Below are 69987 nucleotides of genomic sequence, written 5' to 3'. Positions count from 1 at the left end.
GACATTCAGCCACATGAGGACTTCAGAGCTGGAAGTCACTTCGGCCTTGCCCGGCCCCAAAAGTGTTCTCCTGAGGGTCCGGTGAAACAGTGGAAGTGTGAGCCCACCGTGACGGAGACATGACGCACACGTGCACAGGGTTATTGACACGAGAACGGGGAAGTGCCAGTGCTGCTCAGGTGCTCAACACTCACTGGCTGGACAGAACCTCCTCCTGAAAATGCAGCCCAGCCTGGCGGCAGGGCCCCGCAGTGCTGGGGGAAGGCCTGCAGGGCCTTCTCAGGAAGGACAGCAGCGCCCCAGCCACCCCCCCGCAGGAGGGGGAGCACACCCCCAGACACCCCGCCCCACGGCCCAGGCACACTGTCTGAACGTCCAGGCACCTACTTGCAAAGTGGACACTTCCACCAGCCCGTTGTCTTGTCCCACCAGGAAAAACTCCACGGTGACCGTCTTCTTCTCAGTGCGCCGTGCCGCGCCTGAGCGGTGGGTGAACAGCGGGAAGGCTCGGGCCAAGGCGCAGGCGGAGGCGAAGACGTCAGAGCGCTGACAGGCCATCTGCAGCGCGGAGGACTGGGATGAGGGCAGGAAGGGGGTACAGGACTCGGGGCCACCCAGGGAGCTGCAATCCGGCAGCGCGGGGGCTCACAGCTGGGTCAGAGGCCACCGCGCACACAGTCTGGACCCAGGTGTTCCAACCGGGCCTTCCCCTCAGCCATTCGCTGCCTCTCTACCCGGGAAAGAAAACCTCAGTGACCCTACGCCATCTGCGGCCTCTGACGACAGGAAAGCAGGACGTGAAGGGACTGATGGACCCAAGTGTGGAACTGCATCTCAGATCCGTCTACAGAACTGATCTGGGGGAGACGGCTTCATGTCTCTGGCCTCAGTTTCCCTGCCTGTGCGGCAGGAGTGACAATGTCAGGGTTGTGGCAGCATCTGACCTACTGTGGGCCAGTGCTCTGCAGGCCTGGCGAGCTAGGGCCCTACGCTCCCCGCCTGCACTGGGAGTTTCTGGCTTCCCTCCACGGCACTCACCACGATGCACCGGTGTGTTCCCGGAGGCAGGCAGGTCCGCACAAGCCGGGTGACGAAGTGGGCGGCTGAGGGGCTGTTGTGCCGGCTCACCCGGGAGGGCAGGGCAGCCACAGTGGCGCAGTTCAGGTAGAGGGGACAGCTGTCCGTGGGGTTGGGGTTGAGCGTGTTTAGAGCAGCCTGCCAGAGCTGGACGGGAGGGGACAGATGAAGACAGACAAGACCTCAAACAGTCTGCATGCCAGGTGGCCCCTCAGGGCACGTGGACACTTGGAGTGCTAAGGGGCACTTGTGCAGTGTCCCCAAGGCTCCTGCTATCCATCATGGAGACGTGTGGCCTCTCACTAGAACTCGGTGTAGGTGTCTGCAGGCACAATTACATTCTGTGGGGTTCGGCAGGGGCGGGGCTTAAAGGTCGGTTTGGGGGCTGCTTTGCTTCAAACGCAAGAAACCCCCGCTGGGGGTACCCAGCCAGGTGACATTGAAAGTGGGGACAAGTGGGCACGGCCACAGGGGTTTGGGAGGAAGCATTTCCTTCGAGGTGGCCCGTGTGTGCGGGCTGGTTGTGTTGAGGCGCGGCCGAGGCCTGCCTGGAGGCCGGCCTGGCCCTACACGCCCCAGCAGCAAGCAGGCGGCAGGCGGGCGGGGGCTCAGGAGCGGGCCAGGCGGGGCCTCGGCGCCTCCCCGCCGCCCGATCCCGCCCGCCCCCCGCTAGCCGGCGGGCCGCACAGGGCGGCGGCGGCCCGCTCACCTCCTCGGTGACCCGGGGCTGCAGCTTCCCACGGACAAGGCTCCAGGGCACGCGGTGCAGGTGGTGCAGCTGGCCGAGCAGCAGCAGCGGCCGGCTCTGCGGGTCCGCATCCCCGGCGCTCGCTTGGAACTGCAGCCCCACGCTCGCCATCTTCGCTGGCCCGCGCGCCCCACCCGGCCCGGCCGCAGCGCCCGCTCTGCACGGGCTCCGGCTCCAGCCCGGCCTCGGCCTCGGCACCGCCCCGGCCCTGCCCGGCCGTCCGGCCCCGCCTCCCCCGCCGCTCCGGGCCGCTCCGGGCCGCTCGCGAGAGGTGCTGGGCCCGCCCGGGGCGCGAGGGGGCGCGAAGGGGCGCGAGGGGCGGAGGGCAGGCCGGGGCCGGGCTCGCGGAGCAGGCCCCGAACTCCGTGCAGGCCCCAAACTCCTGGCTCCGAGCTCCTGGCAGGCAGGCAGCGACCCACAGGCCTCTACCCGAGCAGGCCCCAAACCCGGGCAGGCCCCCAAGTAGGTCTTGCCCTCAAAAGGAGGAAGCACAGCTCTCCAGACAGCCTTCTGGCAGAGGGCCCTGGCCCACAGCCCCAGCAGGCAGCCAGGCGACCTGGTGGCCTTGACCTCAGGGTGGGCCTGAACAGACTCAGGCTCAACCTCAAGTCCACCACAGCAGTTACCACCGGTCCGGAGTGTGTATAAGCCCTAAACAGATCCAGCCCCAAAGTGAAGCGGGTCTGCAGGGGCCTCTGAGCACCCAGTGGTGGTCTCGGGTGACACCACACTGGCAGGCCTGCCCTCATCACACCTGCCTGGGAGTCAGGTTTGGCTCGGCATCCTGCTTTTTGGATCTGCGCCAGCTCCAAGTTCTCTCAGGCCCCCACTGGCTGGTGTGGTGGGCACTGCCACGTCTTTCCCTCCTCATTAATGGGCTTCTCCCTGTGGCTCAGACCCTCACTATCTGCCAGGCACTGTCCCAGATGTGACAGGGGTGGCAGAGAGGAGGGCTGCCACCCAGGTTGCAGTTTCTGAGTTGGCCAGTTGTAAATCCAGGCACTGCCTTGCTTGGTGGGGGACCATCCCCCAGCCCAGCCCTTGACACGAGGCCTGTTACCTGGCGAGAGTCTGGGTGAGCTGCAGCCTCTCCCTCAGCTCTGGGAGAAAGGATGGAAGAGAGGGGGAGTCAGTGGGTGACTTACAAAAGAGCACCCGAGTCACCTGTCACTGAAGACGGGGTGCCGGGAGGGTGTTGGAGGCACCTGGTAGATGGCGGGTGTGACGTTGGTGAGGGTCCCAGTTCCTGCTGTGGCTCAGATGCAAGGTCCAGGGACTGATGACCCAGGTGTGGAAGTGGTACTCAAGAGTCATTTAAAAATAAGTGTTACCCTATCCCACCATGGCTGGACATTCAAAGGCCTTTGCTTGGCACCCCTCTATTGCCTCAGCTCCTTCCCAGACCACTCCTCTCACTGAATTTCCTCTTCATGATCAACCTTTAGGGCAGCAGAGCCTACTCCCCAGCGTGCCATGAGGCTTCCAGCCCCTCTCCTAGCTCACCTCCCCCTCCCTAACTTGCAACCAAGCCACAAGCCACGCTTGCACCTTCCCTGCCTCTTCCGCAGCTCCTGGGCCGTGCTCCCTGGGAGCGTCCCGCTGGGCTAGGAGCTTCAGCATTCTGCAGGCAGGTCGCTTTGTCTTTCTCCTCCAGCCCCCGGCACAGAGCAGGCACTCAAAAAACAGTTGTTGAATGAGTGCAACGAATTCCTTCGAAACCCCTAGCTTTCCCCACGTAAAAGTCTGTGCTAATTGGGTCTTATTTTCTTCAAAAGATTTTACAGCAGCTGAATGTTTTCACACATTTGTATAGGGTACGACAAGCACACACGGAGATCTATCACTGTTTTCTTCTGTTTGCAAACACATCGCAGACAAGCGCAGGGCATTCTAGCAGGGGGCGAGGCAGCGGGGGATCACCCTAAAGGGCGAGTGAGGTAAGCAGGGCCTGGCGGATGAAACAGGCCTGGTGCAGGCGGACGAGACGGGGGCGGGGCAGGGAGGCGTCCAGGTGGGGAGCAGCCCGGCAGGAGGGCGCAGACCCAGACTGTCCACAGGGCTCTCCGTGTACGGACAGGAGGCACCGGTGACGGTGGCGGGGGTGGTGGGCTGGAGACTCTGACTCATTGCATCGACTTTTGCAGACTGTGAAAGGATCCAAGAAGCGCTTTAGAGCCAGATCCTGGCCGTTCTGAGTACAGGGAATTGGAGGGGGAAAGAAACTCTCAGTGTTGAGATGATTCTGGAGGCTCTTTCCTTGTAGACGGCCTCAGGACAGGATGGATGTGATGATTCAATCCAACCACATTTATTGAACACTTACTCCACATAAAGCAAGAAAAAAAAAACACAGATGCTTGTTAGAAGCAGATATTACTGATTTTGGTTTTGAGCGACCCCCAAATTGACACCCCCAAATAAAACAGAATGTTAAGGAATTGTTCCACCTCAGATGCCTGACAGTTTCCTCAAGGTGGGGCCCAGGGCAGATGCACAATCACCCAGGACCAGGCACCTTTTACTGCACTCCCCAGACTCTCAAACCAGTCCGAGAGGCGGCACTCTGCTGGGATAAAATTTTATGAAGCTGTTGATCCAGAGGGTGGTATGTATTCCACCATCCATGGGAAACTCACCTCAATTAAATTTCCTTTAAACAATGAAAACAAAATAACTTACCAGATCTTTAATGCAACCCAAGAAGAAATTTAATGCTTTGGGGGACTTGAGGCTCCTTCTAAAACTCAACTGGGTGTTCGGACCTAATTTAGGCGTTGAGCAGCAGACTGAAAAACTTCTGGAAGAAATCAGAATAAAGGTCCCAGGACTTATTGGGAAGTCGTGGGGTGCAGTCCACATTCTGGACACACCTCTGACAGCCCATCTCGTGAGATGGCTGTAGGCGGAGCCACCGGCCCCCTCTCCGGAAGAACCTGTTTCATCTTTCCGGTGTTTTCATTCATCCGTTCAACATCCATTTCCTGAATGTCAACTCTAGAAAGCTCCAGGCCCGGTCAGGCTTTGGAGGTGCCCAGAAGCCCAGTCCCCAGGAGTTGAATTTGGAGATGTGGCAGCTGGGTCCTGAGAGTGGGTCGTGTGCCGAGGGCCAAGCTCCGATAAGGGGGTTGTTCAGCAGGAGCCCAAAATACTCAAGGGCACGGTCCATTCCAGAACCAAAAACAGCAGGAGCAGCTGCACGTTATGTAGACCTAGGCTGAGCCAGGGAGTTTGGACTTGACCTTGTAGGTAACTGAAAGCCAAGTGAAAGTGCCCCAGTCAGGAAGGTGGGGTGCATGCCCGGGTGAGAATGGCCTGCTTCTTCCTCGAGGGAGGAAGAGGAGGCAGGCTCAGCTCCAACCACCTCCCACCCGGGCGCCGTCCCAGGGCAGCTGGCCGGAAAGGGAGGCCACATCTGACAAGGCGGGCATGCTCACAGGACCTCACCGAGCACCACTATGTCGTCTGTGCCTCCCGAATCACGCCCTCCATGCTGGGACCCCAGCAAGGGTCTCAGCTCCACTCTGTGAATATTGAGACACGCTACCTGGGAGGTTGGCACCCGGTGTAGCCCGAAGGATTGAAAAATGAGCTAATCACCATGAAAGCCATTTCTCTAGAAACTTTTTTTGAAAATGCATCAACTTATGGAAAAGTTGAAAAGCCAGTGCACTTCATACCCTTTACCTACACTCACGTGTGTGTGTGTGTGTGTGTGTGTGCGCGCCATTTCAAGTTAGTTGCAGACACCGAACCCTAAACACCTCAGTGTGTCCCTCAGCAACAAGGACTTCCTCGTCCTACCCATAGAACTTGTCATCAAAGCAATGCTATGACCTAACACAAGGTCCACACCAGAACCCGTCATTTCCCCGACACAGCCTTCACGGCCTTCTCTCTCTCAAAACCGGGACCCGAACAAGGACCAGGAGTTCCGCTTGGCTGTCAGGTGCCTCTGCTCCTCCCTCGAATCCAGAACAGCCGCTGCCTTTGTCTTCCCTGAGGCTGACACATCCCCCTGAAGGTGCCGTGTCTGGACTCCCCTGGTTGTTTCCTTATGAACAGACTCAGGTTGACCATCTTTGGCAACCCGGGCCCCTAAATCAAAAGCCGCATCACCTGCAGGGCTCCCGTTATTGGCTGAGGCCAGTTGCTGGCTTTGTGTGGGTAAGCACGCACTGGTTCAGAGGGTAAAGCTGCGAATCCCTCTTTGTAAGGCATGGTGTGACCCTCTGAGACGACCGGGGTGTTCTTCCTGTGCCCTGCCACTGGCCTTTCTCCCCGCCCCCCCATGGCTGTCGTAACCAATGGTGGTCTATGCCTGATTTGAGCCCTGGCTGCGGCGTGGGGACTTTCTAGCCTTCTCACCCCTAAGGCCGGAAGACTTCCTCCCTGCCTCCCCTTTCCCCAGGGCTGGCTGTCATTTGTGGGGCTCAGCGCCAAGATGGGGATGCAGAACCTGCTCTTCAAAACAGAGTGTCGAGGTGGAGAGGCACTAAAGTCAATGTGGAGTGGCTGCGTGCCCTGGAGGCCATCCTGCTCCCCCCACACGTGCTTTTGTGCACGTACCTTTCGGAACCGCCCCTCCCAGTGTCCCCACCTCCCAGTGTCCCCACCAAGGCCAACGAGCCCCACTGGCCAGCTCCTGTCTTTTCACATGTTCCTATCCGTTCTTGAGTACTTCTGTCCTTTCTGGAACAGCAAGATGGTCCCCAAACTCATGTTCTTCCTTCCCTGCCCGAAATCTAGTATCAGCCATTCCTCCAAGAAGCCTGTGTCCTGCGAGCGGGGGGAATGGGGGTCGAGAAACCCAGGCCCGAGTGTGAGGTGTGCCCACGGCTCCCACGTCCACTGTTTTTGACTCTCCTGGAGGACGGGGTAAGGGTTGTTTTCTTAAGCTCACAAGGCCGAAGCGATTCCTCCACTGCAAACCCTACGCTGCTGTCCTCTTTGGCACCTGCCGCCACCTGTCTGCGTCTCCCTCTCCCTCAGGGGGAACCCTGGTCCCCAGTCACCCTTCTGGGACACTCACTCGTCCGTCCCTGCCTCACTCACCAAACAGCCTCCACTCCTGACCACGAACCCACTGTATCAAGTTCATGATGCCTTAGCAGTATTTCCTTTTTCTGTTCTTAGAATGTATCCCACTGGTATGTCCACATTGATTGGTTTTCGCGTGGTGCATCTGCCTGGCGCACACCCAGCTCCTGGGTGCCTGTCTGCACTCGGCGGCGGGTGGGCCGTCTTCCTCTCCTGAGCTGACCCCTTTCCTGAGTACACGAAACGCCACTGGGGTCCACGCAGTGGAGGGGAGAGGAAGCGCCGAGGGGCCGCCTCTGCCTCCCGCCCCTTGTCTGCTCCTCCTTCTGCAGGGAAGCATTTTTATTAGTTTCTGGTTTCTCTCTCCTGTTTTCTGGTGGCTTAAGAAGGCGACATCACATACAGTCATGCCTCGGACACAAAAGAGAGCATGTGGCCTGCCATCCCTTGGGCTCTGCTGTACAAAAGCACATTTGGTGACGTCACATAGGGCCCGGTGTTTTTACCTTCAGAGAGCAGTGGAGGGGGAGAAGGTGCTAAGAAAAATGTATAATGGAGGAAAGGATGAAGGGTTTATGGGAACAAGTATAAAGGACACATGGACAATAACAAGGGGGTGGAAACAGGGGAAGGGGGTGGGCAGGGCTGGGGTGGTGGGGAGGGTGGGGGAAAGGCAGAAAACTGTACTCGAACAACAATAAAACAATGTAAAAAATTAATAAATGAAATAAATTTAAAAAATGTAATCAGGGAACCATTTATTTATTTATTTATTTTTAGATTTTATTTATTTTTAGAGGGGGAGGGAGGGAGGGGGGGGGGGGGGGGGGAGGGAGGGAGGGAGGGAGAGAGAGAAATATCAGTATATGGTGGTCTCTTGTGCATCCCCTACTGGGAACTGGCCTGTAACCCAAGCATGTGCCCTGACTGGGAATTGAACCGTGGTTGCTTTGCAGGCCCATGCTCAATCCACTGAGCTACACCAGCCAGGGCAGGGAACCATTTCTTAATGCCGAAAAGCATTCCTTCTAACGTCAGTCTGGAGGACTTCTCGATCAAACGAGGGGCTGAACTAGTTGCTCCGGAGGCCCCTTGCCCTCCTAAGTGGCTTAGAGTATTCTCCCAGGGAGGGCGAGGTGAAGGTACCAATCACCCTCTTGTCCCGGGAACTGAATTCCTATTTACTTCTCAACCCCGGTAAAATGACTGTTGTAGTTGTAGAAGTTTTCAAGGGCATGTGGAAGGCCTGGAGCCTGGGGCTGGGGGCACTGCGGGAAGGAGAAGAGAAATAACTAACAGACCGAATGGCCCTGTGTTCCTTGAGACGAACTCAGCACGCAAGCAGGGAGATGCACAGAGAAGATGAAGGGTACACGTGCGTTTTGATGGAGAAGTCTTCTCTCGAGAAAACTTTCCCTTGCAGGCCCCCCTCGAGCAGTTCACGTCTCTAGTTAGTGCGTTGAGAATGGGTCACGCTCCAGACACCTGAGTCGTGCTTTTCCCAGAAATACCCCCGTGTGGAGCGGCGCTCGGTGGGATCTCAATGTGGGTCTTTTAAACAGTAAACGGGTTTTGGCAGTGGAGCGCCGTGAGGAAGGTGGGGGAAGGAGACATGAACCAGAATCGTTGGTGTTTTTTAAGAGCCGTGAGAGGGAACGGTGAGGTATATTTATATATACGGGTCCAGCAGAAGCGAGGCCTGCTTGCGCCGTGGCTGGTAGGGTACCGAATGTCGCTCAGGAGACGGACAGCAACTTGAACATTTTACCTAAAATGTCACTGGGTGAGCTTGAGCGTGATATTGCTGTGTTACACAGTATTATATGCCTATGGTTTCGTAATAAAAGAGTCTGTAATAAAAAAGGGGTGTTATTTGCGCTGGGCCTGCTATATTATACGTATGTTTTTTCCTCACTAAATCTGGAAGGTTCTGTCTTTCGGGCTGGTTTGTAGCTATGACGAAAATCCCTGAAATGGGGCGACCTCCCTTATATTCCAGTGCAGGTTAAAACGCTAGATTGGAAATAAGATCAATGAGCCCTTCGAGATGGTTTGTAAAACTCGAGGGACATTACAACCTGTTGTAACAGAGTACAAAGAGCATTCTAGTTGGGTCCGTGGGTCTCCTAAGATGTGCGCAAACTTGGTGATACTTACACATTACCTATGAGGACCATAAAGAGACATTACGAAGTCTTTTTCTTAACACGCTGGGCACACATGAAGCGCTGTTTTTAAGGCGTGGCTGGCTACATTGTAAACTGGGCACTGTGGGGGACCTCATGCACATACCAAGGGTTCCCCCAGTTTTTTCTCTTTAAATGAGAAGCCACTTCCCCTGTCCCAATCCTTTTGGGGTCACAGAAAAAGGAGGCGGGGAGGGCAGCGGGGACCAGGGCTCTCCGACAACGATGGTCAAACCTTTTTCCATCTCATGACACATAAACTAATGACTAAAATTTTGTGGCACACCAAGAAATAGATTTTGGGGGCTGATCTGACCCCCCCCCCAAAAAAACCAGGCATAATTTTGATTCATTCACACTGGCCATCTCTTGGGTTGGCTGTTGTCATTTTTCATTCGACCATCTAAGGGGAAAAGAGGTCAGTGGCCCTGACTCGACAGTCAGGTACTGCACCTTGTAAAAATTCTTGCGGCGAACCGGTCGAAAATCACTTGGACTGCAGAAATCGGAGGGGATGGAGTGGCAGGGACGGCGGCCAGCTTGGGGACTCACCAAGTCTGGGTTCGTGACCTGCCGGCGTGCCCGCCCCGTGGCCAGGGACCTCCGCAGCCGCCGTCACGCAGAACACATGACCTGCAGCCTGCATGGGGCAGGATGTCAGTGCTGAAGTTCTGTGTGCATTTAATTATTAGCATGAACTGAAGGTACTGTCACTGTTTAACTCAGCCGACCTTTTAAATGGATAACCAACCTTGAGGCTTAATTGGATTTCAAAAAAAAATAAAAATCAATTTCTAGTCATTGCACAGTGTGGGAACGAGGTGCTACACTCTCAGGCAATTGTGAACTCAGTTTTGCGGGAGACTGTTTCTTTGTTTTATTTACGATGCTCAAATGCCACGACCGCCCCAGCAGGTGCTGGGTGCACACGCAAGGCCTTTCTGAAACAGCCACCCACGCCCACGTCTGCACCCCCGGTCCCGTCACAAAGGAATCATTCCTGCCCGTTCAGTGGGAGGCTTAGTCATCAGCAGCCGTCTCTTTGTACCGATTACACGAAAAGCCGAGCCGGGGAGAATGACACATCACTGCCTGCAAATCTCTCTGAGCCTAGTCGGCTCTCATCTTTGTACCAGGAAAAAAATCCTTGAAGCTTTTACCAAATCACATCTTGACCATTAAATCTTTCTTCAAGAAGGTCATTTAATTGCACGCAAAGAAATGAACAATTAAAATGACAAAAGCGGTCCTGGTCTGGAAACGAGGAGGAGGAGGAGGGAAGATTGGAGGTCCAGCCTGGGGTCACACCAGCCCTGTGACCTCGGCAGGCCTTCACGGGGGTCTCTGCTCCCCCATCTGGGAAAAGGGGAGGTTTGAGGGGCATGGTCTCCGTAGCCGACAGCTGCGGTGTCCCGAGTCAGAACACCACGTTACAGAAACATCTCCTCCCCCCAGTCCTTCCTCTGAGAAAGAGGCCAAACGAGGCAAACCGGGACCCTCTTGCTTCTATCACGACATCTTTTTGTAAAATGAGAGGAATGGTGATTAGTAATGGCAGAATTTGGATGATTAGCTAAAAGCAACTCGAGAACAACGGTTGACAAGCAGAAAACACTGAACCTAGTGGTCTGTTCTAACTAAGCCTGGTGCCACGGACATTGGGTTGAATGGACTCTCCTTGAAACGGTCCCTTTGACCCTGATGGGCTCAAGTGCAGGCCCACGCAACTCGCCCCCACACCCGAGACCTTCCCAGGAGCTCGCACGTACAACCGGGCAGACGGTTATTTTCTTTCCTCAGATGGCCAGATAAGTGTGACTATGGAATGTCCCTTCGGGTTGTCAGAAGACTGACTTGGCCGCAGATTGGCGAGATGGTGTCAAGGGCGGCATGCAGTCGGGGACAGGATGGACGGGACAGATGGGGCACACAGGAGTCACAGCTGCCTGCTGAGTCCGAGTCCTGACTCTGAGCTGCTTTCTGACGAGCTGGGAGTCTCCCTGTGCGACCCCGCAGCCCTCGCCTGGCTCATTCTAACGCCCGTCATGCCGAAGGGGGTTGTTTTGCCCTCGATTTCAAACAAAACTAAACAAAAACAGCAGGCAACAAGGTAAGAGGTGGCATCGAGGATGGTGAAGGGAACTTGGAGAGAGAATTCGTTTTTAGGGGTCTGCCACCCAGGAGTCCACTGTTTGAGGCCCACAGTTCCAGGGACGCGTAGTGTTAAGTTCCGAAACACAGCTACTGTCACAAGAACCAGGTCTGTGGAACGAAATCTTAGAAGAATTGGAAACTCCATCAGCGCAGCAGCACCGCGAACCCACGGTCCTATCCTCCCCACATAAACGAAACTTGAATGATGCTCACAGCCATCAGTAGGGTGAACCTACTCCCAGGCCGCTGCACAGCTGCCTGGGCGCACAGAAGGGACCCCCCCAAACACCCACACTTGCAGAGACACTCGAGGGCCAGCTCTCTGCTCAACAGGCAAGGTGCCCAGTGGTGCCTGCGGCATCGCTTCAAGAGCAGGACTCCGAACACAGACGGGAAGCACCACCCCCGCTCCCCGCCCCAGAACTGCTCCGGAAGAGCAGGCTGCAGCTTTTCAACGCTATCACTGATCTAGAATGTTCTTGGGGCCTATGGGACACGTCTGTCCTGTGAGTGTGATTCCTGGACAGAGTCAGTAGCTGCTGAGCAGCTGGGGGGATGTGACGTGCGGTCAGAGATGAGGGGAGAGGGTGGTGAGATACAGGTGCACCTGTGCCGTGGCTCTGGAGGTGAGAAGGGCCACAGGCACCAGCAGCACGAGGGGACTCCTCAGAGGGACTCGGGTGTTTAACTAAAAGACGCCTGTGGTGCCTCGATGGCATCTCCCATCTGGCATGCACACGTGACCAAGAACCATCCCGGCCTTGGAGGAGGAGACTCAGACGTCTGAGGGGATGTGGAGTCACGGCTTTGCGCTCACCTGGCAAACACTACCCTGCGGTTGTCCGTGTAACAGGAGAAGACGGCCAAGGCCCTCAGAGGTTCAAGTCTCCTGGAGCCTGCGTGTGAGGGTTACTTCTCAACAAGGCGCGGGCACCAGACGTTTTCTGACCATCTCCACGTGGTGCTTGGTATGTACGTACCACAGATTTTTGTGGGGAAGTAATGATCTGCCCTCCCGTCTCCTGGACGGCCGAGACACTGGCCCCTGGAACGTGTCCTCTAGACAGACGGGGGACCTTCGTAGGGAGGCCAGCGCCTCCTGCACAACACCGCCAGCTGCCCAGGGAGCCCCTCCCAGGCCCCAGAGGCATCTGAAGACAACGTTGACCCCGTGGTTCAAATTAATGCCAGGACTGCAGGGTGAGGTTTCATCTCCACCATTACTTTATTGTACAAAAAGTTTCCAGTAACACTGAATCAGTCTTAAAAAAGGACAGAACAGGCGTGTTGGATAGAAGCGCTTCACTAATTGCTTTATTTCATTAAGCACACCAGGAAAAAAGTCTTATCTGACGGATTAGGTTGGGAGGGTTTTGTTGCCTTCACGAAGCCATTAGCCCGGACAGAACGTGGAAAGCACCAGTGTCAACACACAAACAGCTCCCCCACCAGGCAGGGCGTGGCCAACCCACTAGAAACAGACACGGCTTCCTGCCACGGCAAGGCCACCCTCCACCCTGCCCCGATGAATAAGACCGGAGACAGTCGGCTTCAGTCACAATCTGGGGGAAGGGCAGGGGCTCTGGGGAACTGACATACACCCTCCGAGGTCTCCTCTCACCAGGCGGATGGAGTCCCCCGGTCACGGAGCAGCAGGGTCTCTGCTGCCCTCGTCTCTGGGCGGAGCCCGGGGGCCGAAGGGACTAACTGAGCCACCACCCCGGCCAGGGCCTTCCCACGGACAGCAGCTTCAGCAGGTAAAGGAGCCGCCCACTTTGGGAGGAAGGAATGGTCCTGCGGCTCCAGGACACTGTGACTGCATTACTCTTACCGTCCCCAGTCCCGATCTGCCCCCAGTAAAGGCTCAGCAGGAAAATACAGTGTTTGTGGGAGCCCAGCAGGCCGGCGGACGCAGGCTCTGAGGCGGCTCGGGGTTGTGGGCTGGGCAGTGGGCAGCCAGGGCTGGTGCTGCCCTGGTTTCCGTCAGGATGGACGCTCTACCCACCGCAGCAAGAGCCTTAAAGCCACTTCCAGTCGGATCTGTGATTTATCCCTAGGGGTTGGGGGACAAAAACCAACCCTAGTCACCTTATTCCCTGGAAATAAATACGAATAAATAGAGATCCTTTCTTAAAGGGTCACTGTCCTTCAAGGGTCATGAAGACAGCACTTTAAGAAGTGGTCCAGCGTTAGCGGTACAGGCCATCCGGGAGGAAGGCCCTGGTCCAAGTGGTCCCAGGCCAGGAGCGGCTGGTCCACAGGGACGTCAGACTGGCTGGGACGAGCAAGGACGCCCCTCAGCTACTCTCAGCACCCACAGAAGCCCCGCAGCTCAGGGACGACCACGGTGAGGCTGGCTACCCAGTCCCTGACGTCTCTTCCCAGTAATGTGACGCCAGTTCCTGAAATGCCAGGGACACCTGAGGCCACCCTACGGCCACATCAGTAACAAGCCCAGGGGTTCCCTGGTGCTGGCAACAACTTGGGAAGGGAGGGCTGGGGCCACCTGAATCTCTGGACTCAAGTTTAAATTCCCAGAAACAACTTCAAAGTCACACTGTAGAGCAGCATTTTAAGCGACTGGTCCAAATAAAAGGTAACACGTAGAGGTAAAAACAATGGAAAAGCCATCGAAAAAGAGACAAGGGCAAACAAAACACGAACGGCTTCCCTTCTCAAAGTCACCCTCACCCCCATGCGACCATGGTTCCCGGAGGCACTGGAGCAGCACGGTGGCCACGAGCACAGGACAGAGCCGCGCTCGGGAGCCGCGTGGCACTCACTGCCCAGGGGCTGCCGGCAGGAGGCCGCCTTCCTCCTGGGCATGTGCAGTGGCAACGGGAGAGCCAAGGAGCCACATCTGTGGTGGAACACTCCCCTTTGAAATGGAGTGATGTGTGGTTAATAACTGGAGACCCAAATGGGGTGGCCCATCTAGAGTGGCCTCTGTGTAAACTCACAGTTCATTAAGTGGCGGCCGGTCTGGACAGGTCATCATGTAGACAGTATGTAAGCGACAGACTGAGCAAGGATGGCTGGGGACACGCACGGGGACACGCAGGCCAGTGCAGGGGACTTTCATGGCCCTGCCAAGCTTCCTTTCAGTGGCAGGTAAGTTCAAATCCCCAACTTTTAAACGCAGGCGTCCCCGCTCAGCAACCCTCCGGTCGCAGTAGGAGCGCAGTGCAGGGATCTCCACCGAGGGCTGCTCCGTTCGCAACTCAGTTAAACCCACGGAGCTGCTTGAACTGGCCCATCCAAACGTGTTAATTAACATCAACGATGGTTTCTTGTTTTTCACACTTTGTTACTCTGATCATTACCAGTGATGGAAAAGCGAAATGAAGGTGATGGGAACGGATTATAAATTCTCACAGGACTTCTCAGCATGTTTTCAACTGGAGAATAAACAGAGAAAGACGAAGAGGCATTTTGCCTCTGCCCATAAATTTTGGGTACCAAATCCTTAAAAACCAAATGGTTTTCAATTCTTTTCCCCCAAATTATTTTAGCACGCTGCTCAGACACGTCTGCTAGGAAGGACAGCACACAGGACGACACCAAACGGCCGAGGAGGGCCACCCGTCCCGCTGCTCTGCTCGGCGAACAGAACGGGTCGCTGCTGACCCCACAGGCTCCACCTCCGCCTGCGGCAGCGCCACGGCCCTCCCGCTGCCGCCAGCCAAGGAAGCCAGAGTCCACCCCCGACCCGGAGCACCGTCCAGGAGTCCACGAGACGGCCCGGCGGCACCCCTCCGCCGCCGCTGCCTGGCTCGGCCCGCACGCCCGATCCACGCGGCACACAGACCCGGCCGCTCAGCGAGACTTCACGCCGACGAGGACAACAACGAGGACGATAATGATGACAAATAATATTAAAATCACAAGCATCTTCCGATTCTTCTTTTGATACTGCTCTGCCTACAGAAAGAGGAAGGGGAAAAGATGGTCATTTTCCCCAAAGTCAAGTGCCTCTCGTTTCCCGCCCTAGGCTCCCTTTGGGTCCCTTTGGGTAGCTGACATCTGGGCTACCAGCTCCTTCACCACACCCCCTCCACCAGCCACGTCCACACAGCCAGCACCAGCTGGCACCAAGGAGAGCCATAACCTGCTGCTACTGTGCCCCCCAGGAGCACTACCGCCTCCGGGGGGCGCTGACACGGGGCGGGCACCGGGCGCAGGCTGGTGGGAGAGGCAAGGTCTGCCTTCTCCTCCACGTCCTCTGCGGCCAGGGCCCAGCTCCTTGGGGAAGCCGGACGCCTGGAGCATACACCTTCAGGGTGACATCACTCCGCTGCCTGATGGGGCCAATAGCGTGAGTCCTGCCTGCCCGGAATACGGCAACAAGGGAAAATTCAACCTTTGAAATAAAAACTGGAAAGTGCCCCCATGGGGGTGAAGTGCAGAAAGCGTCCCCCGACCCCTGACCCGAGTCCCCGTGCCCACGATGACACAACAGAGGTTGTGCGTGGAGCTCGGCACCGCCGGGCTGCCCCCGCGCAGATGCCGGCCAGAGAAGCAGCAGCAAGTGCGGCTGTGACACACCCGGCGAGGGCCAGCCGGCCGCCCGCGCTGAGGCCGCCACCTCCCCATTTCACTGGGAAGGACGAGGACACAGCCTGGGGGGCAAGCAGGGGCCCCAGAAACACCTGCTAGGAACACCCACTCTCTCCTGTCCTCCTTCCATGTCACCCCCACCTGACCGCAGCTCTGTTGGCCACCTGGGCCACGCCTCCCCGCCAGGACCCCCGGTCAGGCCAGCGGAACGTCAGGACAGGCCGGGCCGGAGAGGCCGGCTGCCGCTGCGAAGCGACTCCTGAGGCTCCGGCAGCCTCAGACAAGCTGCCTGCCAAGGAGGCGGCCGCCGTCTCCGGCAGCAAAGGGGACGTGAGAGATAAGACAAGTACGCTTCCTTTCCCAATAAATAACCCAGAACACCAGGGAGGCCAACACTAACGGTACGCTTTAAAACCTCTCAAAATGATTTATAAAGGAGAACCTCCAACAAAATCTTAGTTCCCACTAGACTTGCATACTCCCGCGGACAAACCTCTCCCCTCATCCGCGTTCTAGTACAAAACGCGTGCTGGCGAGTTTAGGAAGCTCCGCGACCAACACACAATCAATCTCACAGCAGATCAAAACCTGGGTGTCAGAGAGTGAGAAACTCAGTCAGGTTCACTCTTGTAACAGACAAGGCCTGGCCACCACATGAATCTAGACGCTTCCAAAGCCCTCCGCAGACACAAGGCAGGCTGGACCGGGACACCCCACCACAGTGACACAGGAGAACCAAGGGTTCTTGGCAGACCTGTGCCGGCCTCCTCTGAGCACCCGATGCCACTCGGAGGGGCCCTCTCTGCTGGAGAAAGGGGCGGGTGTGGGACCCATGACGGGGTGGTCCGTGAAGGAACTGGAAAACTGCTCGGGATGTGGTAGAAATACTGGTGGGCGTCAAACACACGAGAGACGCACAGATTTATTTATTTCACCTGTGAAGCATTCTATTGCTTTTAAAGTAAAAAGGCCCCCAGTTCTACACAGGAGCCGCTTGGCAGTGTTTAGCTGTGTTTCTCATACACGATCCCAAGAGTTCTAAGATGCTTCTCATCTACTTTTAACAAATATCATGAAAAATATTCCTGAAACAGCCACATTAGCAAAGAATAAGAGAGCTAACCATGCTCTCATTTCAACAAACTACTGTCTCGTCCAGGCGCGCGCACAGACGCACCGCGGTCACTGGAGGATCAGATCCCCGTCCTGTGCAGGGCGACCCCCCCAGAGCAACCACCAGAAATGCGTCATCGCACGAGAGGCCGCGTGGGCCTCTGCGAGCACCACGGACGCTCAGCCGCATCCCAGCAAGTGCCCGTTCAACCGCTGCGCTAGACCAGAGGCCTCGCAGAATGGGCTGTTCTCTGAAAGGGAAGACGCCCCCGCTCTTCTAGAGTGCACCGTCACGGGCGGGGCTCTCGGCGATCCCGGTCCCAGTGCGAGGTGCCCCCGGGCACACCAACGGCGGCAGAGTGGCAGCGGCCCCACCGTCGGCCCGGGCGAGACCACTGGTGCGCTGTGGTGCAGAGAGCGTGCTGCAGGCGGCTGCGGTGCAAGAGACCCCCCAAATTCCTGGCACTGGACAGCATTTCCTCAAAGTCCCAACGACCGAAAGACAGGGTGTTACCTTGTGCAGCTCTTTCAGGCCGTCCTCGGTTCTGACACAGGACTGCTCGACGTTATAGTCAATTCTGTCGAGGACCGTGCCCTGGTAATAAACGACAGGGACAGGCGATCAGCAGCGCAGGTGGGGACGCGGATGTAGAAACAGACGTTTCTGCGCACCCGGCTGTGCCGCAAAGCCCGTGGGGAGCCCGGGGCCCCCCAGCCGGCACCGTCGGGATGCAGGGCAGAGTGCAGTGGCAGCTGCAATGAAGTCTAGCTCACGAGGAAGTTTCTGGTCCGCGTTTCATCACCGTAGGATATGCCACACTCAGGCTTCTTGGTGCTTCAAAAAATGCACGGTTCTGTGGGAACTGGCCTCGAGCGGCCAAGGGCAAGCTTCAGGGCCCACCTGCTGCTTAGGGTCAAGGAGGCAGAGGACACCAGGGTCGCCAGACTCAGTACAACCAGGCCTAGGAATGGACTGTCGTGTCTGCAGTCGTGAGCATGGGTCGTCCCGGGTCGGAGCAAGGATGGTGCGCTCCAACCCACCCTGGGGAACCTCACAGGTGCCTGGAGGAGACCTCTGTCCTGAACTGTTTAATCTCTGGGTTTGAACAGAAAGCAGGGCCACTGGGCTGCAGGGCAGCGTGGGGCTCTCGGCGGAAGCGTGCCGCATCAGGAGGGAGGGGGAAGCAGCGCCCTGGGAGCCACAGCAGTAATTAATGTAACTAGATCTTCTGCAGCCTCCACACTCCACTCTCGGCTGGTGTGAGGGGGATCAGGACCCAAATCCCCACTGGCAAGATAATAAAATACCCTAATCAGATTGTAACAGTGAACAAACAATTTAATTCCACTTGAAAGCTAGTGGTTCCAGTCACGCAGTAACCTGCCAAAATTAGGAGAGAAGCCTTATCTGTTGCCAGTGGTTGCTGAGCATGGGCAGAACCGGCCAGGCCCCCAGTGTGGGTGGGGTGCGCTCCCACCGCACCCCTGGGGCAGAGAACATGAGCATGTCTGCTGACACTCATTTGTCTTAAAAAAAAAATTGACTGCCTTTTTTCATATAAAGAATGGAAGCAGTACATGTACGTACTTTGTGCATGCGTACACGTATGTATGCATGTGTATGCTCGCACACATATACATACACAGGGGTAGGCTCAAGTTCTTTTCCTGGTAGGAGTACACAGTGAGAAAAGTACCAGCTTTTATGGCGGGAGAACCCACTGACAAGGGAGGCAGGCGAACCCGGGTACCTGCTCCACGATCATGGCTCCCAAGTCCCGGAATATCTCGTTCAGGTCGGAAATCGACTGCACGATCTGGCGGATCTCCCGCTCCCTCTCCTCCACCATCAGCGTGTTCTGCTCCACCAGCACCAGCTGCTCCTCTGTGAAACCCTGGCCAGACGAGAGTACAGAACCTCTACGTCAGAACTGCCCCCGCCAGAACCCTACGGTGTGTGCCGTTTTAGACGCGACCGAAAGAGAGGGGTTTCTGGAAACCATCCTGCAGAGCACAGAAAACACATCAGAGCACTTCTCTTTCCCTAACAGGAGAGGGCCAAACTCCCAGAGCAAGCCAGACCTAGGGCAGGAGCGGCTGAAGTGGGGCGTAGGGCGAGGGCCGCGGCCCGTAGCCACGCAAGGTCAGGTGGCAAAACCAGCAGGGAGAGCCCTGAGCATCTGCCCCCAGGTTCTGCAGGGCAGTTCCGAGGTCTCCCCAGAGGCTTTGGGAAGGAAGAAGGCTGCCCTTCAGCCTGCTGTGGAAACTTCCACTGGGCCTGCAGGCCACGGGCCCACCTGCCTCACACACAGGTCACAGGTGAATGGAGGGCAGAAGCGGGACGCATCCCCTCACGTACCCGGTCGTAAAGAGTGTTGTCCTCTCCATCATCCATGAGTGGCACCGACGTGTCAAAGAAATGCTGGGACCTCTCCTCTCGGTTCTTCATGCCTACCAGAGAGGAGTTCGCTTTACTGCAACGTGCAAACTGTCCTGGGGAATGCTCCACGGTTCACAAGGGGAAACCTAGATTAAAGCTCAACGGTGAAAATGGGGATGCTCTTAACAGCTTCGGAAGTGGGCGTGGGCAGTAAAAAAATATGAAAAATGTGCGGGCAAGCACTTTGGGGAAGTCAAAGCAAAATGACACCGCTGACGCACGCGACTCACTTGACGCCGACTGAGCGGCAAAACGATGCAACCGGAGAGTCACCAAGTGAAGCACAACACTGAATCTACTGCTGTTACAAAACACTTCTCAAAAATCAGTATTTTTCTCTAGAAGCATCGCTAGTACAAACTCCAAACGGATCTAAACCAAACTTTAGAAGTAATAAAAGTAAAATACAAATATGCAGTTGCCAGACAGGGGAAGGACTAGTTTTTAGTGTATGTGGGGAACTGTTGATTCCAATGGTGATAAAGAAAAACAGTTTGTAGGGTAATCAGCAGAACACAGCCGAACCGACTGTGCCATTTGGAATCCAGGGCCCACCCCCAGCCCTTGAGCCCCCAGGCTCAGGAAGCGTGGAAACCGCCCCCAGAAAGGTTTCCCGGCTCTCTCAGCTACTAGGGTTGCTATGGAAATACAGAGCTTTTGTAGGATTATGACTGGTTTCACCATTCATTAGCAGCTCCCCATTCCAACTCCTAGAAAGCTACCGGCTGTTACACATGCTAGGCTGAGGTCAAGTTCTTTAGGCCTGACGTGGAGGCCGCACTCACGTTTCAGGTAGCCGGCCTGCGCGTGCCGGAAGCCGCTGGACAGCTCCTGCAGCACCTGCGCCAGCGAGGCCACCACGTTGCGCAGCAGCCGCTCCTCCTGCTCTGAGCAGGTCCGGCGTGCCCGGCTGGGCAGAGCCCGCACCGCGCGCTGGCACCTGTGGAAGAGCTGAGACGGGCCGGAATGCTCGCGCCTGTCCCCCACCCAGAGAACCCCTGAGCCTGAAGGCTGCTTGGATTGGCCGCCAGAAGCAGGGGTGAGCAGAGCGCAGTTCACATGGCTGGCGCCGCACCAGATCCAACAGCTGCGCCAGGTGTACACGTGCCCCACGTAGGCGCCGCCCTCCCAGGAGGCACGCGCTGTCATCCCCACTTTGCGGGGAGAACCCTGGGGTTGTGGTAGAGGAGATGTAGCACCCCGCCCCTCGGCCGGGACTCAGCAGGGCAGCAGAGGCGGCCCCCTCCGCACCACCCTCCTCCCCTCCTGAGCCCCCAGGAAGCGCCAACGAACAGAACATGCAACCAATGCCCTTTGAACTGAAAATTACTCAAATTTAACATTTTACAAGAGATTATTTTCCTAGGCTACTGATATACTCAGTCTAGGGCAGAAACTCCCAATCTCCAATTGTGAGGACCATTTTTAACACAAAAAAAGTTTCAGCACTAGTACACAGCAGAAGTTACACACATTTTTAAATCGGGTGACTCAACTCAGCAATGCTCTGGGTTATTTTTTTAGATCAACCCTCAGGAGTTGCTGCAACAGGGAACAGTCCTCTCCCCCAGACTCGGGCTCCTTCGCTTGCTGGTGGAGAGCCCAGCGCCTCTGCAGGTCCCCTCCCGAACCTCAGGCCGGGCGGTGAGGCTGGAGAACTATTTCGCCCTCTGACAGCTGGCGAGGCTCCCGGGCCGCCTGAGGGCTGGGTGTCCACCTCCGCGCTCACCTGGGTGACCTCCTGGGTCGTGATCTCGATGGCGTGCTCCTGCTCACTGCTGTCGTCCAGGGTGGGTCTGTTCAGGTGCTGGTCGTGCAGGCTGGCTAGCTCCTTCATCTTCTGCTTGATCCGGCTGACGTCGTACTGGATCTAGGCAAACAAAAGCACCCCAGCTCCGTCGACGCCCGCCGGAGACCTGCCCCTCGGAGGCAGCCAGGTACACTTGGGTACACACTGCTGTCCCCAGCCAATCAGGAGGGAGGCTGCCGAATGCACGAGCAACTTTTCATTCAAATATCCAGAAATGCAAGTACCACTTCCCCATGTTCTACGGCTCTTCAGTGTCTCCCTACAGTTCAGGCGGTTACTGCAAAAGCACTAGCACGCACCCCCTTTCTGGTGCCATGCACACTCAATGCACCAAAAGCTGAGGACATGCATTCAGGAGTAGCCAAATCCATTTTTTATGGCAAATATCTTAAAATAGGTTAATGTCACAATTACTTAAACACATAAGAGAGTGTGAAACTAACATTCGACTTACTTCATCCACTCCGTCCACCCATTTAGGAGGTGACCGTTTTGTGACGCCGATTGCTGCTTCTGGGTCTAAGCTAAGGCCCGACACCAGGGCCATACGGTCGTCAGCGAGCTGCCGGGAAATAAAGGAACATCACAAGAATTACTCGGCTTGGGACTAGCTAAGTACCGAGAATTACTAAGTAGCTTGGAATTACTGGCTGGGCACACACTTGCTCCCTTGAGTGCCTCTCCCTGAGAAAATTCACAGACGGAAGAGAGAGCACACAGCTGCCTGACTAGACGCTTGCTCTGAGACCACTAACCCTGGAACTGCGCGTCTACCTTTTCACGCACCAGTTCCTAATTTTCTCGGGTACACTCGTGAACGTGAATTGGACTCATCTGCTATAGAAATGTAATAAAAAAGTCAACAAAAGTGCCTTAGAAGAAAAGCTTCTTAGTAGTCAACAACTAATGTGATCAGACACAAGCTAAAGAAAACTCGCCCGGCTGGGACGTGGAGGGCGGCGCGGGGTGCGGCCAGTGACCCGAGACAACCAGGGGCGGGGCGGGCCATGTCCAAGGGAGCATGGCGTGGAAAGGGCGTGACTGTCTGACCGCTAATGCTGTACACCTGAAATTAAGACAAAATAATGTTAGATGTAAACGGAAATTGAAAAATGTTTCGAGAAGGAAGTAAAAGAAACACTAGGCTGCCAGTGGAGTGAGCACCAAGTTCAACGGCGGCGGTATCTGCCTGCGTGCAGTTTAGCTTACTTTGGAAACAGGGCCGAGCCAGTTAACTTGGCCACGGGATCATTAACCATGTGTTACAGTGTGTGAAGGAAATGCTTAAACAGCTAGCAAATTATCTACCATTTGGCAAACCCAACTGTTCACGTCTCCATGCATTCTCACACTGTCATTTCCTTTCTCCGGTTAAATGTCCGCGGGCAACATTTCCGCTTCTTTTGGAATGCTACCGACAGTCCTCGCTTATTTCATCCGCAGAACACGCGGCCTTGTACGCTCTGAAGAAGGGGGGCGATCGGGCTCCAGGGCTCAGGGAAGCCCTGTTCTCTCACCTGGAGGCGGTGAACGGGAAGAAAGGCTCTGGGGGGGGCCTCTGGAGCGCAGGATTCATAAATGCCCACTTCAAAAGATCCACATGAGGATCAGAAAGTGATGGGAAACAGCACACACAGGTCCTCTGTAGGCAACACTGTGTCCATTTCCTGCACCGCAAAACCAGGTGAAGAATGTGTGTGACCTCTCCCCCTTCCCAGCCAGCATTGTCCACATTTACCTCGTTCATTCACCAAACACCGTGCTTGTTTGCTTTTCTAACAATAAAGGGACGAGACAGAAATTTTACATCCACAGATGAGGGGGGGAAATACCACCTAAGAACCAAACAAGATTAAATGCATCCTTCAAGCAATGAGTCCCACACTTTGAACAGGGAGTTCACAGCAAAATCCCTGAAAGCCCCTGGGGCCTTGCCTGGGACCCCTGTGCTCGCAGCAGGGGCCTGTCCCCATTTCTTAAGAGGGCCCTGGGGCTCCAGGGAGCACATGCAAGCGAAGGGCACAGGGAAGAGGCCAGACTACCCACCGCTGCCCCGGAGCCCGAGGTGTGACTGAGTCCCCACACTCCCGCCACGTGGGCCGCGCAAGCCCAGTGTCCTCTCAGCTCTCGCAGGGACAAGGCATGACAGCCGGCCCGCACATCAGGGCTCTGCGTCACTCTCGTGCACAGCCCCCTTGTCTGCTTTTGAGAGCCCACCAATAGAAATCTCACATTGCTTTTTATGATTTTAATCCTCGCAAAAGCTATGTGAGCCAGGGACCCATTATTCCAATCTACAAATGAGCGACTTGAAACTCAGAAAAGTGAGTACCTGGCCTACGGTCACAAAGCTATTAGTGACAAGGTGCGGCCTGGGCTGGTGACTCCAGAAGCGCCATCTACTCTACCAGCTGCCAATCACTGTGACAGGCCCGTGAAATAGAATTGCAGTTTGCTAAGAAAACAAATCAGGACAACAGACCCTCAGATTAAAATCACAACACAGCCCTGGCTGGCGTAGCTCAGTGGATTGAGCGCGGGCCTGTGAACCAGAGTATTGCGGTTCGATTCCCAGTCAGGGCACATGCCTGGGTTGCAGGCCAGTTCCCGGCAGGGGACACATGAGAGGCAACCACACACTGATGTTTCTCTCCCTCTCTTTCTTCTTCCCTTCCCCTCTCTCGAAAAATAAATAAAGAAAATATTAAAAAAAAACAAAAAACAAAAAAACACCACAACACAAAACAGGCCTCCGATCCCTACCAGGTCCCCACTGACAGCACCAGAAACTGCAGGAAGCCCCCCCGAAATGTGCAAGCACTTCAATGTCAACAAAAAAAGCCTCTCTGGCTGCCGTTGGTGGCCACAGTGACAAGCTGCAGAGCTCATCCCACACAGGGCAGGTGCAGTGCAAGGTGGCACGAGGCGGAGCTGGCTGCCCCTCACGTCCTGCTGCCAAGCCACCGAGAGGCGTGGCTCTGCGGAGTGCACTGGCCGAGGCATGGGAGGACGCGCGCATCCAGTGCCCAGCCGGTGCTGGACACAGCGGAGCTGCCTGACCGGGGCCGAACTTGAACTGAGACCTCCAGCTGTTCATACAAAGCCAAACCTAAAATGGCTAAGGTGCCCCCCTCCGTGGGTCCTGGTGGTTTACCACCTAACCCACTGCATCTCATCAATGCAGTGTTCAATGTCGTACTTCAATAAAGCAATCATAGTAACTTGTTTTATTGGTGGTTTTTAAACTCAGGATCTAATTTTTACTTTTTACAAATACACATTCAACTAAAAAAGATTGAGATGTTCTTTATCTAAATCACATGCACAGCAATTAGTATCAATTTAGCGGAAACAAATGAGGACTTTTTAATTGCATGAAGTAGATTCGACTCTTTCAACGCGGTACTTGGTTTCACACAGTGTCTCCCCAGCCCCCCAGATGCATGGAAATCAAAACTGGGAAACAACACACCCTCTGCTATGGGACCCACCCCCAGCGGCAGGGATGGAGACAGGTGCGGCCCCCCTCGCTGGCCCTCACTGGCCCTCACCTGCCCACGTGGCACACTAGGGTCACACCGGTGAGACAGAACGGCTGCTGCCTCGAGGCTGAGAACTTGTCACGTGTTCCCTTCACAACCGAGTCCACAGCAACAGCCCCCCCGTGACAAAGAAGTACAGCCCTACTCGGAAGAAGTGTGTCCTCTATTTTATTGGTGTAGATTTGGAATACACATCACAATTTGTACCATTTTTCTTTTAAAAAAAAAAAAAAGGACTGCATATTGGGATGGCAAAAAAGAGAATATAAACGTTAGTTATTTAAAACTGAAACAAATATGAACATAAAAATACATTTTAAATGCAAAATCACCCTTCAACTTCAGAAAGCCCACTTGCCATTTAAAAACATGTTCTCTTATCTTTTTAAGATCCAGGACACATCGCTTTTCAAGTTGCCGTATCAGCCATTATTAGACCTTTACAAAGCTGCCCGAGTTTTAAATCTCTCTACTTATCCTCGTTGAATTTCAAGTTAGTTCCCTCTCCGGACACATAATGTTGGTGATGGAAGTTTTTCTCAAAAGAACTTGTGTTTCTGAAGTTAAAGACATCTTTCCATATTTGTTAAATAGAAAAACTTTTTAAATAAAAAATTGTACTATGAGAATTAAGAATTTAAGAGCTCTCCTCTTCGCTGGTAGCTCTGTCCCCCAAGAACTCTGGAGGTGACCGCCCGACCCCGAGTTGTCTGACTCAACCTCCCCAGGACAGCAAAACTGCAACAGACGCTCCAAGCAGCAGGCCCAAGGCTTCTCGCTAGCGTCCCCAAGTTACCTAGGCCCTGAATGCACCTGAGACCGTGACACCTGGACCCACCGAGCGAGTGCCCTGCTGCTCCCCACACCCAGCCTTCCCACCACAGAGCCCCGCCTTTGGGGGGGCCCAACCGAGGGAACCATGAGACCAAGGAAACGGCGAGGCCTCTGTTGCAATTTAAAAAGTCAGACACACGTCCCCCCCCATCCTAAAAAAGCAAACCAGGTTCTACCATAACGTTAACCAGCAGCAAGGCTGACACTTCCGGGCTGTCCACGTGGCAATGGACAATGGAAGAGTCCAGGAGGGGCGCTGAAGACGACAGACAGGCTGGCCACTGGCGCCTCCATGAGAGCTGGCCGTGGAGCACGCGTGACACTCTGGGACCACGAGCCTCGCCTCCGGGGCCCCAGCTCCATGGTGCCGCCCACGGACTGGGAGACTGGAGGACACCCGGCTCTGAGGGAGGGGGTGAGCACGTGGGTGGGAGCGAGCGTGTCGGCGCTGTGGTTTTATTTTTCTAATCTGTGACACTCTTAAAATAGTGTTTACTTTTTTGACTATGAAACAATAAATGTTTAAAATAGACACTTTTTTAAATGTGCCAAAGACAGAGAAATAAAACAAGCCGACGATCACCGCTCTCACACACAAAGGCCACTGTTCACTGGTCTTCCTTTTCGCTCAACGACTACGCGCCCTGGACCGCAGCAGGGAGGCAGCAACAGGACCTGTGTCCTGCGGGCGCTGCACTTCCACGGGCCCCGTCTTCTCAAGCCCACAGCGGACCTGCAGAGGGACACTGAGGCCCAGCTGTGCTCGGACAGTCGCTCAAAGCCGCCCTCGGCCGCGTAACCAGCGAGCCCAGCCACGGCCCCCGGGTCCTCGAATGTCCCCAAGACTTCCCCAGGCTGTGTGGTTTGGGGGCTGGACCTTTACTTCTTATAATTTTTGAATGTTCCTATTTAGAATTTAAAAAAAACAACAACAATCAGGGAGACGACTCCATAGAGACCAAGGAGAAGACCAGACACGCCTCTGGAGAGACGGTGGTGGCTGGGCTTCCTCCTCGGGGACACCTTACTCGGCGCTTCTGCAGGGGGGTGAAGGCCAGTCTCCCCAGGGTGCGGAGGCTGAGCTGGTTTGCGTAGAATGACCACGAGTGTGGACAGACAACAGGAAGCCACCAGATGAGGTGGCCTTACTTGGGGAGGCCCGAGGGACGTGGCCTGCCCAGCTGGCTCCGGCCTCCTCCTGCCCCAGTGCAGCTGGGCCCGAGGCCCCTGCCCCAGCTCTCCGAAGAGGTCCCCACGAAGCCCTACTGCAGCCTTGGCGGAGCGCGGCCCGGGTACCACGCTTAGCACCTGGCACTCAGCAGTAATAAATGTACAAGTTTAATTAGCTGGGGGAGCTGACAACAAATGGACAGCACGGATGAATGAAGTAAATAAGCCCTAAGCCGACCCCCTCGGGCGGGCGTGGGACTAGCACCCAGCGCCGCTTCAGCAGGAGGCTGTTCCAGGGTTCCTGTCCCCCTTGCCACATTCTTCCTCTCGGGGGTCACGAGTCCTGAGATGTTCAGTAAAAGTAGTGACACCTGTCCTAAAAGCCTACTCTCTGGGCCTCAAGCCTTAATGCTTTTGGAGTCTGGTCAGCAAACGTGGAGCCTCTGCCAGCCCCACTGTGTGTGGGCAGCAGTGCCCCGCTCTCCCCAGGGCCCCGCGGTGCTGGCAGGGGGGTCCCCCGGTCAGGCATGGCCACAGCACCTGGTACGGCGGGCCTCCAGCTGAGGGCCTGATTTTAAATACTAGTTGTTTCCTAATGAAAAAGTACATGCACGTGGTTTAAAATACATCTATCTAACCTACAGAAAAAAGTTTGCAACAGGAAGGAAGTTTCTCTTCCATCCCAGACTTTTCCTGGAATGTATCCACTATCAACAATTTCTTGTGTCTCTTTTCAGAAAGTTTCTAAGTACTTGCAGGCATAATTGCCAGTTATTTTTCTTAAAAAAAAAAAAGCGGGGGTACCACGCTGCCCACATCACTCTGCACCAGACCCCTGCACCGGGTGCTGTGCCAGGAGCGCCCTGAGCTGCAGCTTCCCACGGGGACCGTGGGCCATGAACGGAGAGGTGGGGGTGCTGGGTAATTGAACCAGTTCCCAGTGAAGGACACTCAGGTCGTCTGTCCCCTGTCCTCATTACTATACCAACTCATTAAGGTTTTCAGAACTTACAGGTAGATCTCAACCTAGAAATTAGGAACCCTAATTGGTTTTGAAGACTGTCACCCTAACGCCACCTCACTGCTCATTCTTCGAAGACCCCACCCCAATTGGGGTGCGTTCCCCACCCCAATTACTCTTCCTAAAATGCCTACCCTCGTGGAAAAATAGTTTCCCCTTCATCGCTAAAGCAGGCAACAGAAGCACACAAAATTAACAAGCATGGCTCAATCCCCTTTCTCTCCATCCTTCCGCTGGCTAGGACCACCTTTGTGCTAGGACAAAGGTCCATGGGCACATCCTCTCTCCATCTTCTGGCCAAGTTGCTCAGAAGTCTTGAGAAGGCGTGAAGCGTGCTGCTGGCAAGGGGGCAGGAGGAGGGGGTGGAGGACCGCCCAGTCGATGCAGATGCAGCAGTAGCGACTGTGGAGACCCTAACAGGTGGTGGCTGTTCCCCCTCTTGTGGCTTTCCCCGGAAGCGGGTCCTCACACTCCGCCTGAGCTGCACCGCAGAAGTCGAGGCAGCTGCACACGTAACCCTACGGCCTGGTTTACTGCATTCGACCAAAGGCCCACCCCACCCTGCTCCCAAAGTCGACCCCCTTGCCCACGAGTTGTGAATGCTTTTCTGTAAACCACCCATCTACCCGGTGGGAAAGTGCAGTCAGTGAATCCCAAGTGTTAAACTGTTAAACACAGCAGTGATACGCAATCAGAACAAATGCTAAACTATGTGTAAGCGCTGTTAGCATTTTCTATATGACCGGAGACTACAGAAAAAAAGGGCGTAATTGCATGAACTGACATATAAAAATATTCAAAACACAATACCTCATCCAGCTCCTGCAGAGATATGTTGTTCCCATGGGCCCCATCCAGTTAGGGACAGCAGAGAGAAAGCAGGATGGAGACAGACAGACAGACAGACAGATAAGGTATGGTCAGTTGAGAAAATACTAAGACTTTAAATAACTCCAAAGTTGACTAAAAAAATAAAGATCCAGTAACCAAGGCATTTAAAACAATCTCCCCATGATGATTCTTCCTTTATTTTTTAAAAAACCTTAAAAGCTGTTTTTTCATTTATATTTACTGTGACTGTTGTTTTAGAAATGATAGGAAACAAACAGTACATAGTTGTGAAAATTAAAATGCAACAGAGGCAAATAAAACACATTTGCTTCAGTTACACTAAAATGCAATGCTCATCTGTTTCATAAATATCAAATATCACACACAATATTCTAAATTCCCCCTAGGAAAATAGGGGAGCAAAGCTGAGATGTAATTTTACCATGTCGCATGTGTGAATATTTGAACATGTAAAGCAGCCCTGCAAACACAGCAAGATTAGAAAAACTGTCTATGGCTGTAGTCAGATAACACTGAGTGACCGCGTATCTGGGTTCTCCGCCAATTCAATCCCGCAGACCCGGCTTCTCCGTGGGTATTATTAATAAGCCAGCCGGGAAACCACACTTCCCCGGAGAAAGACACAGGTGGTAAAAACACAGAAAAACTATTCCCATTTGCTTGGCATATGTTACTATTAGTCTAGAAAGCACCATTATTTTTAAAGCTATTATAGAAGCAAATAAAACAAAAACAGGGAAGGAGAGTTGGGTTTTTTTTTAAGGGGTAAACAGGAAGGAAGAAGCTCCTGCAGCCAGAGGATTAAGTTTCAATTGAAACCTAAAGGTTCTTTTTTAGATCAACGTAGAACTCTATCTTCTGAATAGATATTTACTAATGATAGATCATCTAAACAATGATGTCTTTTTTTTTTTACAGTATTGATCCCTGAGATAATTAGTGGTGAATGTCAATAATCAACCGTGTTGATTTTTTATGCTTAGCAGTACATTTACAAAAGAAAAACATAACTTCCTTATTTAAAAATTAATAGTGCAAATGAAACTGGTCAGGGCTAAAATATTATTAAACAATGGAAGCAATAAAAATGTCATTAACCATTCCTCTGTGTAAAAATCCAACTATCATAAACTAACAAATCCAGCTAACACCAAAAGCCGAAAGTGCCCCCCACTCCTTCTGCAGTTTGTTGAGAGCCGGACAGAATTCCACGTGGAGACATACTGTGCCATAATTGTAGCAGAGGAAGTATTAATAAAGAGAGTGTCAAAAGGAAATCTGATTGAATTAGCCTCTACTTTAAAGAGAAAAGAAAACGTCTGTATTTTTTAAACTTAACATTTTCATCAGGAAAGCACTGAAGTGTTTTCACTGCTGAAACAAGACTCAGGCCAGGCGCCTGAGTCCGGGGCGCGTGTGCGGGCTGCGGGCGGCAGCGGCCCCTGGCACAGAGCTGTGCACCGCGTGCGGGCTGCGAGCCCCGGTTGCCGGCTCTGCCACTCATGCGCCTATCCTCTCGGGCGCCTCTCCCAGTGCAGACCCTAATCTTTTGGTTTCAACAATTACTAGTTGATAAGAGGTGAAATTGGAGTCATGGGCTAAATACAACTCTATTTTTACAAATAAGAAAACCAAGCTCCAGAATGTATAAATGTACGTCCCAAGTCACAGAGCTTGTCACTATTGGCTGGGGTGGGGACAGACCCAGGTGTGCAGGCCTCTTTCCACCCAACCTTCCAGCCTCCCTAATTTTGCAAGCAATTCAGGGAATTATACAAGTGGTAGTCGGTTACCACCACGGTGTATCAGAAATTAAATTCAGAAGGTCATCTAGTCCAAGGGAACCTCTCCCCCTCCAATTTTGCTACTTAAAAATAGAACACTTTCAAAATCCCCCCTACCACCAAATTCCAGAAAATGTTATCAAGACCCGAGTTAAAACATTCAGAATCACCATCAGAAAAACCCAAAATACAGCCAAATGAAAACACGTTGCTGCCCATCACCACCTTCTAAATCTTTATAATGTCTAAATCTAGGTTTCTGACCTACCAATGGCATGCAACCAAGAAAATACTGAAAACTCCAAGTAGCATGTGGAATTTATAGTCTAAAGAACTTTCTGCATAAAACTGAAAAATAAGTGGAAACCCATCTGTGTTTACTCAGGAAGTCTGGAAAAGTTGAGTAAAATGAGTTGGAAATACAGCTCTATGCTATAGTGATATTTACTTTATTTCCGTTCCTGCCAAAATAAAAGTTTGCTTCACTTTTATTCAACAAAGTACCCTTATTCTCGAGTAAGCCTCACCGCTCAAATGGACTCTTCAGAAGCAGAAAAGCAAACAGATCTAAAGAGAAATATACAATGATTTCATACTTGGATTCCAAAGGCACAGAACTGATTTTCCAACAGACTTGGCCTGGACTGAAACTTAGAACCTTCACTGTGCAAGTTAAAGTGGACCCTGTGGCTGGGAGGTGGGAGAAAGATGCTGCACTATTCTAAGAGGAAAAAAAGTAAACAATGGGCCAGGCATTTCCCAGGACCTGCAAGCACACGCCCGGAGGAGCGGCCAGGGCCTCCGCAGGCAGGCAGGTGAGCACAGGCCCCGAGGCCGGCTTTGCCTGAGTTCCCTCCCCAGCTCCCAGACCTGCTGGGTGGGCGACAACAGACCAGGCTCCAATGCCCGACCCTCAGTTTCCTTGTCTGTATCGTGGGAAAAACTGCAGCACTAATTTGACAGAGCCCTGGGGGGACCAGCTGGGGCTGCCCATGGCAAGGGCTGGGCCCCGGGCCAGGCAGCCGGCAAACTCTCAGCAGATCTCAGCCGATTTCATAGTCCAGGCTGAAGAAGGCCCTCGGGTTTCTTCTAACCACAGTTAATCCTTAGATTCTTTTCCCCTCAAAGCACACCGTGTTTTATTAAAAATAATGCGCTAGTTTCAGGCTAATCCGAGAGCAGGGCACTCCAGCTCCCGTGCTCAGACTCTGCGTTAGTGCACGGCAGAGAATCGATCAGGCAGGGAGCGCTGACGGAGAGGCTGCAGTCAGAGCGTCCTGGGAGGTCAAAGGCAACCGCAGAGCCGACACGGGATCAGAACGGTAACCGGCTTCTCCTTTTCATCCATCCATCCATCCATTCATTCAAGACCATACACATTTTCTGAATGGTTATTTAACTCTGTAAATTCATTTCAGCTTCTTAAAGCCAAGCTGCCTGTAACTGCTTGAATGAGGGCCTGCCTTAAAGCCTGCACTGGGCTGATACAATGTCCAAATTACTTTTGCACTGCACTGGGGCTACCTCTAAGGGCATTTGCCGGCAGCGTTGGGCTAACAGGCCCTGTGCTGTGGTGGGTGGTGCATTTCTCTTTTTCAAATTGGAAGCTAAGGCCGTGCGCCTTGGTCAGGAGAAATAATAATGTATAAAACAGGACTTGAGAAAGCATTGTTGAATCCACAGGGCCACTAGAAATCACCTAATTCAAACCCCTCAATTTACAAATAAGGCCAAAGGTGGCCAAAGAGATTAAAAACTTGCCTAAAGACACATTCTGGGCCATGGCAGTGAGACTTAGGCCTGAATTTCCAGACTTGGAGGCCAATACTCCCTCCCCTGGTCCATGCTGCCCGAGGCATGACCGTGACAGGAAGCAAAAACGAAGGCCAATGCAGAATGAATGAGAAATGCCAACAACTGCATTTTGCTGATAGTCTCAAAATCAACCCCCTGCCTGCTTTTAACTATTTGTTTCACTAATATCATCACAACCAAGAACACAATTAAGTGGAATTTTGTTCAGTTCTGGGTATAGAAGTTTAAAAAGGACACACAGAAAAAAACTAGATTTCACTCATTGGCAAGAAACAAACTCATTGCCTTAGCCGGGACGGCTGAGCTAGAGAAAGCTCCAGGCAGCAAGCAGCCTGCCTGGTTGTCATGCAGGAGAGTGACCAGGCCCAAAGGGCCTGAGCCTGGGACAGGGCCCCAGGAGGCAAGGTAACAGGCAAAGTTGGGGTTAATAGAGGCAAGGGCTTTTTTTTTCAAGTACAAGCAATACAGTGAGCAGCTGCTGGCCCATCACAGACTGTGGTCAAGGAAGGCAGGCACAGGGGTGTGGGGTCAGGTGACCTTCAGGTCCCTCTGGTCCTCAGGACTGTGCATGTCACTGGGTCACTGCACAGTTCCTTCAATTCCTGGGAGTTACTTGCCCCAGTGCTGCACACACCTGTTGTAGTTTGCACGTACAGGTGCCCACAATAACCCCAAACCACCAACACCCAGCGTCTAGATATTTTTCCTCCCTTCAAACTAGGATGCAAAAAAAAAAAAAAAGCACGTGTAAATTTTTTTAATGCTAAGGCTTTCAGTGTGCTTTGTTTTTATGTGAGATACACATACACACCACTTTATAACCAATTTCCACAGCTTTTTCCTTAAATAAGGATGTGGAAATTCAGGTTTAAAACTAAAAAACACACACAAGAACAATTACTTTACATGTCATTTATTTTCAGTTGTGTGAGACAAACACACACACGAAAATAAACTTCTACAGCTTTTTCTTCTAACTAGAAACTAGACAGTTCAGGTTATAATTTTTAAAATTAAGTTAAACTCTGGAGTTTTTTGTTACCTCCCTTTTAATTGCTTGAGTTTTAGATATTTACAAATTGTCTCCTTTTAATTGTTTTCCTTGTGTTTTTAACATGATAGGTATGTGTACATTTCAAGTTTTTATTTATTATTTTCAAACAATCAGAAAAGTAGGTAAAATGGAATAAAATCCACTTCCCCATTTCATCACCACATTCAACAATTAGTAACACTTTGCCTCATTCGTTTCATTTCGGGGGGGGGTAATAAGACTATGAAGTGATATTTTGACATTTCACCACTAAAAATTTCAGTAGTCCTCCAACAAAATTAGAAATGAAATCAGTTAATTATTTTAATTAATATTTTCTTAAAATCACCTAAAACCCAGCCCACATTCGAATCTGACAGCTATAGTTTGATTTGCTACATGGTTTTGAAATTAACAAGTCAGAAAAGAGATCTAAAAATTTTTATGAGCTAGATCTGCAGTAAAAACACTGCACAAGTTACTTCACAGTTGTTAAAAATTGTGTCAGACGAGAGAGTTTTTCCCCAGTGTTTGCAGCACTTTTCCAACTTCCAGAAAAGTTGAAAAACTGTACCCTCTACTTAGCCAAGTTTAGTATCTTGCCACATTGATTTTATGTAGAAATAGTTTCTGCAGAATTTGTAAACAAACTGCAGACGGAACCTTCATCCTCAAAACGCTTCAGAAACTGACGACCTGCCATGTGTTTTTTAATGCACACAATTAAAATACATAAATGTGTTTTCTTTTTAATTCTAATTGAGCAAACCATTTTTGTTTAATTGCAAATTCTATTTTTTAGATTGTCTGGACTACAAAAATATTTTAAATGATCTGAGACTTTAGTCTAATGAATGTAACATTTTAAATGGTCTAACATACAGAAAATATTCTTTAATGCTCTTAGACATGTATTTTTAGTTTGATTTAGAAATATACTTTCAAGAAACTGTCTGCCTTAAATATCTGTACATTTCTGACATATCAATTTTTCCAAATTGTGTACTTTAGTTATCAATTTTCAATTTATTGACTTAGCTGATATAATTTTTTTCATTTCAGTTGGATTTGGAAATCTATTTTCAAGAAATAGCATTATCCATCTGTACATTTTCTGACATCTCTATTTTTCCAAATTGTGCACTTTAGATATCAATTTTTAATTGCTTGACTTAGCTGATATATATAGATATATATATGTATATATCTATATATATTAATTGTAGTTGGATTTGGCAATCTATTTTCAAGAAATAGCATTATCCATCTGTACATTTTCTGACATCTCTATTTTTCCAAATTGTGCACTTTAGATATCAATTTTTAATTGCTTGACTTAGCTGATATATATAGATATATATACGTATATATCTATATATATTAATTGTAGTTGGATTTGGCAATCTATTTTCAAGAAATAGCATTATCCATCTGTACATTTTCTGACACCTCTATTTTTCCAAATTGTGCACTTTAGATATCAATTTTTAATTGCTTGACTTAGCTGATATATGTAGATATATGTATATATATCTATATATATTAATTGTAGTTGGATTTGGAAATCTATTTTCAAGAAATTGCATTACCCATTTGTACATTTTCTGACAGATCTACTTTTCCAAATTGTGTATTTCAGGTATCAAATTTTAATTGTTTGACTTAGCTTATGGATATATATATATATATATATATATATATATTTTTTTTTAATTTTAGTTGGACCTGGAAATCTATTTTCAAGAAATTGTCTGTATTACTCATCTGTACATTTTCTGACATCTCTATTTTTCCAAATTGTGTACTTTAGGTGTCAATTTTTAATTGTTTGACTTAGTTTATATATACATTTTTAAAATTTTAGTTGGATCTGGAAATTTATTTTCAAGAAATTGTCTCCCTTACCTATCTGTACATTTTCGGATACATTTATTTTCCAAATTGTGTATCTTAGGTATCAATTTTTAATTGTTTGGCTTAGCTTATGGATATATTTTTTTAAATTTTTAGTTGATTTGGAAATCTATTTTCAAGAAATCGTCTGCATTACTCATCTATACATTTTCTGACACATTTATTTTCCAAATTGTGTACTTTAGGTATCAATTTTTAATTGGCTTATCTTATGGATATATATTTTTAATTTTAGTTGGATTTGGCAATCTAGTTTCAAGAAATTGTCTGCATTACTCATCTGTATATTTTCTGACATCTCTATTTTTCCAAATTGTGTACTTTAAGTGTCAATTTTTAATTGTTTGACTTAGGTTATATACACACCTTTTAAATTTTAGTTGGATCTGGAAATTTATTTTCAAGAAATTGTCTGCCTTTCCTATCTGTACATTTTTGGACAGATCTACTTTCCAAATTTTGTACTTTAGGTATCAATTTTTAATTGTTTGGCTTAGCTTATAGATATACATTTTTAAATTTTAGTTGGATTTGGATATGTATTTTCAAGAAATTATCTGCATTACCCATTTGTACATTTTTTGACTTATCTATTTTTCCAAATTGCTCACTTTGGGTATTAATTTTTAATTATTTGACTTAGCTTATATAGATATATAAAAATATACATTTTTTAATTGCCTATCTTAGAAAACCATTTTAAAAGCTGGCCTGACTGAGAGCTGCACTGTTAAAAAGCTGCCAGTCTCAGACCCCAGGTTTTTAAACTGTCTGATCTAATTACTGTCGTAATTAATAATAAAAAAGTGTCACGTCACCCAACAGTTCACAGTATTTTGAACCTTATAAAAATTTAAAAGCAAACAATATTTTTTCATTCAATTAAAAGAGACACCTTAGGAACATGGTGAATTTTAGTTGTTTGTATTCCGCCCCCCCACAGCGTGACATGAAATCAAGCCATTTAAGGGACATGTAATCCTTATATCTTCTTTAATAAAACAAGTTCCAACATGGAATTTTTTTCATTCAATTTCTACTCTCTAATTCTTGCTTATTTCAGAATATTCTTTTCAAAATTAGTGCTGGAATTAGCCCATTTCTATTTTACACTCATTTCAGTATAATGCCATTTCAGTTTACAAATGCAAAAACCTTCAAATTCCTAAGTAAGTAAAAATATAAACACACTCTACCCCTGTTCTCTGTGATTTTTTATCTGAGTGTGAGTGATTTTACCCTTAAAACTGCTCACACGGCTTGGACTAGCTTTTCTGCAGGAGCAACAATGGCCAAAGGCAGTTTCCACCTGTGATTTACAAAACAGAAAATCTGTCTGGGTGGACATCCTGTCCATAATGAAGACACATGGCATCATTTTTCTGAAGCACTTAGATAGTCATAAAGAAAAAATAAAGGAAAAGGCAATACAGTCCCTAAGAGGTAAAAGGAATGCGTGACTTGCAAACCTGTATATTTCCAGTTTAATCCCCAAGAACCTGGTTTTGGGGGCGGGGGGGGGGGACTTGATTCCTTCTTCCTTCAAGGCTGCCCCTGGGCTGTCTAAAGCCCGCAGCCCCCCCTACAAATTAGTTTCATGACCGCACTTTTCCATTTCAGATATGAGAAAGCTGCTAATCATTACTGTCTGGTTTAGATCATCCAGACGGCCCTCTCCCCTTATTTAACAGCAGAAAACTGAGGCTCACAAAGGGAGAAAAGCCCCCATCAAACACCAACCCAGAAAGATGTCATGTTTGAGGGCCCTGCCTATACCAGATTCTGCTGCGGGGCTAAAGAAAGGTTCAGGCTAATGAAATTAAAAAACCTGTGCTATTTGGGGGTTCCTTTTCACAAACACACTGTTTTATTTTCTTTTTTAAGTTCGAATGGAGGGAAGAGCTTAATTTCCTGCCAGGGAAATGGAAAACGAAGATCCCAGCACCTTCCAAGCTCATACACGAGCCCCCAGAAAAAACAGTGAAGCAATTATTCATAAGGTAGGCGACCACACAGCGGGCTGCGAGGCCATTAGAAGAAAAAGGGGGAAAAAAACAAAACCTAACCCCCCCAAACCCCACAACTCCTTCGTCGTTTGGGGGGAGGGTGCTGTTCATTTGCAAGGATTTGGATCTGTGATCCCGCTTCCTGTCCTCAGAACCAAAGTGAGGCTCAGCATGGGGGGGTGGGGGGAGGGGGGTGAAAACAAAACGAAACAAAAAGGCTTCAGAAAGCCTCCAAGCTTCCAAATCTTCGTGTTAAAACATATGTAAATTGGAGGCGGATTGTCGTGCAGTGACGACGGTCGCGGGGTGGGGAAGTGGGGTGCGGGGGCGAGGAATTGGGAGGGTTGCGGAAGTGAGGAGGGAGAGAGAGCAAGGCAGAGGTGGAGCGGGGACCTAATTCCCCCCCCCTCCATCTACAGATGCCAAGAGACCTCGCATCACCGAATTACTCTTATCCTTTTTTTTTTTTTTTTTTAAACAGAGAGACAGACACAGACAGACAGACAGGCAGAGCCGCAGTGCACACGAGGCGTGTGTCGGAGAGGCCGCCCGGGGACTCACCGCAGCATTGCTACGTGAATGCAGAGGGCTGGAGGTGATGTGACTACTCACTTGCTCGGCTAACAGCTGCCGGTTTTGGATGGAATTATTCCGCAACAACAAGAAAGCGTCGGTTAAACGCCTGGTGGCCATGGCTCACCCTTTGTGACCCCACTGTCAGGGGCCCCCCGCCCACGATAGTCCTGATTTGTTCACTTTCTTGGTCTTGCCTGGCCTAGTCGGCCCACCCTTCGCAGCAGCTTCTCTTGAGAAGGCCTCAGACCCCGAGCCAGACAGGAGCAGCGCTGCGCCTCGTCCAAGCACGAAGACCCCTCCCCAAATAGCCGCCCAGGCTTTTCAATTGTCTGAGTACCCCTCCTCAAGACCTGCCTTCGATCTCTAAGCACTTAAATCCCCCCAATCCTTGCCTAGCTGGCCAGCCTCCCAGAGACCCCTCCCCAATCCAACCTCGGATCTACAAGCGTCTCACTCGCCAATCCAGCTCTGGACTGGGAGGCTCTGAAGCCCCCTACCCCCCTTAGTCTCAGAGACCCTCAAGCGTCTTGGTCTCCTGCCCTTAGCTTGGCTCACACGCGCCCCTGGGCTGTGCCATGAGGCCTGGGTCTGACTCAGTTTCCCCACTAGAGGCCTGGCCTTGACCCTCTTTGTACAATCGGGAGAGGCCACGGCCCTGAACTCCAGGGCGCCTGGGACTGCTTTCGTGGGCCTCGCCTGAGCCTGCTGAGGCCCAGGCCCGACCTCCTGACCCCTTCCCTTTCTGGACTGCCAGCTCCTCGACTGTCACAACAGGCCGCCGGCCTCCAGCAAGGCAGCGGGGCCTGTTTGCCGGCCTTCTCACTCCTCTTCTCCGGCTCCCTCCATCCCAGGATCTGAGTGCAGCTCAGCCCCGGGCCGTTTCCGTACTGTGGTCCCGGGTTCTGGCGTCCCCCCTGGCCCTCTTCCTGTCCGTCCCTCGCGAGTGCCCCCCTGCGACGTTCACAAGCCCTGCTCGCAACGTTCCGGGCGCGGGAGCTCCCTGCCCCCTGGCCCCAGGGCGCGGGAGCGCTCCGCCCTCTCCCTGGGCGCTCCCGGGGCGCCCGGTTTACCCTTCCCCAACTGGGCCCTGGCGCGGGGAGCGAGCGAGCGGGCGGGCCAGAGCCTCGAGAGTGTGGCCCCCACGCTGCAAACCGAGGCCAGGGGCCTGGGCCCGCACATTAGAGTGGAGTTGCGCGGCAGGCAAATTTGGGCTCCAGAAGGGCCGAAGTTTGAGGTGCGCGCGGAGTTGGGGCGGGAGAGGAAAAGTTGGAGACGACTGCCTCTGGAGGCCGAGCACGCTCCACTGCAGGCAGAGGCTCGCGCTCGCTTTTTTTTTTTTTTTTTTTTCCCCAATGCTAAAAAAAGATGTATCTGAAAAACAACAAGCTTAAAAAAAAGGCAAAAGCAACAGCTAGAGCCCCAGGCCTCCTGGGCCGCGCCGCCGGCTGCAGTTGGGGGGTCGTGGGGGCACCCGCCCTCCCCGGCTGCCACTTTCTGTAGGGGGCACTATAGGGTTGTGAAATCTCAAGTGGAAAACATCCCCAAAACTTTGACAGCCCCTCTCCCCCCAAATAACTTTTTCCTGCGGAGTGGGCCCGCGCATCCGCGTGCTGGACCTGGCCTCGTGCCCCCCACTTTTAGGGCCGCGCTTTCCGGCGGTCAGGCAGGGCCAGGGGAGGCAGGGGGGCCCGCCGGCGACCCCAACACTCCACCCGGGACCCGGGTCGGCGGGATTCAGACAGGGGCTCCGCGGATCCGTGTCGGTCTCGAGTCGCCCCAGCCTGAGCCCGGCGAGCAGGGGGCAGGAGGCCTTCCCACAAGGGAGGCACCGAGCCCGCCGAGGCCCGCAGCCCGGAGTGGTCTGGGCCGAGCGGGTCGGGGTCGCGGAGCCGGGCGGCTTCGTCTCCCCCGGACCGGGCGACCAGGCCGGTCGGCTTCCCCCAGGGCGAGCCGAGACCACCGCGGAGCCGCCGGGCAGGCTTCGGGAGTGAGGTCTTAGCAAAGGAAAAGCTCCCCGAAATCCGGGATCGGGCCCTGACCCCTGCATCTGTTCCTGCGTGACCCAAACTTTACACACGCGTGTGGCTTTGCCCTGGGCTTTCGAAGAGGAGCCCGGCTAAGTGAGCCACACAAAGCCAGTGCCGACGCGCACAAAGGGGCTCGTAGGGCGGCGCGTGGACCGCGGGGTTCCGAACCGGCTCCGCCGAATCGCGGCGACCCCGAGTATCTCTATACACTGTTTTCTAAAGGAGAATGCTTCTGTGTGTCAGTTGTGACATTAAACATGTTAAAATGTGTTCAGGAGATACATCAAAAAGCAAAACATAAAAAGAACAAGAAAGGGAGAGCCAGAGAGCCGGGCTGGCGCGTTCATTTCGAGGAAGGGGCGGCGGCTGCCAGAGCCTGGGCGGCGGAGCGGGGCTCGCGGAGCAGGGGCGCTGGCTCGCACCTTCCCGGGCCTGGGCCAGGCGCGGGTGCCCCAGCTCCCCGCGGCGCGGAGCCGCAGACAGCGAGCAGCCCGCTTTCCCGAGCTGCGGGCTGTGGCGGCGCGAAGACGCCGCTGTCAAGGCAGAGACCCTGAGTTATCTCGTGCAGGGAAATTCGGGGAGCCCGGCTTGGACCCCCGGTTTACTCGGCACCGCGGGAAATATTTGCATATTTGCCGAAGGAGGGGGAGCTCTGTCCCCACGCCGCATATGATCCCCCAGTGACAACTGACCCCAGCACCTGACTGGGACCCCCTGCTCCCCGCTTCGGAGGACAGACCACTGTAAATAATAACTGAGCCCATCTTCGTGAGATCATCAGATTAGAAATGTCGCCCGCGCTATGTTCCTTTCTCTTAAGCGCTCTTCACCTTGCAAAGCGGGGACTTGTTTACTTCTCCTCGCTCTCTCCCGCAGGCTAGAACGTGACCTTCCTCCTACGCAGGGACCGTGTATTATTTATCTGTGTACCCACTGCCATTTCCTCTGCCTTGGAATAGGCTCCGGATAAATGTTTTTAAAATATGGGTATGAATGAATGAGAGACCCGCGGTTTAGTCCCCTAACTCTCCCACCTTCCTGGAGTGACTTTAAGCCTTTATAGCCCTTATCTGCCAAGAAAGAAAGAAAGAATGTGGGGTTTTAATAATCCCTGTAATCCGTGCCCTGTCTACCTCTGGGAGGCTATTGTGTTGATCAAATGAGATAAGTGAAAACCTTTGTAAACTATCAGGGGCTGAGCAAATATTACATAGGATGGTTATGCATTCATTCCCTTCCCAAGGAAAATAATGTTTCCTGGGCTGGTGTTTTAGCAGATGGTGGTTGCCCTTCCTGGTCAGTCTTAAATATTTATTCCAGGGTGATCTTGTGTGTGTGTGTGTGTGTGTGTGTGTGTGTGTGTGTGTGTGTGTTTACATTTAGGAAGTCCATCAGGCTTCTGTTTCTGTGAGAGAAATGAACAGTGCTTGCCTACAGAAATAATGGAAGAAACATTCTCCTATGCCCCAAACAGCCACCGGAACCAAGCAGACCCAGAGCCCAAGCCCAGGGAAATGGCAGAGTCATGAGATTGGCATAGCAACCCCAAGGCAGCACCTGCCGCTCTGGCCAGGCTCAGGACTGTGTGCATGAAATGGTGTTAAGTGAAAAGCAGGGAGCCAGGAGAGGACAAGGACCTGGCAGGGATGGCCTCTGTGTCCACCCTGACCCATATTGGGAGGGAGGGAAAGGGAGGGGGAGGATGTAAATCATTATATTTGAATGTTCCTTGGCTGTTTTATTTTCCTGTCAAGTGGCTTAAGCCTGTGTTTTTTTTTTTTTTAAAGCATTCCCTCATGGCCAAGTATGTGTTTCCTTGGAATTGAAATCTAGGTTGATGGTTTTATATTTTAAAAGCTTTCATTGTGACTCATTCTTGGCCCGGGCCAGGGTTCTGCAATACTCCCCAAGCCCCAGAAGCCTGGGTGTCCTGTTTCTTGGGCTTCATACCCACTTTCTAACATTTTGCCAATGGATCCAAGAAGTCACTTTTGGAGACAAGTATTTCATTGTCTTCTTGTCCTCTTAATCCATTTGGAAGGGACCCATACACATAGACTCTTCCAGCTTGAACCAGACGGTGGACTGCATGCTTGGGAGGAGGTTCCCAGTGTTAACAGGTTTGTGGTTAGACAAAATGGGTCAGCAGGGTGAGACTCACCACCTCGGGTGAGGCAGTTTCGATGAGACAGGGTTCGCGGAGCCCTCAGAGGCCCAGAACACAGTAAGCGGGCACCCTGGGCCCCTGGTTTATCACAGAGCCGTTTTGCTGACACAGAGCTCACATGGGCTCCGCTCTTCCCAGAAGTCATCGTGGCTCACTCCAAGGGGGAGATGGGGACTGGGCCCTCTCCCAGCACACGGCTGAGATCCCGATTCTGTGGCTCAGGAATCCAGACGTGTGTGCATGTGCTCTCAGGCAGAAGATGGGTTTCAACAGCTGTCCCTGGACGCCTCTGAACTTTGGCTTTTCTAGCACCTCTTGTAAAACCCTTGATAAAAGGTCCTGCTTTTATCGAGATGAGCAGCAAAAGGCCCCCGAGCTTCATGAATGTCTCCTCTGCACAGGTTCGACATACCTGGCAGATTCTGGCCAGATCTAGGTAAGAGGAGCTTTGGGTTCTGTCTCCCCAAATGACTCCTCCAAACCTTGAGCATGTCTAGCCTCAAAAAACTCCCCGGCTCTGTCTATCTTCAGCCACGAGGCCTTCCCCAAGCACAGGGACTCCAAAGGGGTGGCAGCGTTGTGCTGCCCAGGCTTCATTCATTTTTGTTTTCGTTTTCACTACACAATTCAGTTCAGTGGGCATTTCTAAGGGTGGAGCAGTGGCTGTGCCCAGCCCGGCCTGTGCTTCTCCGCCACCTCTGCCTGAGCGCCGGTTCTCATCACATGTGTTTCTCCAACAGTCTTCTAACGGGCACCCTCTCTTCCCTCCCACCCAGCCTCTGCCCCTGCAGCTGAGGTGACCTTTCCAAAGCACAAATCTCATCATGTCACTGCCTGACCGAGGCCCCTCTGGCCCACACCAGCAATGAGCAGCAGAAAACAGGTGCTCCCAAAGCCAGGCCATCACTAACAGTAACTGATGACGGTCTCTTCCTGGTTGGCAGAAGAAAAATTTAGCTGATTGATGGAACAGTCTCCATGTTAAGTGTTCTTCCCCTCGCTCCTCCTTAAGCCTTTGGTCCCTGCTATCACTTGGCTATATTAGAATATAGTACAAGACTGTATCAGAGGTATCCCAGATTCAGGTATTAACTTTTTTTTTTTCACATATCAACATTTCCTGGTGCTCTGCTCTCCCAGGGGGTGAGGATGGAGGCCGGGCATTCAAGGCCCTTCTCAGCGGGCCCCATCCGAGTGGTGAGCTTCTTCCTTCCAGAACTTGGCTCCTTGCGGTGTTCTCTGCCTAGATTCTGCCTAGATGGAGGGTCTTGCCCCTCCTGCTTGGTGAACAGTCCCTTCAGCACTTAGCACCACCTACTGTCTGGGGTAATACATGTTTGTGGAATAGATGAATGGGTAGATTGACGGATAGAAAGATGAGATTAAATGTATTAACTACCAGAGTAGACCGGATGGTCAAGAGCCTAACTGGGTGGGACAGACAGACAGACAGGACGGCGGTCTGCTCTCCTGCTCAGAATCACTGCCCTTATTGCAATGCCTGGAACCTTAGCACTTTCCTTCCCTCCTACCCAGCATCTCCGCCTGTCTGGCCCTTCTTCTGACTCCAGTCTCAGACATCCCCATGTGGAGCAGCTCCGCACCTTGCCTGTGGCATCGGGGAAGGACCTGTCCTCTCCCAGGCCCCTAGGCCCACCCTACCATGGGCCCGTGGTCAGTCAGCTTCAAGACTCAAATAACATCTAGCCTCATGGCTTTGGGTCTTTGAGGCCCAGAAAGAGACCTCTGGTGATAGCTCATGCCAGCAAAGTGTTTCTTCCCTCTCTTCCTCCTCCTCCTTTTTCTCCTCTCTTTCTCTCTCTTTCCAGGCTAATGCTGACACGTGTGCACGCAAATAAATCAACCTCCCCATCTTAACCATCTTCCCGGCAGGAACAATAAGTTGATGTGCGCAGCCAGGGCTGGTCTGGATGACTCAGCCCCTACAAAATATAAAGGACATCTTTGTGTTTGCATGCTGACAGGTACTGAGACACAGCCAGCTCATCCGTTTCTAGTTTGTTTGTTGTTTTTTTTCTATTTCCCATGGCCATAACCACTGACCAATTGAGTGATGTGTACATGCAGAACGGACTCGGGTCTCCTCCAGACGCCCCTCTTGTAACCAGCAGCCTCTCAATGGCCGGGTTGTGGCCTTTATGGGTCAGGACCCCTTCGGTTGCCAGTGGTAAGACCCGAATCACATTGGCTTAAGCTTAAAAGCGAATATGTTGGCCCAAATGACGTTTTAAAAATCTAAGCATAGCTGGATGCAGAGGGTAAAGGATACCAACAAGAGTCCCCATGTCTCAGCTCCTTTTTCCCCCCGCGCACTGGTTTCATGTTCAGGCTGGCTCTCCCGGCAGGTGACAGATTGAGATCTGGGAGCTCTGCGGCGGCCGTCTCACAGAGCAGCAGCCCCCACAGGAAGGACAAGTCTCTTTCTCAGTGATTTCAACTCCAGTCCTAGAATGGACTCTCATGGCCTCTCTTGAGTCACAGTTTTATTCCTAAACTGTAGCCAAAAGGTAGGGATCATCTGGCTGGCCAGGCCTGGGTCGTGTGACCACCTGTGGGCTCAGGAAGGTGCAGGCGGCAGGGTCTAAGCCACCCAGAGAAACGGCACCGCAAGTTTGCTCTTTTTGAAACCAGGGTGTGGGGCCCAAGAAGAGGGATGGGCGGGGGATGGTTCAAATACCGCAGATTCCTGCCTTGGGCTGGTTTTCAGTCCTTACACATTGCCATCTGCCTGCCTCTCCTGGAAACTTACTCCTCTAGCTTCTGGAATTTTGGCCGTGACCAGTTCCTCTCCCTAAACTCTCTGCAGCCCAGCCTCCAAATGTGGCTGGGCCTCCAGTGCTTGGTCCTTGTTTTTCTGTCTTACCCTTCACCTACCTAGGCTGTCTCCACAAACTCCACCCTCTGTCCTCACGTCTCATTCTGAGCGCTCCACGTAGATTTCCAACTTCCAACTGCACAGGGCTGCCTGGAGGCCCTGTACGTCCCACCGTGAGCCACCAGCATCCCGTCAAGGTAGATGCCTCCTCCTGGAGTCCTTATTTTATCAAGGGCACCACCAGTCACTCAGTGCACCTCCGTGGAGCGTTTGGCACTATCCACCCTCCCAGCCCCTCTGTGCCTGAGCCCATAGACCCGAGTAGAACCCGAAAAATGGTGCTGCCCCCTGAGTCTCAGCTGCCCTTCCCCCTTTCCATCCCCACCGCCACCCCACCGGCCTTGTCTGTTTTGCCTGGAAAGGAGCAACATCAGCCCGTCTACCTGGTCTCCACGCCTCTAACCCTGGTCCCTGGCGCAGGATGGGCTCAACACTAAGCCCTTTCTAAAAAGATCAGTTTGTTCATGTTCCTCTCCTCCTTAGATAACTGCATTGTCACCCTGCTGCTTCCTGGAAAAAAATTAACTCCTTAACTTTGCCTCTAAAAGCCCAAGGAGCCATGGCCTCTCCAGCCACACCCACCTGAATTCCTCGGCCTTCTGGAACATTCTCAGCACACTTCCTTCTTACCATTTCTGCCCCTTTCAACAACTGACATCCTTTACCTTGAGTACTTTCCTCCACTCCACCCCTTTCTCCTGAAAAACTCTCACTCACCTTTCAAGATCAAGGTCAGATATCACACTGACCCCTTCCCATCCCCCCAGGCAACATCAGTCAGGGTTTCTTCTTGGAGCACAAATCACCCAAGCATCCTATTCATTCTGCACCTGCAGGGTAGGCACCCTGACCTGTGCCGATCTGTTTTCAAGGTGGTCCCCTCCTCTGGATAGGGAGGGCTGAGAGGGCAGGCATTGCCCGCTCATCTCTGAGTCTCCAGTGCCTGCCGGAAGTGGTCTCCCTGGCACACAACCAAATGAAGACATCAGAGCCTCCCTGTTGGGTGGTGGAGGTGGAGTGATCCCACCGGAATCAGAGGGCTGGGGAGGCATCTCACACTGGGCAGACAGTCCTTGTTTTGCAACCAAAGCCAGGGTTTGAGACGCAAGATGTGCGAGCCCCGGAGATGTCTTCAGGGCCTGCTCCTTGCAGTCAGGAACAATCCATAAGCCCAAGAACCCCGAGGGCTATGCGGGCTAAGGAGAAGCTTGTAGAAACCAGGAACGAGGACAAAGCTGCAGCTGAATTCTGCACCTGCAGTTGGCACCGTGCCCCTCGGGGCCTCTGATAGGCTGGCTCGCCCCTAGCCAGCGGTCTCAATTGATTCGAGCCTTCAGGTGGTTTGGCTGGGGATAAACACATGTCTCTGCTCCCCTCCTTCTCTCTTTGTTTTCCTTCCAGAGTTCACTTGCAAACCTAGTTAAATGTTTTTTTTGGCTCTATCAGATGTGACTTAACTATTCTGTTCTGATGGGATCGGCAGCCTGCTTCCTGTCTTTTTGATGGAAATGAAGGCTGATTGAGTCGGACTCATGTCAAATTATCTCTGGAAATATGACTGGACGTGGGGTCTGGGTAAAGCTTATTCTACTCTCTCTGGGGACTTCATTTCTCTCTCCAGAAGCGGGGGAGGCAGGACGTGGGGGACGTGCACCTTCCACAGCAGTGATATGCTCAGATGTGAGGGGCCCACCGAGTGCCGAAAACCCACATCACTCTTGCGAAAGGCCCAGTCTAAGAAGGGTGGGGTGGCAGAGAGCCAGTTCCCACCCACTTCTGGCCGGTGTCTCCCACTAGAAAAGGTTGTGAGGACCACGATGCTTAGCACCTCCTTGGGCCCCCGCAGACAATTCCCAGCAATCAGTATGAAGATCTGACTCAATCAATGAAGAAACCAATTGCTTTACCCATACAGAAATACCAAGCAGCCACCATGTGCCCGGCACCGTGGGAGATGCTGGAGTTTGTGTAAGACACTGCTCTCAAAGAACTCAGGGCCTATCTGGGGACACAAAACCAACAGACGAGAAACAATTAGTGAGCAATGGAGCTTGAAGAAATATGCCAAAGTGACTGTAAAGGCGGCGGCAGTTCGGGAAAAGGAGAGATTGATATTTCAGCAAATGCGTCCCTGGTGGAGGAGGAGGAGGAAGACCAGTGCCTTGAAGGATGGGAGAGGGCTTCAGAGATCGGGAGATGACGTGAGCAAAGCTGAAGCATCAGGGTTCGGAAGGAGGGGCCAGGAGAGAGCCTGGGGACAAAGAGAGAAGAGGGCCCTGCTGAGCCGGGTGGGCACTGCGAGGTCACAGGAGGTGAGGGTGCATAAGCAAATTAGGACAGAGGTAGATTTGGCAGCCCCTGAAAGCCAGGGGATTCATTTTGATATTCATTTGATTTACAAACATTTATTGAATACCTACTGTGTGCCAAGCACTGTGGACTATGCCGGAGATGCAGAGACGAGAAGACACACGAATACCTTGTACTGTGGCAAGTGTGGCAGGGCAGGTGTGCAGCAGGTGTCCCGGAAGCCGCGGAGGGCAGCCGGTCTCACTCAGTGAGGATTCACGGTGGGGGCCCTTAGGGGGATGAACGCCAGAAGCTGGCCAGGGGTCGGAGGGGCAGAAACCCGATGTGGGCCGGTGCAAAGATGCCCCCTACATTGTTGTTTAGCAGAGTGGAAGGGGCCAGCAGCCTGCATTTCCAGCAAAATGTGACCAGTGGAGCCCTGGCCATGTGGCTCTGTCATTTGGGTGTTGTCCTAAACACCAAAGGTTGTGGTTCCATTCCCAGTCAGGGCACATACCTAGGCTGCAGGTTCGATTCCCGGTTGGGGCATATACAGGTCGACATCTCTCTCTCTCTCTCTCTCTCACATAGATATTTCTCTCTCCCTCTCCCTTCCTCTCTCTCCAAAGTCAATAAACATATCCTCGGCTGAGGATTTTAAAAGACAGTGACCAGCTGAATAAATTATGACCCACCCCCATGGAATCCCATGCAGCAGTTAAAAAGAATAAAGCGGCCCAGTGTGTGTTGGTTTGGAGGTTCTCCAAGAAATGATGTTAAGAGAAAACATGCAAGATCCAGAAAAAATATATATTGTACACTATCTTTCACGTGAGAAAGAATAAGTGTGTTTTGTAATAAATGACTGGACTGTCTCTGGAAAGAGACACGAGAAACATGGTGTGATGTTTGGCGGGGGACATGGCCCAGGTCTGTGACGCCACCTTGGCTGGCCATGACTCCCAAAGGTGACTCTGTTGAAGCCTGAATATTGAAAGGGGCTGAAAGAGACCCAGGTAGAGAGGTGAGGGTCAGTATGCTGGGTGGCGGTGACAGCTGACGTCCCACAGGGTGAGGGGTACGTGTGGACCCTTGAGGGGGCTGGGGGGACTCGGGGCAGGCAGAGGCTGGCCCTCTGCGGGAGCGAGGTGCCGGGCTCGGTGGTTCCCGCCGTCGTCCAAAGCGAGTCCTCACTCCGCCTGACAGTGTCAATGAGGACCTCGCGAGATGGCTTTGGAGCCAGCCAGCCGGCGTGGCGTCTCAGTCTGGTGGCGCTGCCCTAACAGAATGTCAGACCGGACGGCACACAGACAACACATGCTGATTTCTTGCAGTTCTGGAGGCTGCAAGTCCAGGATCCAGGCATCGGCACCGTTGCATTGGGGTTCGGGGTCCCCTTCCTGTTCGTAGCCCGTGTGTTCTCTCTGTGTCCTCACCAGGTGGAAGGGGACAAGGGAGTCTCTTCTACAAGGACTCTAATTTCCTTTGTGAAGCCTCCACCCTCAGGACCTAGCAACCTTCCCCCACAGGGCTTAGGATGTCAATACAGGAACGTGGGAAGGTCACACGCGTTCTGGCCACGGCACTTGGACAGGCTATACCCATCCCCGAGAATCCGCCTCCTACTGGTCACAGGCAGCGCAGGCCACCGGTGGGTTCTCACGAGGCCTGCAAGGCGCTGTTTCCGACTAGGGACACAATGACGGACACCCAGTACGACCCCTGCCTTCACGCAGTTCCTTTTCTGCCGGGAGGAGTCAGACGATAGACAACCAGGGCATGACACGATCTCAGAGAGTGAGAGGTGCCCGAGAAAACGGAGAAGGGGGCCTGCTGGAGACGGGGGCTGTTCCAGGGAGGCCTCTCGGAACACGCAACATCGCCCTGGGCCCGCCAAAGAACACTCGGGCCGAAGGCACGCGGAGGTCCAAGGCTCCAGGGTGGGGTGAGCCTGAGTCCCCAAGGAACAGGAAGGAGGCCGTCAGGCTGGTTGGCCATGAAGGGCGGACACTGGGCAGGGCGCGGTCAGAGCCCAGGTGGCGGGGTGGAGCTCGGATTGCGTTCTGAGAGCGCCCTGGGGTTGCAGCATCCTCCCAGGTTGGCCGAGCAGAAGCCCGCGCACGGCCTTCCCTTGGAGAAGTGCGGGTGCAACATGGCTGTGCCGTGTGGGGGTCGGGGGGTGGGGAGACAGAGGAGAGAAATGTCCCCTCTTGGTCTTTGCTTTGAGCACTGCCACGCAGGCCTTTCCATTGTCGTCTGCGCAGGGGGGAGCTGGTCTTGCCAGAATTCCATCTTTCCGAGGCAACCAGACTGCCTCCGGCCTAGGACGCCTTTCCAGCCCCACCGTGAGAGGCCTGATGTGCAGCTGACTAGCCCGTGAGGTGTCACGCTTCATTTTCCTGGGATTCCATTAGCAACAGCAAGCCTTTCTGTCTTCAGACGACAGTTCCCCACCCTGTTCTGCCTGAAGCAGAAGGAGACAGAAGGGGGGCCGTGGTGTTAGGAACCTGGGCTGGGCGTGGCCAGTGCCCCTTATGGGGCGTTTGGAGCCCAGCAGCGGAGGCGCCTCTGGAAACACGGCAGATGGCAGCCACCCTCCTGAGGGGTCATCAGTCGGCCCCACGTTCTCTGGCTCCTGTTCCAAGCCTCCTGGTCTCAGCGTTTCTATCTAATTGGTTTAGAAATAACAAGTTTATTGGATAGGTGTCTAGAGACCATGTAGGCCAGAGAAGGGAAGCCATTTGTCCAAGGTCACAGAGCTGCCCCGTGCCGGGGTTTGGCCTTGAACCCAGCTTGACTCCCAGGCCGCCCTTTGGCACACTGTCGTCCCTCAGAGGAATGAGCACCATCCCAAAGTCCCCTATGAAGCCGGGATGTCCTGCATGTGCTTCTCTGAGTGATCGGCTTGACTTTTCACGTTGGGGATGAACTCACCGAGTTCCTGGTCTCATTCCCAAGTCCGCAGTGGGGTTGGGTGTTTGGAAACCTCTCATCTGCTGCTGGGGGGACCCTGACCTTCTGGCCAAGCCGCACACTAGTGAAGATGACACGCAGCTTTTCTCAGAACCTCCTCGTGCACAGTATGTCTTCAATTAGTGCTGGGTGACTGGGTCGGTCGGGGCTGACGGCCATAGCGAGTGAGGCTGGAATCCCTCCCCTCCCACCGTTTAGCAACTCCAAGTTCCACCTTCAGAAATTCTCTCCAGACTGAAGGAAGGAGGAATGGAGTCTTCAGCGCTGACCAGTGTTTCTGGACTCACCGGTCATTCCAGTAGAGGCCACAGAACTGAGTCTCATTGGTCTGACTTGGGTCACGTGCCCCTCACCCCTGACCCAATCCACTGCTACCTCGGGGGAGAGTGAGGCTCCAGGTGGCCCAGCCGGGGGCGAGCCCCCAGCCGCAGGGACTGCGGCGGGCGGGGCATTGCCTCCCAAGCCGAACCAGGCCGGGACTCGCACAAGCAGGCAAAGTGCGCGCCAGAAACCCCTCAGCAGCCACAAGCCCCACGGACCGAAAAGGGGAACGTTCTCACTCACTTTTCAAAACCACAGAGGGCTGTGGGACTCCATATTCTAAATTCATTTCTGCATTATGCTCACACAGAGGGAGGGCTTTGCCAGTATTTGCTGGGTGAATGAAAGAATAAATGAATAGTAAATGGATGAATCGCCCAGGAGCGAAAGGTCCTCACAGTGGGAAGAAAGCGGGGGCCCCCACGCCAGTGGCAGGGGCTGGCCATCGAGACAGTCTGGCGAATGTGTGGGAGCCCTGCCGGCTGGACCGTGTCCCTGCCCGAGGCCCTGGGCTTGAAGTGAAGCGGGAAGCCCTGCGAGCTGGCATGAGGGTGCCAGGTCTGGGGGCTCAGGGTGCAGCCTGGTGTGAAATGAGGGGCTGCTCTTCTCAAACGTGTCAGCCTTGGCCCATGGCCTTGGTCCTGGAGGAACTTCAGAGGCAACAGATGGATCTGGAGTGATAGGGGAGCCTGGGCGGGGGGAGAATCACCCCACCCGGCAGCAGCCCCGAATGCACAAATGGTGACAGGCATTTCTCCTGAGTTGGGGGGTGGGCGCTGGAAGGCTGACAACGCCCGGAGGCTGCTGGCTGGTGTGGGGCTCTCTGGAGCCCTGCCAGCCCCGCTGGGCGTACGCGGACGGCGACTAAGTCTATCATTCTTTTGTTTTCGGTGCAGGAAGCTGCAATGGGCCACCTCTAATATTTGGCAAGGGCGGTGGGAAGGGCCACGCATGTCTGAAAGCTGAATAAGGCGGCTTTGAGGTGCTTTTCGTGCAAAGCTGGCGATTGAGTCTCCCCAATGCAGGGAGTGGCTTTTCCACCGCTCGTCACAGGAGATGCACATGGAGGGTGGGACGAGTTGCAGGTCCCCGAAGGGCCCTCTGGGAAAGAGACATCCCCAGGCTCTTGACTCTTGGCAAAAAACCATCCCTTTTTCAAGAGACTCTGCCTTCCCATGCTTCTCCTCATGGGCAGGGGTGCCGCCGCCACCACCGTGTCCAGCACCCAGAGAATTGTCTCTTCTAACTCTCCAAACAGCCCTAGGTGCCCAGGCTTCTACCCTCCATTTAACAGACAAAAAAGCAGTTTCGTGTGGCTGAACTGAGACACAGGGAGGGAGAGCCATGATGGAACTCAGGTCTGGTTGGATCCAGAGCCCACACCTAGCCCATCAATCACGTTGTCTTGGGAGGAAGTCTACTAGGATCACCCATGATGCTCTGAGTGCAGTAAGCCGAGTCGGCTGAGAGCACTGTGTAAGCAAGTCCTCTGAGGACAGAAGGCCTGGAACATTGGTGCCACCCAGCCACTGACATACTGATGGAGCAGCTGCTCTGGGCAAGGCATGGCCGGCAAGACACAAGGTCCCTGCCGCAGCAGATGGCAGACTGACATGAGGGGTGGTCAGGGAAGGCCTCTAGGAGGAGGTGACATTGGAGCAGAGAAACTGTCTGGGAGGCGTGTCACAGGGAGAGGGCACAGCAGGGCAAGACTGGGGGCAGGAAGTGCCTGGTGTGAGCACAGAACAGCAGGAGGGGGCAGGGAAATTCTGGGGCCAGAGGATACAGAGCCTCTGAGGACTGGCTGGAATCTAATCTGACCAATCGCTGGTTCCTGGAGCCTGTCCATGCCGTGGGCCACCTCGGCAGCTCCCTGGCTGGTTCCGAGGGCTCAGCTCCCTGAGGGCTGGGTTGGAAGGCAGCCGGTCCTCCAGGCTGGAAGCATTCAATCTCCTTCCCAGCTTCGGCCGTGGAGAAGGTTCTGAGTTGGCCTTTCATTTGAATGCCAGGTCTGGCGGGCTCCCACCAGGTGGGTGGTCTCATCCCCCCATCCCTGTGGTCCCCTGGAAGGGAAGGACTCAGAGGCCCTTCTCCTGGAATTTCCACAGACTGACTCCCGATGACAGCGCCAGAGGGCCGGTCGGCCCTCTCTTCTCTGCGGGGGCGACGTCCACCACCGAGAACATTTTCTTCCTTTCTGATGTATTGTTTTTATCGCCGTTACTGTTACTTTGGTCTCCCGACAACCATGGATCTCGGCGGGACAGGCTGGGAACCTGTGTCTGCCACTCTCTCTCCCTTGGTTTTATTTATAAGGGGCAGTGAGGAAGGAGGTGACCGTCCTCACCTTTGAAGAACTCATGCCCCAACTTGATTCCTCAGTGTGGCCCCTCCTCCAACAGGCACATCAGTCCTGGGCCCACAGGTGGGTCCTGAGAGACAGAAAGAGGGACAGTCACATGATGGAAAGGGTTCAAAGGAGAACGGTGCTGGACAAAAATCTCTCCAGGCCAGTGTCCCAGCCAGAGCACCACCAGCGCCAGGGGTGGAGTGGCCTCTGTGTGGGTGCCCCGTGCCTTGCGAGGTGTTTAGCAGCACCCGTCGTCTGCATCTGTGACAGGCCAGTAGCGGCACCCCCAGAACCGTGACAACCATAGACCGCTCCAGACACTGCCAGGAGTCCCCTGGAGGTGGGAGCCACCCCAGGTGAGACCCACTGCTTTTGACATCTGAGGCCCAGGACAGTATGTCCGTGACTGTAGTGGTTCTGGCCTAGTGCCCTTCAAAGGGGCTCTTGGTGACTCACGGCTGAGGCATAGTGACACTGTGGGGGACCACAGTGGGCTCAAGGGAGACACTTGAGCCCAAAGCGCATGCTAGGCCACCCTCACCTGGACTCAAGTGTGTCATTACCCAGCAGGCCATTCTCTCTGTGTTCAGGAGAGAGAGTCGCTTCCTCTGATCACGTAGGAGGCAACAGGGACGGTGGCCAGCCCCCGGGCCCTGCCACGCAGTGTCCTGCAGGATCAGGGGCCCCTTTCTAGGGGAGGGTGTTGCAAAACGCCCGAGGTGTGGGCAGCTGGGAGCCGGAGGGCCCAAGGGCTGGGGTGGTGGGCTCAGAGAAAGCAGCCTTCCTCACGGGGCTCCCCAGACTGCGGTGGGTATGGCCTGAGTTTTACTTTTCTTACATTTTCAATTTTTTACTTTCTTTCCTTTTTTTTTGGCCAGTTCTTGGCTCTGGAAAAAGTGGAAAAACATATACAGCGACTATACTGTTGATGTCTTGGTCCAAGAGGAGGAACCCTTTCCCAGTCACTGAGAGAAAACACCAGTTGACGTGTGGGCTCATAAATCATGCCCACGTTTCTGCGCTCATGGGCGCGGGTCTGGAAGGGGTTTTTCCTTTCCCAAGAAGAGAATGCCAGCTCTCGACTCTCTGACAAGGCCCCACTAAATGGGGCCTTTCTCCGGCCTGCTGAGGGCTGCTTTCATGGGCCCGTTTGTCAAACAGAACCCAGGCCCCTTCCCTTGCATGGGGAGGGCCGCCGGGTGCCTGCATGGGCGAGCATCTGGGCTCTGAAGACTGGGAGTGAGACGGGGGGACAAGCGGGGTTTCCCTGCATAAAAGTGCATAAAATCGGGGACGGGAAAGGAGCCTTCCCGAGCAGGGGCCCTGGCACCCTCAGCCTCACAACCAGCACCAGGCCCATGAGAGGGACTTAGCTGGCGCAGGAAGAATGACTTCTCCGTGAGAGGGAGGCCCTTTGACTTGGACTCACATCTCCTATCTGGCAGCCAGATTCTCCTCCCCCACCCTCCCTCACCGGTCCTCTCTCTCTTGATCTAGCACGTACTCACTGGGCTATAAAATGACCACTGAATAAACTATCGATCACATAACAAATATGTTTAACATCTATCATGTATATGCCACTGGGTTAAGACCTAGAAAATGTATGGGGCTTTGGGGAGGGAGAATGAGGCTCTCAGTTATGAAGGATGGCAAATCCATGGCACGCCTGCCCCCGCACTGCCCTCCCACGCTCCTAGCAGACATCACTAATCAATCACTGCACCCGTAGCTTCAGAATCCGGCTGGACACAGACTGGGGCTGCTCCTCCTCGGGAAGGCCTGTCAGTGCGCAGCTCTGGGAGATTGAGGGGTCACCCACTTGACCAGCCAGGGGTGTCACATCCATCCTAGTGATCTGTGGCATAACAGAGACATCATGCTGTTTATTTTGCATGTCTTGGGGGGGGGTTCAGAAACCTGCCCCTCACGATGTAAAGAATCTTATGAGACAAAGTCACAGGTGATGATGGCCAGATGAAGCCATGGCAAGAGGCCTGGGTTATCTGCTCCTCTTCACCAAGGTCACCCTGGAAGACTTCCTGGAGAAGGTGCTGTGCTAGTGTGCTGGCTATCTCAATTCTCCCAGAGCACCTGTCTCTGATGAAATGCGATCTCTGTGTCTGTTCCGGTCCTTACAAGTCATTGGATTTACCGCCCCCCCCCCCAATCCAGGATAATGTCATCTCGAGATCCTTGGTTATCTCTGCAAAGACCTTATTTCTAAACAAGGTCACTGATGGCTATGAAATGTGGGAGGGAGAACACCATTCAGTCCACTACAGGGGTTGTTAGGACAGTGGCCAGCAATGCTCACTCCCCCGGGTGTCTAGGGCTGTTCTCAGGTCGAGATGCCCCAGAGGAGAAGGGACAGGAGCCGACAGATGCCCTTACCCTGGTGAGTGTCGCACTTCCACACTGCCCTGTCCCTCCTTGGAGGAGAACTCTTTCTCACGTACTTCAGAAAGGCACGGTGTTGGCTTCTCTGAGGCTCGAACGGAGGTAAGACCACCTTGGATTCTATCGTTGTCATCGATTTTTGTTGAGTGTGTCTGTTGTTTTTTTTTTCAACAGGCACACAGGGCAAGAAGAGTCTCTCTGCCCTTGTAGCGGTCATCACAGGGGCCATGGTCTGAGGGGGCAGGGGCCCTGGGGAGATGTAGGCTTCTGTCCTGGTGGAGCCTGGGGTCGGGCTCGGCTGTCCCGAACCTGGCTTTGCTGGGCAGCGGCTGCAGAATGGGCCCCGTGAGAGCCCTAAAGCCTGGGCAGGAATGCAGCACGGCCAGAACACTCCGGTTGGAGCAGAGAAACCTGCGTTCGGGGAGACAGGCCTCCTCTCACTCCAGGCCTGCGTCGCTGTGGCAAAGCCGCAGATGGGACCTGGGGGAAGAACTGAGCCTGACCGCCCTCCAGTGCTCGGCCACAGAGGCAGCCACTCCCGGCTCTCTGGCCCTAGGAAGCCCCCCATTCCTGGGGGTGAGCAAATGAGGTGCAGAGGCTCGGGGGTATGGAGGGAGCCAGGCAAGAGGCAGGGGACCCAGATTCGGGAGGTCTGGAAGGGAGGCTTTGGAACACACGCATGGGTCCCCACCTCCCTGAAACTCCCTGGCTCCTGACAACCACGGCAGCCCCCCTCACTGGGATCCTGGGCTCCCCCTGGGCCCGAAAAGAGTCTCCACACAGGGGCCAGAGGGAGTTTTTAAAAATCAATGAGACAGCATAGGCGAAGCCCTATCGGCCGGTCCAATGATAATTATCTTACTGAAAAGATATTTTATACATATGCGTGTGTGTATGTGTATACTTTTCAACATATTCTGTATCACAAAGAATAAACTGAATATGTAATAAGGTATTATAATGTACTGTATTATACTGTATAATTCAATATCTGTGGTGCTCCTTTTCCGTTGTGCCTGAGGGTGGACATCCCTTGAAATAGCCCCCCGGCCCCCACCGCCCTGCGCCTGCCCCAGGCCTGCTGGTCTCAGGCACACTGCGCTCCCAGGCCAGCTTCCTGTCGGAGAGCTTCCTCCCCTCTGGCTGGTCTCTGACTTCTCTGGGGCAGTTGAGGAAGATCTCTACCTACACACCTTCACTTCTTTGAAAGTCACACAGAACATTTGAGACCAAACCCACCAATCTGGCCCCGGCTTGACTCGCCCTTGACACAGCTGAGGGCCTTTGAGGAAAGACACCTGCCCCCCAGGAGTAAGTGCGCTCTCTCAGTGAGGAACAGCACCTCGAGTTCCCAACTCAATTCCAGAACCTTCCAGGAGATGCACGGGCCCACTCTCAGGTGGGGCCTGAAGAACCTGGTCCCATAAAGATGCTGATAAATTCTTGGGAAAGCCAGAGGACAGCGATTTTCAGAATCAGGTGAAGATGGTGACCCTTCCCGGGACACTTAGGAGAAACCCATGTTTGTGCAAAGCACTCTATTCTTCGTGGGGAGACCTGTCCCCCGCTGGTGATAAGACCAGGTGCCTTCGGGCTCCTTGGCCCCGAAGAGGGATGGGTGGGTGTCCGCCCGGCACTGGGGAAGCTTGTGCCTCGTTACAAAGACAAGATATTGAAAACTTTTCCGCTGATAAGGGTTAAACAGCCGTTCAATACAGCAATGGAAAAACTATGCAAGGCAGGACATGATTAATTGCCTGGCCAATTGTCCAGATGATAAATGTTTTGGAAACTCAGGGGAGGAGGTCATTTCTCCAAGTCGGCAGAATGGACGGACCCCACTGGCAGTGACCGCCCCTCAAAGGGGGCCGTGGGGCTGCGGTCTGAGAGGTCCTTGACTAGGAACCCACGATGGCAGGTCTTGGGGGCAGAACCTTTCTTTTCTTTTTTTTTAGGGGAAGGTCCAACATTCAGTCACCCACTTGCTACAGGCAGCCCATGCGGAGTCTTTAGCAAACCAGCTGCTTGGAGGAAACAGGAGACCAGGGAAAGCCGGACGTTTATTTCCCGTGCAGCTGTTTAACCTCCTTTGGAACAAGCCATCCATCAGGAATCTCCCCGCCAGAAGGGGCACTGGAATTCGGTGTTTGCGTTCCGTGCAAACGGGGCAAAGACGCTGGCGCGGAGCCCCGGAGGCAGCTGGGGCCTCTCTCCCCTGGCGAACGGTTCCCACACAATCTCACAAAAACCCATAATTTTCATGGGAGTGATAAGACCGACAAATGTTTGGATTTTGCCCAAAATTTCGAGGGGCTAGAGCTGAGACCTTTCTCTGAAGCTCACGGAGCTCTGGCCTGCGTTCAGTTTGGGCATCTATTAAGGGAAGAGCCATTTCATCCCGGCTCATCCCATAAATTGGTTCGTGGATGCCCCAGGCTTTATCTCATTAAACTGTGTCACTAGCTGTATAAATGGAGTGAGGGCCGTTTCCCTGGGGGCAGGGTTATCTGACTGTTCGGAAACTCCAACCTGGATGGCGAGCTGCAGACAGGGGTGAGACGCACGGCATTTCCAAAAATGCCAACAATCCAAGAGCCCTGCCGCCCTTCTGGGGGCTGCTCGGGGTCAGGGTGCAGCTGCCTCCCCGCCCCGGGGGCTGCTCCGGGCTCTGGCCGTCAGAGCAGCGAGAAAACAGATGGCTGATGATGAATCACAGGCTGTCATCTGCAGGGGCTGGCTGGTGACGTCACAGCTGAGGAGGGGGCTGCTGGGGCCAGAGGAGGCCCAGAGAGAAGTGTGCCCGGCTCCAAATGAGCACCACGCCCCACCCTTCTCTCCTTCTCTCGCACTCTCCCCCGCCCCTGCAACCTAACAAATTTGAATCCCTCGTGAAAAAACTAACATCTGTAAAAACACATCTTTGTCACTTATGTGAAGTCATTGAAGTGCCCCTCCCCACGCTGGGTCCTAAAAAGCGCCCGATGGAACTGTGGTGGGAACAGGGCCACAAAGGAGTTGGCGGGCAGGCTTCAGGGTCGGAATCAGGGACAAGTCCCCACTGTGCCACTCGGTAATGGTCAGGCCCCTTGGCCCTCTCAGACTCAGCTTCCCTACCTGTCAAATGGGCTTTTGGCCAGGATGGTAGGAATCGTCCTGAGTCAGCAGCACCAGGCTCTTGGGGAGGGCGCCTCACCACGGAGGGCCAGTACCTCGAGACCAAGTCCTCCCTACTCTTCATTCGTCCAAACCCGCCAAAGCCCAGGCTGCTGCTCTCCTCCCCAGAACACCCCTCCGAGGGCAGGATGAGGCGAACTGCTTGGGGACAGAGAGGCACTACCTGTCCAGAAGCCAGAGAGGGGAGTGGGGAGGCGGGAGAGATCAGGCGGGTCTGTGGGTCTTCCCGGGTCCCCAAGCTGGGGTCTTGGCCCGGCCCCGAAGGCTGGGGAAGTTTGGCCACGCCAAGAGCGGGAGAAGGTTTCTGAAGCTGGACCTGGTAACCAAGCCCCAGAGGTAGCAACAGCCCAGCGTGTTGGGACAGCCAGGAGCGGTGGCAGGAGGCAGGGGGGAGGAAGAGGGCCGTCTGTTGTTCTTTTAAATTAAAAATAAGTTCCATCTGTTGCTGGTCCCCAAGGAAGGCAGCTTCGGTATTGAAGGCCCTGGCCGTCACTTGAAGACAGGCTCTCCGGGGGATAGGTCTTCTGCAGAGCATGTCACCAAATATTTCATCAGTCGTGTGAGCTGCGGGAGGGGAATATTCCACGAGGCCCCGGGTGCTTGGTGCTGTCAGGACATCAAGCTGGAGGCGGGAAGCATCCCCCAGGGACCCTGGCCAGGCTGGGGAGAGGGAGAAGTTCCCAGAGGTAGGGGCGGTAGCAGCCTCGCCCCACTCGCCACCAGTGACAAGACTGGGCCTTGCTCGGCCCAGAAACTGCCAGGGGCTGCCGTAGCTTTCTCCACCCTCCAGGAGAGTCCAGACCCAGGGCCTGGCCTCTGGAGCCAGTCGGCGGGGAGGCAGGGGACACGGCGGGAAGAGCTGGGCCCTGGAGTCCAGAGGCCCTGCAGGATGCCAGCCCCGCCACCCAGGCTCCGGTGCTGCCTCTTCGCAGGCTGGTTATGCTCCTGCTGCGGGGCGTCGTGGTGTAGAATACCCCCATTTAGCCCTTGTCAGGAAAACCGAACGTGCTAGGCATTCCAGAAATGTCTCAGGGCATCCCTTACAAAGCAGCCCTGAGGCCGCCCTTTCATTGGTCAGGAACAGGGTCCGAGGGGGGCGGGGCTAGACCAAGGCCACCCAGCTGGGAGCGTGAAACCAAGATTTGAACCCAGATCTGAACCATCTCACTCATCTCGCTTTTTGTCTCCTCCTGAAACACCGTCCTCTGTCCCTACACTTCTACCATGACCATGGGCACCTTGGTCATGGTCCCGACCAGCTCTAAGGTCACTGCCACCCAGCACCATCTCGGTCCCCCCGCCTGTGTTGGATTTCCTCCACTGTCTTTGCCATTCTCTGCCTTGCACCCAGGTCAGCTGGGACGGTGTCTGGCTTCCTCCCAGAGAGTGATCCCCCAGCAGGTAGCTGGCACTCGACCCATGTGTAGTAAGAGGGATTGGCGACAACATTAGTCTCCAGTCTATGGAGGGTCACTGCCATGCAGTCCTCCAGGATTGCCCCACAGACTTCCGTGGCTACAGCAGGCCTTGGGAAGGAGCCCAGTTCTCAGGATGAGACAGGGCCTCGGGGCAAAGTATGCACATGGGCCCTGTCCTCTCCTTAGAGCTCCTCAGATTCTTTGTGGAGAGAAGGAAGTGAAGGGCAGAGAAGAGGCCAGGAGGAGGAAGAGCAGAGAAGGGAAAGAAGAGGAGGAAGAAGACAGTGGGGGACAGCAGAGAGCGAAGGCAGAGACACAGAGGAGGGGGCGAGAACGAGACGGTCAGAGGGGAAGTGTGAGGCAACCACGGCCTGGCCTTCGATGGTTCCAGCTTATCATGGGGTTCCCCAGAGAAACCCGTCTCCTACCCTGAACTTGGGTCATCCCTGAGCGAGGCACTTGGGAGACCACAGGCTGGCAACACAGGAGAAAACCACCCGGGTGTTCTGGAAAGGGCGGCCCAGACACAGGGAAGGGCGAGAGTCGGGAAGGGCTGTGGCAAGGCAAGACTTGATCACGCACGCTGCCCCGGAGGACAGGTATTTATTCCCAGCACGGCGGCCGACCAGAAACACCCAACACGCAAACCGTTTAAAGCTTCTGCCGCTAATAGCGTGATTTCTTTGCCTGTCATCAGCGGTAACAAACTGATCTATAAAAGGCCTTAAAAGGGCTACAAATAGCTCCCACAGTCCCCCGAAGTCAAGCTCACTGGGGAAACGGCTGATTGTAATGGCTCCCCGCAAATTCGGGTGTTTGGTGCAGCTGATAGCCCGAGTCCAGGGCGGTGGGCGCCTCCAGGGGCGGGGGGAGGTGGCGGCCTGGCTGGTGTCTCCTGGGGCCTGCCTGGGCCTGCCCTCCTCCTGTTCCGGAAGGACTAGGGTGAGGAGGACCAGGCAGGGGTGGAAGGCTCAGACACGCGCGGGGCCTGGGCGCAGAGGGCTGCGTTTGGGTGGGAAACAGTTGTGGACGATAATTTCAGGTGGTTCTAGCAGCTATAGAGGAGCGTGGAGCAGCACCTCTCGCCATCTGACCTGCTCCGTGTTGCCTGTCTGTCTGAATGCAGCCTGACCCCCCCAGGGGCCTGGCCCTGTCCACCACCTGCACGGGGGAGGCGCCCACAGGGCATCTGAGAAGCATATGCCCTCTGCCCTCTCCGGTCTGGCTGGGGAGCAGCCATGGTCTCTTTGAGCCTGTCACTCTCCCTTTCCAGCTCAAGAAGTGGCATTTTCAACACAGCAACAGGCACAGGAGTGGGTGTGGGCGAATCGGCGGGGGCTCAGACTGAGAACCCGAGGCCTTGGGGACGTGGGGCGCGCGCTGCCCCCACTTCTGCGGTTCTGCCGGTGAGTGACTCACCCTGTAAGTGGTATGAGTCAGCTCAGCGCAGATGCCCTCGGCACATCGATGAGACCTGGCATTAAAAATGCACATTGATAATGGGCCAGCCAGCAGACAGCATAGGAGGATGCCATGTGCACACACACACACTCGCGTTCATATACCCTCGAATGCACACTCGCGTATGTATACTTACACACGCTCACACACATACACCTGTGAGCACACACTGCCCTTTCTTCTTTTTCTTCTCTCCCCTTCCCCTCCTCCCTTCGCTCCCTTCCTGTTGAGAACTGGGGCCTTGGAAGCAGGGATGCCGTGTCCCAGCCCACCCCCTGCAGCCCGATTCCTGGGGGAGGTGGCACTGCCAGAGAGAGCCGTGGAGGGAGGGCGGGGGCAGGAAGGCCAATGCATGGATTTGAGCTTGCGTGACCATGAAGGGAGATGGTGGTGATGCTCCCTGAGAATGGGGGGTGCACACGGGTTGGAGGAAGGCCGTGAGCCCCTCCGCAGGTGCGGTGGAATTCTCTCACGGGACCCCCAGATTTGAGTGGCACTGGAAGGGGGGTCTTCCGGAGGAGGTAGAGGGATGCCACGGGAAAGGCGGAGGCTGGCGTCCAAAGTGTGATTTCAATGGGCTTAGCGCCAGCCCATGGCAGGAGCCCCCAGAGTATCAGACAGTTCGCCACCATGCATCTGAGCCAACAGGACGAAACTCTCCACATGGGGCACCAGGGGACCTTCAAGGGGCCCCAGGCTTCATCTTCTCGGGCTCCAACCTGGTGGGTCTCGTCAACAGTCCAAGACCACTTTGAGAAACCAGAAGGCGGGGCAAAGGCTTCCCTCATAGTTCTCGGAAGCCCTGGGTCTCTGCCCCAAGTGGGACCCCAGCCTTCCCAGGACCAGAGGGGGGGGGAAGGAACCCCAACGAGAATGAGAGGCCCCCAAGGGCGAGGTCTCAGAGCCCCCAGTCCACCCTGTGAGATGACCTGTCCCCATGGGCTCCTTGGAGAGCAGTTCTTGCTCCCGGATACTGAGAGGTGGGTGGAACCATCTCTGGGGGCACCCAGCAGGGGCTGGGCATTGATGCCAGATTTACTAAACACAACCACACACACTCATATTCAAATACACAACACACTCACACGTTCTCACGCTCACATTCACACACAGGTGCACACACACATTAACCAAATGGAGCCCTACTCACAGAAGAAAGTGAGAGAGAGAGAAGACAACCACGAGCCAGCCTAACCAGCCCGCCCCCACCTCAGCTCCAGGTCTGACCCCAGGCCCGGTCTCATAACCGGCCCAGCCCAATTCTAACCCAAACCCTGCTCTTAACCCTAAAGCTCACTGCACTGCACTCTGACCTCAGCTCAGACGCTGCCCAGTCACCTCTGACTCCCAGGACACTCCAGTGGGTGACTTCTCGGACAGGTCTTCTAGGGACCAGAAAGCAGATAAGTGGCCCTTAGCGCGTCATCCCAAAGGATGGAGAGAAACAGAGTTGCAGGGAGCCCAGGGACCCCCGCAGAACCGAGCGCTAAGTTCTGGGCCCCAGGACCAACACGGGGCCACAACCTGGCCTTCCCAGACGGGCAGCTTAAAGAGCACCCCACCAGGCTGGCGGGGGAGGAGGGCATGGGGTGACCTTGGGCCTGCCCTCATGTCTCAGATGGGCACCAGCCAGCTGGAGAGGGGGTGCAGAGAGGTCGAGAGGAGGGGCTCTGGGAGAGGACCTGCGGGTGAGCACAGACTTGAATGCCCTTCCAGGAGGAGAGAGTGGGGCTGTCCCCGAGATGCCGTTACCTTGCTTCCTCCAATCTGTTCAGTCCTCTGAGTGGGGAGCTGGGGAAGAGGAACACATCCAAAAAGCAGACGCCCGAACCTGGCGTCCTTCCCCACTGACGCCAGCAGACAGCAGGTTCCAGATGCAGCAGCATCTGCCCTTCCTAGCTGCCCCCCGGGCCCACCGAGTTTATCTAATCTCACTGCTGAGCACGAACTGGTACCAGCCCACCCGGCCCTCCCTCCTGCAGGCACCTCCTGGCTGCCCCCAGGCAGTTGGGCAGGGAGCCGTGCACCCCCTTGGGGGCAGGATGTCTGCTGGGGTGTGGGGGGCAGGCCTGTGCTTCAGGATGTGAGGGACCCACACGGGCTGGCGGGCAGCAGCCCTGACATATTTCGTTGTCCCCAACTGAAGGGAAGTAGGCACAGAGGCCGCACCATTTCCGCCACCATCCAAGGTGGTTTGGGAACACAGTTGTCTTCATGCCCCCTGCAAATGTCTCGGCTTCAAATGGAGCCTGAAAGATACTGGGGTGGCCGGCTCCGCCTGCCCGCTGACAGCTGGAACAGGGCCACTGGCTGGCCTGCCAGGGGGACACCGGGCAGAGAGGCCAGGCCTGAGATGCCCACCGCCACTGTCCAGTCAGACCCGCACGGGGCCTCACCAGGGACTGGTCTGGAAAGCCAGGCTTCCCCTGCCCCTGCCTCTTCACACCCACACCTCACCCCAGGAGCAGCGTGGGTGTGAACGGGATTGGGGCAGAGTCTCCTCTAGAGGGTCCCGCAGCTGGGGTCTGAGGGTCTCAGGCGTGGTCTGTGTCCCAAGGGAGAGTGTGTATCTCTGCACCGTGTTTCCCTGGCTGAGAAGCGCCACTAACTTGGGCCAGGCCCCTGTTCAAGAAAATGTGAATGGCGCCCCCTAACCTCAACCCCGCCCCCGTTCTCCGCGCCCACCACCAATTCCAGGCCAGCCCCTGGGCCCCTCCAAGACTCAGTTTTCTCTGCGCGATGGAGAAAACACACGCCTGACTCGTACCATGTCAGCGTCAAACGTGTCAATACGGAGTCGATAAGTACAAAGCGCTCGCCGCGCTACCTAGTAAGCACTCCAGAAACCACTGAGGGTGATTATTCTCCTCCTTCAGGGCTCGGTGTAGGCCCGGCTGTCTCGGACCCCCGCCCCCCACTCTGAAACGCATCGGCTCTGCTGTGATCGCTCATCATGCTTTTCTCATTCTCCTTCACGGCGCGCTGCACATTTGTAATTATATGTTTACATGTAATTACATGTTTATGTTCATGGTTCTTTTATTTTGTGTATTTCCTGCACCAGGCTGAGAATCAGGAGGGGGTGGGCTGGCTTTCACTCCCCTCGCACAGCACGGGTCCAGTGCAGCCCCGGGGAGTGGCAGGGGTCAGTGAATATTGAGTGAGAATAGCCACTGTGCGACTGACCGGCTGTGCAGCCCAGCAAGCGAGGGGGCAGGATGGCAAGCGGGCTCTGCCTCTCTGTACCGCAACGGTCCCCAGACACCTGCTGGGTTTCTAGCTCCAGCAGGGAGCAGAAAGCACCTGTCACCCCGCCAGCCCCCAGGCTGAGAGATGGGGGAGTCGGAGCCCCTGGGAGCCAGAGGAAGCACCCTCCCCCCTACTCCAGAAAGCCGACGGCCTCAGAGCCTCTGGCCAGAGCTGACCACACACGTCCAGCGTTCAAGACGGGGCCAGGCTCTGGGCGCAGGAGGCTACTGAGCCTCGGCCTCCATCCTCTCTGGCCTCTCAGAGGGATCAGGGCAGGGGCGCCCGTCTGGGATCTGGGGTCAGATCCGGTGATTTCCATGGCTGCTTATGCCCTTGGGGTCCACTCACCTCTGGGTGCACCCCACCTTTTGCCCTGGGACTGCACACCTTCCTGGTTTCCTCTGCTCCTGCCCTTCCCCCCGACAGATACCCTGGGGCTGCTCTGGCCATGACCTGCGGCCCTCGAGGGGGCCTGAACTTGGGGAAGATTGTCTGTGGTCCCAAATGAACGCGGCCCCAGGTGGGGCCAGTGGAGAACCAATGCTCAGTCAACACCCAGTGACCAAGGGCATGGGGTCAGAGGTCACCGTGGAACACTGCGCCTGGTCTCAGTGATGCGGGGCTAGACCTTGAAATATAATTAGTGAGCGGAGCCCACCATTTCCTCCTCCCAAATCCTCCCGCGTGGCTGACGAGGCCCCCTGACAACTGTCATGCTCACCTGTCCCAACAGCCAGCATTGAGTTGTCTTTGCTGATGTGTTCAAGGCACCATTTTAAAATACAGCGCTTGCAGTTGAAGTAAAAGAGAAAAAGAGGGCTCCTCATATGCCCAACACAAAACAAATAGCCTCACTTTCTACTGCAAAGTCCTAGCAGGCACGGGGCACGCTGAATGTCCAGAAAACACATAAATCATGACCGAAAGCTGAAAGACAGTAAGCGGATGACTGGAGATATTTGTACGGTTAGGACAGTAAGACTTTCTGTAAATCTCAGGCACTTGGCAGGAATCCGAGTGGTGGTCTCAGATGAGGCCGGCTTTGCCCCAACCCCTGAGCCTCCCAGGGTGGGAACTGCCTGTCCCCCAAAGCTCTGCACTGTGGCCCTAAATTGGTGAGAAGGACTGAGACCTTGAACAAGATAATTTTTCTGCCTATAAGAGCTTTTGTCATGAAGAACCTGAGGACCCCATCAAAAACCAATGTGACCCCTTGGGAGGGGCTCCTGCACTTCAAACTGCTCTCCGAACGGCCAGGAGCTTGCACGACTATAATGGAAAACTGGAGAACTTAGCACACTGCAGGGGCAGGCCTGGTGGGGCCTGACGGGCCCTCGCCGCCGGCACGCGGGAGCGATCAGACAGCCACTTCCCGAGCCGGTGTGTTTGATGGTTACAAAGGTGCCAGTGGCTGCTTATGTGTGGCCAGGTGGTCACAAACGTCAGCTGTTTTCACCTCCGTGATTTGCATGAAATCATCGCTGGCCTGCCATTTAGGGACTGCTCACACAGCGGGAGGGATCTCAGCAAACCTGGGGGTAAGCTTGCCGTCACCTGGTCCCTGGAGGGACGTACCTACCGGGAGGGGCAGAGAGTGAACATGGCCCCACCCTGTGCCTTTGGCTTCCAAACACTATGCCCAGCACAGAACCAACAATCAAAGAACAGTTATTCAGGGAAGGGAGGAAAAAATAGGGAGCCTCTTATTCCTCCCTCTCTCTTTTCCTGCAGAATTCTCCCTGTTCTTCAGAGTCCTCCTCGAGACACAAGTTCTGGGGCGTCCGTGTTTCTCTCAGCACGTGTCCTGCCTTGATGTGGAACATGGCAGGGGCCGTCCCCGCAGTGCCCCTGCCATGAATGCAGAAACACCTGCAGCGCTCCATCAAGACCTGCCCGTTAACTATGGACGTGGGAGGAGGAGATGTGGTCTGATACCTCTGCGTCCAAACATTGCAAGCCCTTCTCGGTAGGAGGTCTTGTAAAGCTGACTCAGGGAGAGGGGCTTGGAAGGGCAAGGGAAGGAAGACCATTTCGTTCATTTGGTAGAGAGAAAAAAATGATGGCTAAATGCGAATAAAAAGCCACGAGGAGGTGCCCCATCTCACCCTCCAGGATAATTACAAGTGTTGGCAAGGATTCAGACAAACTGAAAGCAGAAAGACAATAACAAGTGTTGGCAAGGATTCAGAGCCATCGGACCCCCATCTGTTGCAGGTGGGACTGTCACATGGTGCGGCTGCTTTGGAAAACTGTCTGGCAGTGCCCTTCCGAACGTGAAAAGTAGAACCGCCGTATGATTCAGTCACCGCGCCTCTGGGTCTGTACCCAGGAGAAATGAGAACGGCGGCCACATAAAAACTTATGCGTGAGTGTTCACGGCAGTGCGGGTCACAGCAGCCCAGACGTGGAAACAACCCGAAGGTCTGTCCCTCCACTGACGACCTGATAACCCCAGGTCTAGCCACACGACGGCGCATTTTTCAGCCACAACAAGAGATGAAGTTCCAACACCTGCTGTAACACAGAAGAACTTTGAAAGCATGATGCTCTGCGCCAGAAGCGGGGCACCAGAGGTTCCACTTGCGTGAAGTGTTCCCAGTGGGCAGATCTACGCGAATGGAAAGCAGATGAGCGTTTGCTCACGGCGGGCGTGAGGTGGGGGGTGCTGTATGGGAAAGGGAATGGGGTGACAGCTAGTGGAAATGGGCTCTTGGGGGCAATGAGATGTTGCAGATTTAGACTGTGGGGCTGGTGGCCCAACCCTGTGACTACACCACAAGCCTGGGGTCCCTCACTCCCAGCAGGTGGGTGGAATGGCTTGTGAATTCTCTCTTGATCCAGCTGCTTTGCAATGATGCCCACAGGCCCACGTCTGGACTGCACCCCTTCCTCCCTACCTGACCCGCATCTGCCCCCTGAGCCTTGGGTTCATGGCACACCTGCGACGTCTCCCTTGTGGGGCTGTTGGGAGATGGCAGGAGAGACTCTATCTGAAGGCATGGAGTGCGCCCTTGTCAGCTTATTCCCCACCTATTTAGGGGGCACTTCCTAACACACCCTGGGACCGGTGGGGGACAAGAGAGTCTCCTTCTGGCATGGCCCGGGGTGCCGACGCTCTGGGCTGCACGATGGCCCCATACCTCTCAGCCAGCGCAGGCCTCTTGAAGGACACCAACAACCCAGGACGGCATGGAGTTCGGTCACTGTTGGCCAGGTGACGCCAGGAAAGAAGACCAGGTGGGATCTACCTAGCAGACCCCCTGCTGAGAGCCCTCAAGCTCTGCGAGTGGACAGAGTTCTAGCCTGAGAGTCAGACGTTCCCCAGTCCGCGGCTGTGATGTCCCTGCTGTGTGCCTGACTCTCCGGCCCACCTCGCCCAATGCCTCTGGGGCAAGGGGGATGGGCGAGGGGGTGGGTGATGAGCCCTGCCCTGCCCCAGATCGCTAAGAACCAGCATTTCCAGGTCCCTTGCCTGACCCCCAGGCCCCCCAGCTCTGTGTAGGAGTTCACTCTGCCTCTCCCCTTTCCCAATCCTGTTGGTTATGGAGGCCAATGACCAGTTGCTCTGAGAACGATGCGGGTTGGGCCCTGGGGCCGCCCCGAGCCCTCAGCCCACCCTGCCTCGCTGCCCCAAGTCAGAGGAAGCGCATCAGGGAGAGAAAGAGTGTGTGGTCCCTGCTGATTAGTCTTTTTTCTGTACTTCTGGCAAATGTCTCCCTTGAGCCCGGCTGGTCCCGTGATGCCTTTGGCTGACCCTGCTGATGGGCATTCCGGTCAGGGATTCATTTCTATTGCCCTCTCAGAGGCCAGCGGACACACATGCGGTGACCATGGGGACCAGGAAAACGTACCATGGTTGGAGTGGGGCTGAGGGTGGTGGCTGTGGGTCGGGGACACTCCGGTACTGCCAGCTAGCAAGGATCTCGGGGACAGAGGGGAGGCGTAAAGACGAAAGAGTCTAACTTTGTGAGCATTAACCCCCACACCGCACTACGAGCCCACGAGGCAGGGACTGCTGTCCATCAGCCCCATTTGACAGGAAACCGAGGCTCAGGAAGGTTGTCACTTGCCCAAAGACGCGTAGCCAGGAAGGGCAGGGAGTAGTGGAATCGGCCCTGGATCAGCAGACAGCCCCAGTGGATGCAGCTCCAGCCCCACTGTCCTTGCTCTTCTGTGCCCCCATCTCCTCACCTCCCAGGGGAGCCTGCCTACCTCCATCCGAGCCCCTGGAAAACTCGTGGGTGTGGGGAACATGGCCCTGAGTGCAGGCAGCATCCTGCTGCTCTCAGGTGCCGAGGCGCGCGGATGGGAGGGGTGAGCAGCCCCTGGGTCCTCGCCTGGCCACTCGGGAAGGGGTGGGGGCAGAAGGGCACATTTGCTGGAGCGTGCGGAGGCGTGAGCGAGCACTCCAGGAGAATGGGACCCCCACAGGGCCCAGGCGTGTGGGCACAGTGACTCAGGTGACTCAGGTGACTCAGGCCGGCCCTGTGCGTCACCGAGGGACCAGGTGAGCCAGCCTTAGCAGGAAGGGCAGCCGGCTGGCGACCTTGACACCTGGGGAGGCATCTCTACAGGCTGTCGGGATGTGCCGCGTGGGGTCAAGCCCCCTCCCCAGAGCGCTCTCAGATGCTACCCCAAGTACCCCCCCCAAGTCAGTCTGGCCGCCAGCAGCACAGCTCAGTGTTCCGAGTGGCAGCTCCCATCCCCTGCCCAGCTGCCCTGCTTCATCTCTGCCCCCAGCCTGTCCTCTCTGCCAAAGCACTGCTCGCCCCCTGCACTCGCCACCCTGCCTGTATTTCCTGTAGTACTCAGAGGCCCCCCATTGATCGGAGGCACCCCTTCCTGTCTTCTGCCCCCCAAGAGCATCTAATTTGGGGACCCGATGTTGGTGGTGGGCCGTGGAACTGCCAGGAGATGGTGGCAGAGGCCAGCCTGCCTGGGGACAGGCCCGTGAGGGCCCCATGCGCAGGGAGCCCAGGGCTCATGGGACCTTGTGCTCCCCCACTGCGGCCCCACCTTGCACCCTTCTGCAGGGCCGCCGCCTTGGGCAAACACGGAGGTTTCGTTCCAGATGTTTTCCACCTTCTCGTCGCTGACTGAACCTGTCAGCCCTTCCTCCTGAGAACGTCAGGGCTCCAGGAAGCTCCTGCCTACCCTTCCCCGGTGCCCCTTCCTACCCCCACCGCCCACCCAGGAAAAAAATAAATAAAGGTCTCTGTCCATTTGGGTTCCCACAGTAATAGAATGTGAGTTTGCAAAACAACACAAACATTGAACTTGGCAGGTGGCCCCATGGGAAGAATCGGCATTGTCCACAGGACAGAATGATTTGACACAGACAGGATGCCTCCCCAAGGAAGTGGGACCCGTGGCGTCTTCCCAAGCCTATTCATGGGGTGCCAGAGTAAACGAGCCGCCCTCGGGGTTCCCGCAGGCGGCCTAGCCCCTCGGTCCCACCACCTCTGCCCGCCCGTCTGTCCTCGGGGCCTTCACTGGGCCATTGTCTAGTCCGCAGGTGTGAGAGCTGTGCGGCCTGCCAGGTGTCCGTCTACCTGGCTGCTGCACGTGGCCCGCTGCCCTCAGGGGGCTCAGA

General features: G+C 54.1%; 2 protein-coding genes across 3 annotated transcripts in view; both read right to left on the bottom strand.

Annotated features, from left to right (window-relative positions):
• NPEPL1 (aminopeptidase like 1) overlaps positions 1–2232 on the bottom strand; it is a 15051-nt gene extending 12819 nt beyond the window's left edge. The window contains exons 1-3 of the mRNA XM_037153494.2: positions 1787–2232; positions 1039–1224; positions 388–558 (exon numbers count right to left, since the gene is read on the bottom strand). Coding sequence (XP_037009389.2) covers positions 388–558; positions 1039–1224; positions 1787–1936 — 507 coding nt within the window. The 5' untranslated portion in view covers positions 1937–2232. The remainder of the gene's footprint in view (positions 1–387; positions 559–1038; positions 1225–1786) is intronic.
• Positions 2233–12403: 10171 nt separating this feature from the next.
• Positions 12404–38572, bottom strand: STX16 (syntaxin 16). Of its 2 annotated transcripts, none has more exons than XM_037153496.2 (8): positions 37655–38572; positions 21577–21684; positions 21042–21182; positions 20098–20263; positions 19232–19323; positions 18624–18767; positions 17387–17467; positions 12404–15123 (listed from the first exon to the last, which is right to left on the bottom strand). In XM_037153496.2, the coding sequence occupies exons 1-8, from the start codon at positions 37784–37786 to the stop codon at positions 15019–15021; spliced, it is 969 nt and encodes a 322-aa protein (XP_037009391.1). In that variant the 5' UTR covers positions 37787–38572; the 3' UTR covers positions 12404–15018. The 2 variants fall into 2 exon arrangements, with proteins under 2 accessions (XP_037009391.1, XP_037009393.1); XM_037153498.2 differs by having other exon boundaries at positions 37706–38571.
• Positions 38573–69987: the final 31415 nt, after the last annotated feature.

The sequence above is a fragment of the Artibeus jamaicensis genome, unplaced genomic scaffold, assembly GCF_021234435.1.
Source record: "Artibeus jamaicensis isolate MK-2021 breed Jamaican fruit bat unplaced genomic scaffold, CSHL_Jam_final contig_685, whole genome shotgun sequence".
NCBI classification, from domain to species: Eukaryota; Metazoa; Chordata; class Mammalia; order Chiroptera; family Phyllostomidae; genus Artibeus; species Artibeus jamaicensis.
The sequence above is the reverse complement of the archived record's forward strand: the minus strand, read 5'-3'. Positions and strand labels throughout refer to the sequence as shown.

Bases quoted from the DNA above. Each gene is read 5' to 3' on its own strand.
- STX16 (XM_037153496.2), bottom strand. From the start codon at position 37,786: ATGGCCACCAGGCGTTTAACCGACGCTTTCTTGTTGTTGCGGAATAAT. The intron at 20,264-21,041 runs GTGAGCGCGGAG...GGCCCGTCTCAG, and splicing joins CGACCCAGGAGGTCACCCAG to CTCTTCCACAGGTGCCAGCG. The intron at 19,324-20,097 runs GTGAGTGCGGCC...CCTCTCTGGTAG, and splicing joins GCAGGCCGGCTACCTGAAAC to GCATGAAGAACCGAGAGGAG.